General features: G+C 34.2%; 6 protein-coding genes across 18 annotated transcripts in view; 2 read left to right on the top strand and 4 right to left on the bottom strand.

Annotated features, from left to right (window-relative positions):
• Nucleotides 1–382, bottom strand: part of LOC123907548 (F-box/kelch-repeat protein At3g06240-like) — an 846-nt gene extending 464 nt beyond the window's left edge. Inside the window, exon 1 of the mRNA XM_045957855.1 lies at nt 1–382. This exon is cut by the window's left edge and continues 464 nt beyond it. Coding sequence (XP_045813811.1) covers nt 1–362 — 362 coding nt within the window. The 5' untranslated portion in view covers nt 363–382.
• Nucleotides 383–9,495: 9,113 nt separating this feature from the next.
• On the bottom strand, nt 9,496–11,183 carry LOC123907547 (coniferyl alcohol acyltransferase). Its single transcript, XM_045957854.1, has one exon. It carries the CDS (start codon nt 11,141–11,143, stop codon nt 9,767–9,769), a length of 1,377 nt encoding a protein of 458 aa, XP_045813810.1. The 5' UTR covers nt 11,144–11,183; the 3' UTR covers nt 9,496–9,766.
• Nucleotides 11,184–32,556: 21,373 nt separating this feature from the next.
• Nucleotides 32,557–33,290, top strand: LOC123907546. Its single transcript, XM_045957853.1, has one exon. It carries the CDS (start codon nt 32,642–32,644, stop codon nt 33,032–33,034), a length of 393 nt encoding a protein of 130 aa, XP_045813809.1. The 5' UTR covers nt 32,557–32,641; the 3' UTR covers nt 33,035–33,290.
• A 3,076-nt stretch (nt 33,291–36,366) lies between these two features.
• Nucleotides 36,367–43,154, bottom strand: LOC123907543 (carbon catabolite repressor protein 4 homolog 4). Of its 4 annotated transcripts, none has more exons than XM_045957847.1 (11): nt 42,933–43,154; nt 40,356–42,515; nt 40,196–40,290; nt 40,053–40,093; nt 39,786–39,835; nt 39,609–39,678; nt 39,389–39,513; nt 38,069–38,211; nt 37,653–37,797; nt 37,341–37,488; nt 36,367–37,083 (listed from the first exon to the last, which is right to left on the bottom strand). In XM_045957847.1, the coding sequence occupies exons 2-11, from the start codon at nt 41,720–41,722 to the stop codon at nt 36,775–36,777; spliced, it is 2,493 nt and encodes an 830-aa protein (XP_045813803.1). In that variant the 5' UTR covers nt 41,723–42,515; nt 42,933–43,154; the 3' UTR covers nt 36,367–36,774. The 4 variants fall into 4 exon arrangements, with proteins under 4 accessions (XP_045813803.1, XP_045813805.1, XP_045813804.1 ...); XM_045957849.1 differs by having other exon boundaries at nt 40,356–42,017; nt 42,933–43,150; XM_045957848.1 differs by having other exon boundaries at nt 40,356–42,506; nt 42,933–43,126.
• A 2,836-nt stretch (nt 43,155–45,990) lies between these two features.
• LOC123907545 (carbon catabolite repressor protein 4 homolog 4-like) lies at nt 45,991–49,943 on the bottom strand. The gene is made up of 10 exons (XM_045957851.1): nt 49,778–49,943; nt 49,593–49,690; nt 49,458–49,498; nt 49,185–49,234; nt 49,005–49,074; nt 48,779–48,903; nt 47,532–47,674; nt 47,113–47,257; nt 46,816–46,963; nt 45,991–46,504 (listed from the first exon to the last, which is right to left on the bottom strand). Exons 1-10 carry the CDS (start codon nt 49,831–49,833, stop codon nt 46,196–46,198), a joined length of 1,185 nt encoding a protein of 394 aa, XP_045813807.1. The 5' UTR covers nt 49,834–49,943; the 3' UTR covers nt 45,991–46,195.
• A 12,056-nt stretch (nt 49,944–61,999) lies between these two features.
• Nucleotides 62,000–71,785, top strand: LOC123907542 (pectin acetylesterase 8-like). Of its 10 annotated transcripts, none has more exons than XR_006809268.1 (18): nt 62,001–62,311; nt 63,025–63,146; nt 63,502–63,584; nt 63,691–63,820; nt 63,899–63,978; nt 64,103–64,189; nt 64,267–64,391; nt 64,493–64,553; nt 64,715–64,768; nt 64,864–64,941; nt 65,074–65,179; nt 65,285–65,430; nt 65,630–65,752; nt 66,077–66,151; nt 70,689–70,751; nt 70,844–70,904; nt 71,199–71,339; nt 71,632–71,785. XR_006809268.1 is itself a non-coding variant. In XM_045957844.1 (17 exons), exons 2-16 carry the CDS (start codon nt 63,026–63,028, stop codon nt 70,853–70,855), a joined length of 1,344 nt encoding a protein of 447 aa, XP_045813800.1. In that variant the 5' UTR covers nt 62,001–62,311; nt 63,025; the 3' UTR covers nt 70,856–70,904; nt 71,199–71,785. The 10 variants fall into 10 exon arrangements, 5 of the variants coding, with proteins under 5 accessions (XP_045813798.1, XP_045813800.1, XP_045813802.1 ...); XR_006809265.1 differs by having other exon boundaries at nt 71,625–71,785; XR_006809267.1 differs by having other exon boundaries at nt 71,613–71,785.
• Nucleotides 71,786–72,089: the final 304 nt, after the last annotated feature.

Raw genomic sequence — 72,089 nt, 5'->3', positions numbered from 1 at the left:
TGTAGTTTGTATTCATTCATCACCCAAATTTCAACTGTATTATTTTTACGAAAATCCGTAGACCATAGACTGAGAAATTCACCAAATACCCACAAACCAGAATTGTGAAGTTTAGGGTCACAGTCATGTGGCAATTGCATATCTAAAAGTTTCCTTTCCGTTAAATCAAAGGCAACAATAACAAACTCTTTTAAATCATGATCACGATGAAAAGCAAGCCAATGAATAGCTCCATTAAAGAGCAACCCTACTCCGGAGGTGAAGTCATCTTTGTCGAGATATGTATAACAGATGTGAGTACTCTCAATTTGTTTCCACATGTTAGCTCTCATTGAGAAAAACTCCAAGTAATCATCTGACATTGAAATCACCAAGTAATCATCTGTTGGAAAACGGTTTACTGAGTTTAAAAAAAAAACAGAAAAACGAATTTTTCAAAAAATGGCAACGAAACTATTATTGGCTGAGTCGCGTACTAGGTCGCTTTCTTTAAGACGTTTCGCGGAACTACTCGAAGAAGTGCACTGTAGTATATCAACCGCGAAGTCCCCAGGATAAAACAGCCGTTTTCAAAGAAATACCGATAAACTACTGCACTGTAGTATCGGCCAGAATAACACCAAATATGGTACGAAATATCGAACCACTCTATTGATATGCGAATATCAATTCTACGGTTTACAACCGTTCAAATTTTGAAACAACAAAAATAATTTCGAAGAAAGAAAAAGGAGAAGGAAAGAAGCAGTTTTCTCAGAATGCAAAGAAAAAGAAGTGAGTTAAAACTGAAGAAATGAAGTGGTATTATAGGCAAGTAGGGAGCTGGAATCAGAGGATTTTTAGGAGCTGAAGGCAGACGTAATTTGACCGTTTAATTGCTCAGTCAAATTTCAAAACGTGGCAAAAAATTAGGGACACGTAATTTGACCGTTTAACAGATAAAAATCTGTTCAGGCTTGGTCTAAGCACATTTAACATGTGCGAATTGGGATTGGTTATTATACATAAGCTATCCTTATGCACCATGCATAAGTTACTTAGTGTACCCCTCAAATTACTTGTGCACCCCCCAAATTACTAGCACACCCCCAAATTTCTCATGCACCCCCCAAATTACTTGTGCACCCCCAAATTTCTCATGCACCCCCAAATTTCTCGCACACCCCCAATATGACTTTTGCCCCCCAATTTTATTTTTTTGGTCCCCTCCACATTTCTAGCCTAAACCATTTTGTTGTGGGAATGGTTTCAGAGATATGCACTCCAAAACCATTAAGTGTATAAGATGGTTTTAGAGTACAACCCTATAATTAGAATACAAACAATAATTGTGATTTGAAACCATTTAATCAACATAATGGTTTCCAGAATTTTTAAAACCATATAAACACACATAAAACCATTTTACAATACAAATGGTTTCAGTGTATAACTATCTGAAACCATTTAACCAACATAATGGTTTCCAGAATTTTTAAAACCATAAAAACACACATAAAACCATTTTACAATACAAATGGTTTCAGTGTATAACTATCTGAAACCATTTAACCAGCATAATGGTTTCCAGAATTTTTGAAACCATAAAAACACACATAAAACCATTTTACAATACAAATGGTTTTAGTGTATAACTATCTGAAACCATTTAACTGGTTTTAAATAATGATTATAATTGTACCAGAAAAAAACAATTATGATTCTAATTATAGGTTGTACTTCAAAACCATCTTATGCACTTAATGGTTTTGGAGTGTATATTTTTGAAACCATTCCCACAGCAAAATGGTTTAGGCTTGAAATATGGGGGGTTAAAAAAAATTGGGCGCACAAGTCATCTGGGGGTGCGTGAAAATTTTTGGGGGGTGCGCTAGAAATTTGGGGGTGCGCGAGAAATTGGGGGGTGCATGAGAAATTTGGGGGGTGCACGAGAAATTTGGGGGTGTGCAAGTAATTTGGGGGGTACGTGAGAAATTTGGGGGGTGTGAGTGTGTGAGTTGAGATTGGCTAGGATTATTACATGTGGATGCTCAATCTAATGGATGTTATTGACTTATGTACCATGCATAAGGATTACACTTATGTATAATAACTTCTCCCGTGCGAATTAAGAAATTAATATATCACCCAAGCCCAAGCCCGGCCCGTCCCGAAACGAACCGAGCCGGCCGGACGGACGGCGGCGGCGGCGCGCGCGCGCACGTGTGATATTCGACATTGGGCACACCCTTGGGTTTCCACCTTGTGGTATATAAACACTACCAAGTAGTGTGATTTTTCCAATGTGGGACTCAAAGAGTCTTTTTTCAATTCACACTACACATGGTTCTTGAACTTGTGTTTATTTCAATACCAAGTTCCCTCCAAATTCCTTCATCATGTTCCAACAATCCCCCACTTGAATTTAAAAAAGTTGTTTCAGTCATAACGTTAAACGTTTCAGTAAGATTGTGCATAAGCGAAGGTGAGCTAAGTCTTGGAGCCTTCACGTAGCCAGTAAGAGCCTGATTAAGCAAGAGTGACGTTTAGTCTTGGAACTCTATCTCAGATTTTCCTCAAACCAGCACACAATCTTTCTTAAGGTGTTTTCTAAGGCCCGTGCATTTATGGCCCTGCACGTCTATCCCAGTTTCATGAATGCTCTAGGAATTCGCCCCGAAACTCCAGAGGAACCGGCCTCAGTTCCACATTCATATAGGTGATTCTATCAAGAGTACTCATGATGTACTCCACTCCTATAGAGTATAGATTTCATTAAGAGTTTTGCTAACTCAACCTTTCTCATTTCAGGATTCATGCTTCTTAATTTGCATGTTCATCTCATATTACTCACAACTTGTTGTTTACCCATTGGAACCTAATTCTTGGGATCTCCAGTCTTTTAGGTTGAGTTACCATCATAAGTAATTCACTTCATAGGCATTAGTCCCATCTTGATAGATGTATTTTGGACTTTCTCTCTAGCCAGTCCTTTCGTCAAAGGATCTGCTAGGTTATCATTAGTGCGTACATGATCCACTCTCACAGCACCTGTAGTGATGAGCTCTCTCACTGTGCTGTGCTTTCTTCTAATTTGACGTCTTTTACCGTTATAAAAACGATTCTCAATTTTAGCGATAGTTGCAGTACTATCACAATGGATCAAGACAGCAGGCATAGGTTTTTCCCATAAGGGAATCTCAGATAACAAGCATCTCAACCAGCTTGCTTCTTCACTAGCAATTGCTAGTGCTATCATTTCAGATTCCATAGTGGACTGTGCCAAAATGGTCTGTTTCTTAGACTTCCATGATACAGCTCCACCGGCTATACTAAATATAAAGCCACTAGTTGCTTTGGAATCATCTGACAAGGTGTTCCAATCAGCATCACTGTACCCTTCAAGTACAGCTGGAAATCTCTGATAGTGTAATCCGAGATTCATGGTCCTTTTCAGGTATCTCATGACTCTCTCAATAGCGTGCCAATGCTCATTACTGGGTCTGCTGGTAAACCTACACAAGAGTCCCACGACATAGGCGACGTCGGGTCTAGTACAATCAGTGGCATACCTAAGACTACCAATGATGCTCGCATATTCTGTTTGTCTTACGCTATCACCAGTGTTCTTAAACAGTTTTACACTGGGATCATAAGGTGTGCAGGCAGGTTTACAGTTAAAGTAACTGTATTTCTTTAGGATCTTTTCCACATAATGTGATTGATCTAGGGATATCCCCTTCTCAGACCTAGTGATTTTTATTCCAAGAATCACACTTGCTTCTCCGAGGTCTTTCATATCAAAGTTGTTACTCAACAGTGATTTCACATTATTTATGGCAGAAAGGTTTGAGCCAAATATCAACATGTCATCTACATAGAGACATATTATAGTGCAAATGTTGCCATCACATTTATAGTAAATGCATTTGTCACTCTCATTGAGTCTGAACCCATTCAATATCATTAAGTTATCAAACTTTTCATGCCATTGTTTCGGAGCTTGTTTAAGACCATACAAAGATTTATCTAACTTGCAGACCTTAGTTTCTTGTCCATGTATAACAAATCCTTCCGGTTGTTCCATATAGATTTCTTCTTCTAAGTCACCATTTAAAAAAGCAGTTTTAACGTCCATTTGGTGTACAATTAAGTTATAAAGAGCTGCTATTGAAATAAGTACTCGAATGGACGTTATTCTAGTGACAGGTGAAAACGTGTCGAAGAAATCTATATTTTCTATTTGTCTAAAACCTTTGGCTACAAGGCGAGCCTTGTATTTTTCAACCGTGCCGTCGGGTTTTAGTTTCTTTTTCAAAATCCATTTGCAACCAATTGGTTTGCAGCCGGGAGGTAAGTCTACTAAGTGCCAAGTTTTGTTGGATTCTAGAGAGTCCATCTCATCATTAATAGCTTTTTGCCAAAGATCTGCATCCATTGATGACAAGGCTTCTTGAAGATTTGTTGGATCTTCATTCAATGTAAAGGTCGCATAATCTGGACCATAGTCTTTAGCAACTCTTACACGTTTGCTTCTACGAAGTTCATTTTCTACTTCGTCATTGCTATCCGCGTTTGGTATCACTGGTAAGTGACTCGACTCAGGAATATTATCCTGTTCAGTGCCCCCACTATTTCTTGATTTAAAGGGAAATTTATTTTCATAGAAATCTGCATCATTAGATTCTATGATCACTTTTTCATTTAGGTCGTAGAACCTATATGCTTTACTGTTTGCTGCGTAACCAATGAATACACATTCATAGGCTCTACTAGCGAGTTTAACTCGCTTCGGGTCCGGTTTACGGACATAGGCTAGACATCCCCAAGTTCTTAAATAAGACAAGTTTGGTTGTCTTTTCTTTAATATTTCATAAGCGGATTCGCTTCTTTTAGATTTGGGAATTCTATTCAAAACAAAGCAGACAGTCAAAATTATTTCCCCCCACCAATGTTTAGCGGCACCAGAATTTAACATAATAGCAACAACTAATTCAGTAAGAGTTCTATTCTTTCTTTCTGCTTTACCATTCATTTCAGGGGAATATGGTGCAGTCGTTTCATGTATAATTCCGTGTTGTTTATAAAAATCATTAAATAAACTAGAATTATATTTGGTTCCCCTATCACTACGAAGTCTTTTGATTTTCGTATTAAATTGATTTTCTATTTCTTTCACAAAAATTTTGAACATATCAAAAGCATCACTTTTATTTTTCATTAAATAAACAAAAGTATAATCTGAACAATCATCAATAAAAGTGATAAAATAGTGTTTGTTATTTCTAGTCATGGTTCCATCTAGTTCACATATATCAGAATGTATAAGGTCCATTGGTTCAGATTCTCGTATTAATGATTTATGTTTGCTCTTTGTTATTTTTGCTTGACTACAAAATTCACATTTTTCTATGTCATTAAAACTAAGTTTAGGAATTAATCCTAAGTTACTAATATTCAAAATTGAGCGTTTATTAACATGACAAAATCTAGAATGCCAAATATTAAAATCACACAAAGAGTAAACAGAAGGAGAAACTTTATTCATAACATTAAATTCAACATTGAGTTTAAACATGCCATCAGAGGCGTACCCTTTCCCAATAAAAATACCATTCTTTGTGATGGTGTACATATCAGCCCCTATAGTTTGATTAAACCCAGCCTTATTCAAGAGGAAACCAGAAACAAGATTCTTCTTCATCTCAGGAACATGAAGGACTTCCTTCAAGATAAGAGTCTTTCCAGAGGTGAAATTCAGAACAACATCTCCAACACCAGCAACATCAGATGTATGAGCATTACCCATATGCACCTTCTTATTTTCAGCATTCGTGTATGTTTTAAACATAGCACGATCATAACAGACATGGCGGGTAGCGCCAGTATCTATCCACCATCCATCAGTACCACCGACCATATTAATTTCGGTGATCATAGCAGCATATGGCTCATCAGCCACATTCACATTAATATGTGCAAGATTAGCCGGTTTAGGCCTCTTTGGATTTCTGCACTTCTTTGACATATGACCTGTTTTCCAGCAATTGAAGCAATAAAAAGGCTCAACAGCGTCATTTCTAGGAGGTGGTTGTTGCTGCTGTTGCTTAGCAATATGGCCCCTAACCGGGGTTACCATTCTTAACTCGGTTTTGAATGCGACTCTGATTCTGATTTTTTAAAGGTTTGCCCGTAGGCTTCAGAGCTGCACCGAATTTCTTTTTATTGGTGTTAGTAACAACCAATATCTTTTCTTCCTCTTTCATATCTTGTTTCCGAGATTCTTCTTCTATACGAAGACGGGTAATCAGACCCTCAATGGAAAACTCCTTTGTCTTATGACGGAGCTGATTCTTAAAGTCCTTCCAACTAGGGGGCAGCTTATCAATTATAACAGAAATTTGAAACTACTCATGTAAAGGCATACCTTCAGTTATTATCTCATGAGCAATCTTCTGCAGTTCATGTGACTGCACTTCCACTGACCTTTCATCAACCATCTGGTATTTCAAATACCTACTCACAGCATACTTCTTCACACCAGCTTCCTCAGTATCATACTTCTTACTCAGAGCCTCCCACACATCACTGGCTGTATTGTAAGTTCTGTAATAATCATACAGATCATCTTCCAAACCATTAATGATATAGTTTTTGCAAACATAATCATTATCAATCCAGAGCTGCCTATTTATTTCTAGTTGCAGCGCTTTTTCTTTAAGTTGTTCTGCCGTGGCCTTACCTTTATCAGATACAGCATCACCGTTGGTGCTAACGGTCTGTTCATTAGTTCCAGAAGCCGAAGCTTCAGCAGGAACCACAGGAATGGGCTGTTTCAAAACGTAGGCACATTTTTTAAGAGTTAGGAAGAAAAACATTTTCTGTTGCCAACGTTTGAAATGGTTACCCTCAAACTTAAACGGCCTTTCGGTAGCACCGACAGATGAATTACCAATAATCTCTTCGTTTGCCATGATATTTTCGAAACGTCTTAAAATTGTTGTAAAACGGTTTACTGAGTTAAAAAAAAACAGAAAAACGGATTTTTCAAAAAATGGCAACGAAACTATTATTGGCTGAGTCGCGTACTAGGTCGCTTTCTTTAAGACGTTTCGCGGAACTACTCGAAGAAGTGCACTGTAGTATATCAACCGCGAAGTCCCCAGGATAAAACAGCCGTTTTCAAAGAAATATCGATAAACTACTGCACTGTAGTATCGGCCAGAATAACACCAAATATGGTACGAAATATCGAACCACTCTATTGATATGCGAATATCAATTCTACGGTTTACAAACGTTCAAATTTTGAAACAACAAAAATAATTTCGAAGAAAGAAAAAGGAGAAGGAAAGAAGCAGTTTTCTCAGAATGCAGAGAAAAAGAAGTGAGTTAAAACTGAAGAAATGAAGTGGTATTTATAGGCAAGTAGGGAGCTGGAATCAGAGGATTTTTAGGAGCTGAAGGCACACGTAATTTGACCGTTTAATTGCTCAGTCAAATTTCAAAACGTGGCAAAAAATTAGGGACACGTAATTTGACCGTTTAACAGATAAAAATCTGTTCAGACTTGGTCTAAGCACATTTAACATGTGCGAATTAAGGGACACACAAAAAGAAATTTAAATTCAAAAATGTCGAATTTCGTAAGAAAGGGAGTTCACAAACAAATACCTTTCTCTCCTGATCATCCACAAACAAATCCGTCCACACAATATTCGACATTGGGCACACCCTTGGGTTTCCACCTTGTGGTATATAAACACTACCAAGTAGTGTGATTTTTCCAATGTGGGACTCAAAGAGTCTTTTTTCAATTCACACTACACATGGTTCTTGAACTTGTGTTTATTTCAATACCAAGTTCCCTCCAAATTCCTTCATCATGTTCCAACATCATCTGTTGACTTGTCATACCCAAAACCAAAGAAATTTAAATAACGATGATCAGGAGAGAAAGGTATTTGTTTGTGAACTCCAGTGGACGGATTCCATAGGTGGAATTCTGAACAACGGCGCATACCTATAATCCCTCTACATGAACCTATAATTTCAAGATTGTGATAAGGTTTGGGAAGTAAAAAATTAGGTTATGTGAAACAGAAATAGCAGAATCATCATGTAACGATGCCTCAAAATCTACGGATCGAGTTTCACGATCTGCATCTGATATGAACATAAGTCTATGAGTGTGTGTTGCAGTAGTAATTTCAAAATGCGAGTTTGCAAAGTGAGGATCCGAGATGAGAGAAAACCAAGAATTACAAACGCACTTGAAACGTAAAAGAGACTTCACCGGTAAGCTCAGGAGGATTTGGAGGATCAATTCGTGAGGCAGATACAACTGATGTGTTTTCTTCGTCTTCATCGTGAGTTTGTTTCAAATTCACATGGGTCCCATAAAAAAATGTGGACCCATATAACTTTTATGCGACCCATATAAATTTTAACCAATACAAGAGAGTGTGTTAGAATGTGTTTATTAAAGAGTGTGTTGCTAGCCCTCCTCTTATCATAATGATGATATGTATAAATTTACATAAGCTACATCTATAACAAAAAAATAAAAGTATATTTTTCTTATATGCTTTAAGTTGTTTTTTTTTTTTAAAAGCTATCTTACATATATTATAAAGAAAAATTGAAAGAAGAAAAACTAATAAAAAATGTGATGTTGTTTTTGCAAGTTAGCTTGATAAAGTCGAAAGCCAGTATTCTGTTTTCTTAGCTCTAGTATGGAGAGTGTTGGGATGAAAGGTATATTTTGTATTGGGAGGGTGTGGGCTAAAGTTTAGTGGTAGGGGTAGCAACTGGAAATGAGATTTAAATTTTCGCCTTACCGATTACTCTCGTACGCCATATGTCTTCTTATTTTATCCTTCCGTTACTTAAGTAGAGAACGTTATAAAAATGATTTATTTTTTTTAAAAAATGTCATCCGCTATTTAAGTAGCGGACATTATAAAGGTATGGTGTTTTTGGGGGTGTCCGCTACTTAAGTAGCGGACGGAGATATTTAAATAATTTTGTAAGGTGCGCGAGAAAAACTGTAGGATGGCAAAAGTAATTCTCACCGGAAATAGGATTCGCATGCAGCTCAAGTTTGTTTAGAGAATGACAGGCCAAAGATTATCTTAGTCCTTGTTTCACCTACGGAATAGTTGAGATTTGAGAGCTTCTTTTCCATTTTTATGTTCTTAAAAATGCTATTGTTTGAACTTATCTATTCGAAAGAGGAAAAAAATATCTATTTTTTGTCGGATAAAATTTTGGATTCGAACTCTGACAATTACATATTATATGTAATATTTTCTACCAACCGAGTTATGTTCTATAGATTTATTCACTCAAACGCGAAAAAACATTGATTTTTAACCATCTGGATTGAAAATGCATTTGTCACACACATACCAAATAAGTGAAACACCTTATGCTTTTTATTGTTGTTTTTCTCTTAACAACTCCCTCCCTAAAATATAAAGATAAATAATTTGAACTATTTAAGACATATATAACTTCATAAAAATAAACACAATTTTATAAGATTCAAATTTCCCATAACTAATGTACAAACAAGTCAAAGATAAATAACAATGCACTGCCAAAGCATCACTAAGACTACATACTAAAGGCATGTCGGGGTCTAAGCGTCTTACACTAACACGACACCAACACTGGTATGGTAGTTATATTCAATCACTTTCCTTCTTTTTTTTTCAAATTAATTGCACCGTCTACATATAAGTGTCATATCTGGGTGTCTGTGTATGTGCTTCATAATACGCTACTAAAGTTGAAGATGAGAAGCAGTCATAGGCTGAAAAATTGGATCATTCTTCAAAGCATCAACCAATTCAGGCCACAAGATAGCAGAAACAGTCCATGAACCATCACCTTTACCACTCTTCCTTTGATTCATATAACCAACACCAACCCTTTCAATAGAAGTATACACTGTCCCTAACAAAGGACTCCCAAATCCTAAATCAACTTCACTAACAGGAAACCTTTGTCCTGAAGAAACCACCAAGACAGGTCCATCATCCTGTCCTAATACCGCCTTTGCAAGCATCAAACCTGGCCTATGAAACTCAATCCAATCAATCAAATCCAAAAAATGTTCCTCATTACTAACCTTTGAAATTGCATCATGAACTATTTCACTTATGTTTGATAATGAACCTTCTTTCAATTCTTGAATTTTCGCCGAACCAAATGCCAAAGACAATACATTACCTATGTAATTCGACATTGATTTTTCGCTTCCACTCATTCTTTCTCTTCCATCTACTAACCAACCCATCTTGCATTTTTTATACTTACTTTGATCAATTGTGTTTATCATTATCTTCCATACATAAGCAGAGAAAGCTTCAATCTTTGTTCTTTTGGTTCCATTAACCGAAGCAAGTCTCTGCAGCATGTTAATACTCGATGCATCGATATGATAGAGACGTTTAAGCGAAATATTGTTATTCATTTTCATGTTTTGTATCTCTTCTATGGTACATTTGATGAAAATTTGATCTAAATTAGGTTGGTATTTAGGAGGCGAACGCGCGCGAAGATTTCTTGTATGATTCGGTATGCATGATATCGGTTTATTTTGTGATATTTCACACCATGATGAAATAAATTTACCAAATGAAGTTGCATCACCTAATGCATGATCAAATGTAAATGCTATTGAAATTCCGCCACAAATGAATTCAGTTACCTGAATTTGTGAAGGGAAATTCGGTTGAACCGAGACTATTTTATCTTCAAGAGTTTCATTGAGATTATAAAAATCTAAATTTTTGAGTGGAATATTTACTTGTGCTTCAATGAGTAATGAACCATTGTTGTCACAAATGATTTCAGGTTCATTGGTTTTATGATTTTGAACAATTTGGCCAGAAAAGGGATAGTAATGATTAAGTGTTTGTGCTAATGAGGTTTTAAGAGTGTTAACAAAAGATTTGAAGTTACCTAGTTTTGGTTTTTTGTAGAAATATAAGTACGTAACCGGAAAACGACCTGAAAGTAGATCAAGATTTGAGAGATTAATCACTGAAAATGGCTTTGGAAAATGATTGAGTGCTTTTACAACACTTTTCTTAATGAACTTGACTTCAAATTTTTCATATTTTGTGGCTGCAACTTCATTGAGAATATGTGACATTTTTTTTAGTGTTTCTCTTTGGTATTTTCTTTGTCTTGAGACTTATGTTTGTAATGTTCCTTAGCATATGGTTTATATAATGTGTTTCTAGTGCATGATGAACATTGATGACACCATTGTTTGAGATATTTTCTATATACACTTTACGAATATTAATATTAGTGATCATTGATCAATATATATTATGATGTCATGTCTCAAGATTAAAAGCTGATCTCATGAGAGCACTTCTTTTGTTGGAAAGTTGGTGCTTATTTCCACTCATTTTCTTCCAATGGTTGGAATCATAATATACAAAAAATTAAACTAATATGGTCAAGCTTGGTAGGGAATGGAATTTAGGAATCCAAACATAATCAATTTTACGCATAAATTGGTTCTAGCAAACAAAAACCATTATTACTATGTGGTACATTTGCACTCATATAGTGAAGGGTTAAATAGTGTTTACGCATTTATTAGCGAACTAGTTTAAAGATCCATGCATTTGTATGGGTCCACTTATTTTTATTCGATATTTGAACTTGTCATTATATTAATGTAAAAAAATTATTTTAAATTAAATATTTAAAAATTTGTTATATAATATTTTTAAAATATAAGTGGAATTATTGTGTTAATTATTTGTTGTAAACTTATTTATTCAATTTTTTATGTTTTAGTGATAAATAATGGTCCCGTGTATATTTTTAATAAAAAATTAGAAATTTTATTAGAAATATTTAGGGTAATTTAGTTAGTTTCATACTAAATAACTTTATTATATTATTATTAATTATTTTTTCCCTAGTTTTATGTATAGATTGTTATGTTTTGTTCCTATCTAAAATATATTTTGTTCCTATTTTTAAGCATATCATCTTTTTATATTTTTTATATTTATTTTAGTTTTTTTTTTGTGAACTAAGAGCATAATGACGTCAAAGGATCTAGAAGAAATCCCAACTAGGTTGGCATCCCTCGTAAATCATCATCCTGCGCCAAGTGCTCATAATAATATATATAAAACTTGCAGCGCGGTTAAAAGTAATAAGGATAAATTAGGAAATTTGGTGGTAATCGATTTTAATATATTAGTAATAGATTTCGAGTTATACTCTCTTGTAATATTTTTTCGATTATCTCCTATAATGTAATATTTTTTCGATTACCTCCTATAATGTGAAGATTCCCTATAATGTTATAGCAATTTCGGTTCACACCCCTCACTAAGTATGTCACGTCATTATTTATGTGAAATCTTAAACCACCATATATTCAATGAGGGACTAAAATAACTAAATCTTGACATTTGTTAACATTGCAAAATTAGAGGAGATAACCTGAAATAACTAAAATAACTAAATCTTAAGCGATAATTGAAAGAAAATAAAATAGACGAGATAAACTGAAATTTGTTAACATTGCGAAATATAAACTCTATTTTACCTATACATTGCAAGTGGTAATAAACTCTATTTTTCTTTTAAACATATAATTATAAATTAAAACATGTAATCAATTTAAGTCACAATTTTATAGAGATAAAAATATATTTGAGATTATTCCTTCATGTATTGAACTTTTGCTAATTAATAAAATGCAATAAGTTGGTTTGGTTCAAATATATATATGAGGAATGTTATATTTACTCTAAGAGTAAGTTATAAAAGCTACTCCAAATCACTGCATTTGATTTTAATTTCAATTAATGGCTAAAATTGATTGATCATAAAACACAAAGTGATCCTTATTTTTTTATTGTATTGAAAAATTATCAAAACACACCTTAAATAGAAGAGAATGAATCAATTATAATCATCAATTGAGACTTATTTTTTTTATCACACGGGAAAACAAGGATTTCACACACTCTGAAATGGTGTAACACTAATCGTTTGACAATCCTACTTCTTTTCATACAATTTCTATCACTTTTAATTCTTAATCATCTCTACTCTAGTGACTAGTTGAAAAATAATACAAGTGTACTCACCTCTTCCATTTGTTAGAATCAAAGATACACCAATAGGAAAAGAGAAAGACGGCTAGGGTTTCAATAGAATATTATTGCATTGCTTAACATTACAAAAAGGTTACTAAAGAATATATAATAAAACCTAATGGACTCTAAACTAACAGGCCCAATAACATAAACTATTATTTTATTATCTAACACCTACTCTCAAACTCATGATGCATCAACAAGAAGCATTATGAGTTTGTCAAACAAAATACGAAAATAAAATAAACTACCAAATAAAATAAACTTCTAACATCACCCCTCAAGCTAAAGCTTACTAAGCTTTAAGCTTGTTACAAATTAGCCCTGACAACAAATCAACCAAATTAAGATCACGATCAACGCAGCAATTTACCATCAAAGAGGGGAGAACCAAATCAAATTAATCCAACATCCAATCCAATGCAGTCCAAGCTAACCAAAAACCAAATCAATCGAACAAATTCAAACTAAACCAATCATAAGAATCAATAGGGAGAAGTGCAATCAATCAGAAGAAGTGCAATAGGGAGAAGTGCAATAGGGGGAGAAGTGCAATGCAATCAGAAGAAGTGCAATAGGGGGAGAAGTGCAATACAATCAGAAGAAGTGCAATAGGGAGAAGTGCAATACAATCAGAAAAGAAGTGCAATAGGGGGAGAAGTGCAATACAATCAGAAGAGAAGTGCAATAGGGCAAGTGCAATGCAATCAGAAGAAGTGCAATAGGGCAAGTGCAATACAATCAGAAGAAGTGCAATAGGGGGAAGTGCAATACAATCAGAAGAAGTGCAATAGGGGGAGAAGTGCAATAGGGGGAGAAGTGCAATACAATCAGAAAAAGAAGTGCAATAGGGGGAGAAGTGCAATGAAGAAGTGCAATAGGGAGAAGTGCAATACAATCAGAAAAGAAGTGCAATAGGGGGAGAAGTGCAATACAATCAGAAGAACCAACAAAATTCAAATTGTGAGACTCACCAAACAACCAAATTGTGAGCACTATCATGACTCACCAAACAAATTCAAATGGAACCAAACCAACTAAATCAAATTGAACAGAAGGAAACCAAAACTAATTAACTAACCGACATAATAACCAAACCAATAACCACGGACTGAAAACCATAAGATTTGTTGACGAAATTGGGTCCACTAGGCACCCAGGAAGAAACATATTCATGTGAGTAGGGATAAGCAAACTAACGTCTCCAAGTGGGAAAAATAAATTTGCCTTCAAATTATACAGCTACTCGTCCATGGTGAGCAATCTGCAACCAATCTATACATAGCCTTTTTCAAACACCTTTCAATCCTACATCGTTCTCCTTTTTTTTTTTTTTTTCTTTTTCTTCAATACAACCAAGCATCAAACGAATACAAAAAAAAACATAGTCCCAAATTTTGGGAATTCGACGGCGGAAGCGACAAATGATTCATGGCGGATTGTACCATGCTCTAGATACCATGTTAGAATCAAAGATACACCAATAGGAAAAGAGAAAGACGGCTAGGGTTTCAATAGAATATTATTGCATTGCTTAACATTACAAAAAGGTTACTAAAGAATATATAATAAAACCTAATGGACTCTAAACTAACAGGCCCAATAACATAAACTATTATTTTATTATCTAACACCATTAACCTCTAATTCATTCATCATAGTTTTTTGGCACTTTCTTAATTGATAATCTACTTATTTCTTCTTGTTATATTGAACAAAAAACAAATCTAAGTTTAGAGTGCGAGAGAGGTTTTGCTTTTTTTTACTAAACTAGAGTAAGTTGCTACTGATTTCTTTTGGATAAACAGTGTGATTCAAGTTTGTAATGGTGTAAAATAGGCACTGAAAATGGGAGAGAAAGTTTTTATTTGAGGTGCATAGAAAATGATATTTAGTGGAAGAAAAAAAAAACAAGTGGTTGATGTGAATAGAAAATGATATTTAGTGTTGTCAAAAAAAAGAAAATGATATTTGGGGGAAAAATAAAAGAACAAGCGGTTAATTAAAAAAAATGTTACGCGATATTCGTGAAATGTTAATTCGCTAGCTGTTTAATTCTTGTTGTTAAATTTTGTATGCATAAAAAAAAACAAGGGAGGATCTTGTTTTGACAATTAATGATTATAATTAATTCATTCTCTTCAATTTGAAGAATGTTTTGATAATGTTCATTTTCCAGTGTGATCAAAAAATAAGTCTCACCTAACTAATTATTATGAATCAATCTTAGCCATTAATTGAAATTAAAATCAAAGGCAATGATTTGGAGTAACTTTTATAACTTACTCTTGGAGTCAATATAACTCTCCTATATATATATATATATATATATATATATATATATATATATATATATATATATATATATATATATTTAACTCATTTTTATAAATTTTCCTTAAACCACATAGTCTAAGAGCTGCTTGGCCTCAAAACTCCTCTAATTGAATTGTGATTTTTTGACCTCCAACTTCTTTAATCTTTAACTCAACTAGTTTAACCAGTTGAGTTATTCATCTCATTTTACTCTTTCATTTGTCACTTTATCTATAAACATACTAGAAGTCGCTTTTTAAATATATCTTGTGCATCGTATTAGTCTCATGCATCCCCAAGAAAGAACATATTACTAGCGGTCTCTTACTCAATGGTTTTTTTTTTCTCTTTGTGAATCCCTCCTAAAAGATCAATGCTTTTGAACAATGCATTTCATCTCGATTTAAGCAGGTTAGGATGATTACATTACATCATTTTAAAATTTTCGATAAGGTCTAACTAAATTCTACAAAATCAACTTATTAGCTAATAAATTTATCTACTTATAAACATATATTTAGATTATCTCTTATTCAATACGAAATATAACATAAATTCACTTTAATTTTTAATTTCATGACAATGACTATGTAGGGTTAAACGTTTCCCATGTGTTTGGGGAAAGCTATATAAGCTAAGATTCCATATTGTACCACCTACTCCTAGTGGGTGTCAAAGTTCAAAGCATTATGGCACTGACTGACTGAGTTAGGCAATGAATGACTAAATATTCTCATTAGACATTATAACATCTTGTCACGCTAAGGAAATATCACTTTTTCGTCATCAACGGTTCCACTTTCTTTCTTTCTTTCTTGGACATTACTTTTTATCTTTCCATATAGCACTATCAACGGTCCTTTTACTTCATTCATTCAGCCCAAGAATAGAAAATGATATGTATATGTTATAAAAATAAAAATGATATGTATATTATTATTTTTCTTTTGTAAAATAGTTTAGTGGTTAGAATTCTACCTTAAAATAATTAAATGGAGTGTTTAAAATTCCAACTTCAACTCTTAAATATAAAATGTAATGTCTCTATCAACTGAATTAAATTAATGACGACTTTTGGTAGTACTAATGCTCTATTTACTCTACTTTTATTAAACATCTCAATTTTTCGGTTCACTTCGGTATCTAAATTTTCATAGCCAACATTAGTAGTATCTGTTGGAATATTTTATGATATTCCAATAATATTAGGTGGACAAATATCTTTATATAATTATATTAGCTATTTATCAATTAGGAGTCTTAATTGATTAAGTAATCAAATAAAGTAAAAGGCTAATTAGTTAGATTTCTATTTAGAATTAATTAAGTAATTAATTAATTTGATATGGACTAAATATGAGTGGATGTCAAGATACCCATTTCGGAATAATGGGAACTCTAATTGGTCATTACCTTATATATAGGCTATGATCCCCAATATACCGTACATAAGCAAATAATCTATTCTCCTCATCTGAAGAGAACTTAAAGCATTAGGGTACCGGTTGAGGAAGAACCACATGTCAACGGATGCTCGTTGTCTGTCTCTCTCTTTGTGTTTCAAGATTGCTACCGAGAGATTAGTTCATCTAATTATGTATTCATCATTCAGGTATTCCTAATACTAATTTTTTATAAATCAACATGTCTTAGATCTTGTTTTATATACATGCTCATATTATTAGGCTTCCGCACTAAAGTAAAATTATGGATTTATAATCTTATTATTGAGCATGATTTATATGATTAAATTATTAAGCCAATTCCAACGGTATCTGTTTGTCATGCGCCCTACGTGATTCCAAAAAAGAAAAAGGGTAAATTGAGGTCTAAAAACCAGTTTTAAAATAGAGAACCAAAACATTATTTTTTTAGATGAAAACTAAGAGGTATTTAAACCAACTATAAAATAGTCTTCTTTTTCTCCCCTTCACTCATATGACCCAACATATTTAAAGGTCTAAAATAAATGTTATAACGAGACTTTAAAATTAGTAAGACCTGCTTCAAAAAAAAATTAGTAAGACCTATATAAAAGTAAAATAAATCAAGTTCAAGTTTTACTAAGTTCAATTAATGTTTGAACTTCGATCATGGAGAATATGGAACTCTCATCTTGATTCTTGACTAACACCTATTCATTTGTCTTTCCCCCCTCTAGTAAGTTCTACTCAAACAAGAATTGTTATGCATCAATTCTTGCTTGTCCAAAAATAAACATAGATAGTGAAATTCCTGGCACACAGTGGACAGGTGTTGCTCAAGGTGTAGCAACACTTGTCTGTTGTAGACAGATGTTGTTACTGGTGCGCCAACACTTGTCTATAAACAGAGCAAATAACATAAAACAATACAAACAGTAAAGTAAATAACACACAAGAGTTGTTAACCCAGTTCAGCCTAAAGCCTACTCTGGGGGATACCAATCCAGGAATGAAGTCCACTATCAGCAGTATTACTTCGAAGCTAAACTCACCCGTTTACAACTTCTCACTTAATCACTACCCAATGACCCTTCTACCTAGGAACTCCTAGATATGAGACCCCGTCCCAATTCCCACCTTAGCAACACAGACAGCGCTGCTATTCAATTTCACAAACTCAACAGGTGGAGACACACTCCTAAGAAACTAGGATTCACTCTTTGCTTAAAAGCTTGCGAGTAAACCACACAACACAATAGAACAATCTCCGTACTTCAAAGCTTAGGAGAAGTTCACACTTACAACTCAATAACACTCAGGTCCTAAGCTTGCATCAATGAGACACAAGATAGGCTCACAATTAACACTCTAAAATCCCTAAAAACACACGCTTTGTAAGACTCGATTTTAGATGCTTGAAACCATATGCTTGCCTTCGTATTTATAGTAGTAGAACGACTTGGGCTTCAAGACAAAATTAGGGCTTCTAGAATTGCGGCAGCAGTGATATATTTTTGAAAACAATAGTTATATTTTTGAAACCGCAAAAATATATTTTCCAAAAATATAATTCCTTTGGAAAATAAAACTAGGGTTTAGCTGCCTCATGAAACACATTAAACACGTGCGCCTTCTTCTGTAAGAAACCTTGACATAATTCTTCAAACAGATCTTCACAAGATTGAGTAGAAAATAATAACATCCAGCTGGCGCGCGCAGAACAGAGTCAGGTGTTGTTCCAAAGTGTCACAACATTTGTCACAACACTTGGGGTCAGCACACTTGTCTCAACACTTGACTAAAATATGTTTTTGCAAAATGTAGCCAATATACAAAAACCCAACAATCTCCCCCTTTGGCAAATTTTGGCTAAAACAATATTAGACCAGTATATAGAGAGATACAGTATTACCTTTCCTTCGAGTCAACATGATCACACAACTAGGAAAGAAAGTAACACAAAATAAAAAAACTACTTCCAAGATAGTCAAGTAGCATCAGAGGCAATGCAACAGCGGAATAAAACACAACTAGCCTCATGGAACAACACAAGGGAGAAATAAACTCCCAATAGTAGATGTTTTAGAAGTAGGAGAAATAAACTCCTAATAGTATAAAATACATTTCTTCAACATAAGAACAACAGGGAAAAATAAATTCCCATAAACATCTGAGAAAAATAAATTCTCAGTCATAAGAGATAGTGGACTCAATAGTCAGGTGCCATAACACTTGGCACAACATTTGTCATCAAATACATTCAGGCGATCAAGAGATAATTTCACTCACACTCCCCCTGAATTCATGCATACACACACCAGATAGAGAAAGAATATTCACTACTCCCCCTCAGTACATGCATATTACTCACACTCCCCCTCAATACGAGCATACTAACAGTTCATGCGAAAACAGTCAACAGTCTCCAGATGTGAGAACATCTGTCCACACCCTTGTCACACACACACTACTCCCCCTTTTTAGCCACAATTTAGACAAACATCATGAATAGGGAATCATAGTGTACCAGAGCATAGAGAATATCAGTGTGCAGTTATTACAGACCATAAAGCACACATAGGTGCTAGAAATTCAGGGCCTTGCCCAAAAAGGAACAACAAAAGAAACACCAAAAGTACATCAGAAACAAATATAAGGAAAACATCAGAAATTATATTGAAGAACTTTCATCAGAGTCCTCCATCACATCCTCAGAACCATCCTCAGACTCACTAGCCTCTTTTCCTTCTTGTCCATCTAGCTCACCCTCAGCCATATCAGCAGCTTCCTCAGCCTTGAGCGCATCAATCACACGATCTATTTTCAGCTTCCTGGCCTCAAGAGCTCTGCTGGTCTCAGTCAAATCTGCGATCATCTGCTTCCTAGAAAGAACACCAGTCTGGACAGATGTGCCAACACCTGCTGCAACATTTGTCCCATCCAGCAACCTCTGCTCAATCACCAACACCCCTTTCCTTTTACAAGGAACATCAGAACTTCTCAACATATCTGGGTGTTGCTCGAGTATTATATTGCATAGCAGAGTTGGTAGAGCAACTGGTTTCTCAACAGCATATGTTAAAGCATGGCTCAAAGTTTCTTGAAAGAAATAAGCTCCATAGTCAAAATTAGCCTTGGTACCCACAGCATAGATAAACTTTCCCAATCCTCTTGCAATGTCACCTGAGTGAGTGGTTGGTACCCAATTATGGGCAGCAATCCTATTTAAAACAGCATAGAATGGTGAGAGGGAAGTTGCAGACAACTTTGCCTTGCTTGGCCACACTTTAATTTTTCCACCAGTGAGGACCTTGCAGATTTCATTATCTGTGACTTTTAGAGGAGCCACTTCATCAGAACTTCTTTGGAGATATTGGTTTATCACAATAGGTGAGAATTTCACACACTTTCCACGAACAAACACTTGCCTGTATTCAGGACTTGCTGGGTCATTACAGTCTGCAGCCACATTGATCAAAAATTCCTTGACAAGCCTGTCATAGCACTTGTCCAAACCCACAACAGTTTTCATCAAGCCAGCATACTCAAGAGCTTCAACAACACTTGGACATTCAAGAATATCATTCTTCAAATTCCTTTCTAGAGCTAACCTTCTATGATACACAAATTTCCATCTTGCAGACCCGTTTTCTAGATGGAATGAGACATTATCTAAAGGAGCATAGGGAACAGTTTGAGGAACCTTCTTCCTTCCTATACTCTTTCTAGATGTGCTGCCAGATGCAGCAACATCTGTCTCAGGTTCAAAATCAGAATCACTAGTTGGAGGAGTTTTTCTTTTCTTGGTCTCTGACCTAGGGACCACTTTACTAACAGGTTTTGGAGGTCCATACACAGGCTTTTTACCAGTAGCCTTTCCAGCCTTAGAGGGTTTGGGTGTTTGGACAGGTGTACTAGCAGTCTCTACACCTTTATTAACCCTACTTCTAGTCCTCCTAGCCACACTAGCCTCAGAATGTGCAGGAATAGCCTTATCACTAACAGTAGTTTCATTTTCATTAACAATTATCACCTCAGGAGTTTCATTCACAACTTTATCAGGAACAGCCTTTGGTGGGGGACTCTCATCAGATTCAGAATAGTCCACAAGGTTTTCTTGTGCCAAAGATGTGGTAACATCTGGCACCACATTTGGCGTAGCGCCATGTGTTGCAACACTTGGCGCAACATGAGTCTCAGGAGCAGTTTTCTTAATGGACTCATCAGCAACATCATTATTGGTCTCAGTAGAAGCACCAATATTATCATCAACAGCAACAGGGGAGTTAGGAACATTTTTCCCCAAATTTTCAGACACAGTAGGTTTCTCTAAACCTAGGTTTTCAACAGAATTTGGAGCATCAGAGTTTTGATTAAATGTGTTCTTACCAGATGTGTCAACATCGTCCTCTGTAGTATCAACGACAGGAGTAGGAACATCTTTTGATGGCAGAGGATCAACATGCAGTTCAGACATTGTAAAAGACCTTCTCGATTCAGTTCGCGATTTCTTGCTCTTCTTCTTCGTTTTCTTAATTGAAGAGGAGGGAGATGAAGGATTTATGCTCGATCGTGATAATTTTTCCTTCTTCGCAACTGATTTTCTCCTCATAGTTGGACTTATGGAAGGTATGGTGGTGAGAGGAACAGCATCGATTACCACCTTTTGTAGTGATGGAGTAGCATCTGTCTTTGTTGGTGAAGATTTGGCGGAGTTAGACATGATTTGGAATTGAGATTTTCTGAGAAATGTAAAGATTGGAGAAATGTTGATGAGGAAGTTGGAGAGGTTTTGAGCGTGAGAGAGAAGATGGATGAAAAGTAATGATTGTGGTTGATAGAAGTTATGGGAAGTTGAATGAAAACTTCCTTGATTAGCGTGTAACTTTAAGTGAAGAGAGGTAGTTACACGCATTACATGCTGTAACTGCTATTTGTCTTCAAAAAGGCAAATTCCAAGTTTGCCTCTTAAATTTTCAAATTGACTTGCATCCAACGCTTTAGTAAAAATGTCTGCTAGTTGTTCTTCCGATGCAATGTGCTCAAGTGTAACAATTTTTTCTTCTACAAGCTCTCTTATAAAATGATGACGTATATCAATATGCTTAGTCCTACTATGTTGAATAGGATTTTTAGAAATGTTTATAGCACTAAGATTGTCACAATAGAGTGTCATGACATCTTGCTCCACACTATACTCCTTCAACATTTGTCTCATCCATAACAATTGAGAACAACTACTTCCAGCTGCTATATATTCTGCCTCAGCTGTTGATAGAGACACGCTATTTTGCTTCTTACTAAACCAAGATACTAGGTTGTTTCCCAAGAAGAAACATGCACCAGAGGTGCTCTTTCTATCATCAGCACTTCCAGCCCAATCTGCATCACAATATCCAATTAAGGTAGAATCATTACCATGAGAGTATAGAATTCCATAGCCACATGTGCCATTGACATATTTGAAGATCCTCTTTACTTGAGTCAGATGACTCATCTTGGGTTCAGATTGGTATCTAGCACAAACTCCAACTGCAAACATGATATCAGGCCTGCTAGCTGTGAGATATAGTAAGCTCCCAATCATACTTCTATAGAGACTTTGATCCACATCAACCCCTTTCTCATCTTTGGTAAGCTTCAAGTGTGTAGGTGCAGGTGTCCTTTTGTGACTGCCACCTTCCATACCAAATTTCTTCACAATGTTTCTTGCATATTTTTCTTGAGAGATAAATATGGTGTCTTCCATTTGTTTGACCTGAAGACCTAAAAAATAAGTTAGCTCACCTACAAGACTCATTTCAAATTCAGATTGCATTTGATGCACAAAGTGTTCCACCATTTGTCGCGACATTCCACCAAATACAATATCATCCACATATATCTGAGCTATCATTAGCTTCCCTTTCTCTTCTCTTACAAACAAGGTTTTGTCATTTCCACCCTTCTTGTATCCATGGCTGACAAGAAATTCAGTCAATCTTTCATACCATGCTCTAGGGGCTTGTTTCAATCCATAAAGTGCTTTCTTTAGTTTGTAAACATGGTTAGGAAAGCTTGGATCTACAAACCCTTTTGGTTGCTCAACATATACCTCTTCATTTAGATAGCCATTTAGGAATGCACTTTTTACATCCATTTGATATAGCTTGAATTTCAAAATGCATGCCATAGCCAAGAGTAATCTTATGGACTCCAAGCGAGCAACTGGAGCAAAAGTCTCATCAAAATCTACTCCTTCTATCTGGGTGTATCCTTGTGCTACAAGTCTGGCTTTATTTCTAGTAATATCACCATTTTCATCAGTTTTGTTCTTGTACACTCACTTTGTACCAATAACATTTATACCATCTGGTCTAGGTACTAGATCCCATACCTCACTTCTTTTGAACTGAGTTAGTTCCTCCTGCATAGCATTGATCCAGTATTCATCAGTCAAAGCTTCTTTAACATTCTTTGGTTCAATCTTTGATATGAAACATGAATTGGAAATTGCTTCTTTTGATCTTCTTGTTGCAATTCCTTGATTTGGATTTCCAATGACAAGTTCCAGAGGATGATTCTTCTGTGTTCTAATAGATGGTCCCTTGTTTGGTCTAGAAACCTCTGTAGTAGACTCAGAATGTTGATCAGGTTCAGGTTCAGTTTGATTATCATCAGGTGTTGGGACAGGTGTTATGACATCTGTCTCTTCAGCTGGATCTGCACTTGTTGTATCACTGTCATCAACAACAACATTAATTGATTCCATCATAGTTCTTGTTCTGGAGTTAAAAACCCTGTACGCTCTGCTGTTGGTTGAGTAACCTAAAAATATCCCCTCATCACTTTTGGGATCCAATTTTCTCCTAGGTTCTCTATCTGCTAAAATATAACATTTTGACCCAAACACATGGAAGTACTTCACAGTAGGCTTCCTATTCTTCCATAGTTCATACAATGTTGTAGGAGTACCTTTCCTCAATGTTACTCTATTGTGAATGTAACATGCTGTATTCATGGCTTCAGCCCAGAACTTGTAAGGAACATTTTTGGCATGCAACATTACTCTAGCAGATTCCTGTAAGGTTCTATTCTTTCTTTCAACCACACCATTTTGTTGAGGTGTAATTGGTGAAGAGAATTCATGAATTATTCCTTCAGCAGCACAAAAATCAGCAAATTTAGAGTTTTCAAATTCCTTACCATGGTCACTTCTGATTCTTACAATACCACAGTCTTTCTCTTTTTGAAGTTGTACACAAAGATTTTTGAATTCTTCAAAAGTCTCAGATTTTTCCCTAACGAAATTCACCCAAGTATACCTAGAGAAGTCATCAACAATAACAAGAACATATTTCTTACCTCCAAGACTCTCAACTTGTATGGGCCCCATCAGATCCATATGTAGTAACTCAAGAACTCTAGAGGTGGACAAGTGTTGCAACTTTTGGTGCGACACTTTGGTTTGCTTCCCAATCTGACATTCACCACAGATATTGCCTTCCTGTATCTGTAAGATTGGTAGTCCTCTGACAGCTTCTTCTGATATGACTCTCTTCATGCTCTTCAGGTTAAGGTGTCCTAATTTTTGATGCCACAGCTTAACCTCTTCATTTTTAGTTAAGAGACATGTAGATACATTACCTTCTTCAAAAGGGATCCACAAGTAGCAGTTGTCCTTTGATCTGACACCCCTCATAAGGATGTCTCCTTCATTATTGCTGACCAGACATTCATTTTTTGTAAAGTTGACTTTCATGCCTTGATCACATAGTTGGCTTATACTGATTAGATTGGCAGTTAGTCCTTTTACAAGGAGAACATTTTCAAGTTTTGGTAGACCATGGTCAATAAGTCTTCCAATACCTTTGATTTCCCCCTTTGCTCCATCTCCAAATGTCACAAAACTTGTGGCATAAGATTTTACTTCCTTTAAATATTTTTCAACACCAGTCATGTGTCTGGAACAGCCACTATCAAAGTACCAATCTTCTTTTGATGATGCTCTGAGAGATGTATGGGCAATCAGACTTTTCCCACTGCTTTCAGCTGTATACTCCTTGGTATTGGTTGCATCATCTTTTTGCTTCCATTCCATCTTTGTTTTAGTGATGGATTGATCAGATTCTTGTGGAATTTCACTTGGATAACCATACAGTTTGTAGCAATAAGGCCTTATGTGCCCCTTTCTTCCACAGTGATGACATCTCCATGAATGGTACCTGCTTCTTGGTCTAGGTATAAACCTAGGTCTCTGCCATCTTTGCTGATGTGGTGCCATATGTGGCAACACTTGTCTCTGCTGTCTAGGAGACAGGTGTGGCGACATCCTGTCATGCATTTTTGGAGACGGTTGTTTACTCAACTCAGGCAAAAATTTCCCTTCTTTGTTGTAATCCATAATCCTATTAACATTTTTGTATTCATACCCAATGCCTGTTTTGGATCTACTAGGGGCAGGCAAAGTTTCTAGGATTTCATCTAGATCACTTCCTTTGAATAGCCTAAGAACATGCTTCTTTAAATTCTCAAGATGAGAGTTTAATTCAGTTACCTCTTCATTCAGATGGGCTATCTCAGTCAGTTGTTTGATCTTGTCAGCTTCTAAGTTGATGATAGTTGCCTTCTGTTGCTCAATGATCTTTAAACTATCTTCCCATTTAGTACCAAATTCAGAGATTCTTGACAAATTAGCAGCTTTCTCAGTTTGCAACTTAGTGATTGTCTCTTTTTGCTCTTCAGAGACTCTGCAGACTTCTGCACTCTTCAGACACAGCTTTTTATATGATTCAGCAAGCTCATCAAAGGTTAGTTCTTCTTCACATGATTCAGTGTCAGATGTGCAAACACTTGTCAATACATGTATAGCTTTTGCAGTATCGGCTTCTCCTTCAGAATCTTCATCTGACCAAGTTACAGTTAACCCCTTCTTTAGTTTCTTCAGAAAGGTTCCACATTCACTTCTGATGTGACCAAACCCCTCACATTCATGGCATTGAACACCTTTATTTGGAGCTGATTTCTCATCTGTTACAGGTTTTCTGAAATTCCTGTAAGTGTTGCGACCAATGTCAGCTGCACCTGTCTTGAGCGTTTGTCCATTCTCTTTAGCACCTTATTAAATTGTTTTCCCAGAAGAACCATTGCATCAGAGATGCTTTGTTCAGATTCTGTGTCACTCAGTTGATCTTCTTCTTCAGCATTTGAAACAAAAGCAATACTTTTGTTTTTCTTATCCATCTTTTCATTTGTGGCTACCTCATAGGTTTGTAATGAACCAACTAGTTCATCTAGCTTCATATCTGTGATATCCTTTGCTTCTTCTATAGCTGTGACTTTCATGTCAAACTTCTTAGGTAGAGACCTGAGCATTTTTCTTACCAGCTTTTCTTCAGGTATCTTTTCACCCAAGGCATCAAATTGATTGTCAAAATCAAGTATGGTCATGTGAAAATCCTGAATGGTTTCATCATCATTCATTCTTAGATTCTCAAACTTAGTTGTTAGGAGTTGTAGCTTAGACAGCTTCACTTTAGAGGTACCTTCATGAACAGTCTCAAGAATTGTCCAAGCTTCCTTAGCACAGACACACTTTTTGATGAGTCTGAATATGTGCTTGTCAACACCATTATATAGCGCATATAATGCTTTTGAGTTTGCAAGAGCAAGCTCATCTTCTTCTTTGGACCATTCTTCAGCAGATTTCAACTCAAGAGTTGGTTTACCATCTTTGTCCATCTTCACAGGTGGAGTCCATCCTCTCAGAATTGCCTTCCATGTCTTGCTATCAATTTGTTTTAGGAAGGCCATCATGCGGGACTTCCAATAGTCATAGTTTGAAGCGCCAACCAAGAGAGGTGGTCTGGTAACAAAACCTCCTTCTTTGTCCATCCTTGCCAGAAACGATTTCCCTGGAGCTCACCCTAAAATTCAGAACAGGGTGCCTGCTCTGATGCCAATTGAAATTCCTGGCACACAGTGGACAGGTGTTGCTCAAGGTGTAGCAACACTTGTCTGTTGTAGACAGATGTTGTTACTGGTGCGCCAACACTTGTCTATAAACAGAGCAAATAACATAAAACAATACAAACAGTAAAGTAAATAACACACAAGAGTTGTTAACCCAGTTCAGCCTAAAGCCTACTCTGGGGGATACCAATCCAGGAATGAAGTCCACTATCAGCAGTATTACTTCGAAGCTAAACTCACCCGTTTACAACTTCTCACTTAATCACTACCCAATGACCCTTCTACCTAGGAACTCCTAGATATGAGACCCCGTCCCAATTCCCACCTTAGCAACACAGACAGCGCTGCTATTCAATTTCACAAACTCAACAGGTGGAGACACACTCCTAAGAAACTAGGATTCACTCTTTGCTTAAAAGCTTGCGAGTAAACCACACAACACAATAGAACAATCTCCGTACTTCAAAGCTTAGGAGAAGTTCACACTTACAACTCAATAACACTCAGGTCCTAAGCTTGCATCAATGAGACACAAGATAGGCTCACAATTAACACTCTAAAATCCCTAAAAACACACGCTTTGTAAGACTCGATTTTAGATGCTTGAAACCATATGCTTGCCTTCGTATTTATAGTAGTAGAACGACTTGGGCTTCAAGACAAAATTAGGGCTTCTAGAATTGCGGCAGCAGTGATATATTTTTGAAAACAATAGTTATATTTTTGAAACCGCAAAAATATATTTTCCAAAAATATAATTCCTTTGGAAAATAAAACTAGGGTTTAGCTGCCTCATGAAACACATTAAACACGTGCGCCTTCTTCTGTAAGAAACCTTGACATAATTCTTCAAACAGATCTTCACAAGATTGAGTAGAAAATAATAACATCCAGCTGGCGCGCGCAGAACAGAGTCAGGTGTTGTTCCAAAGTGTCACAACATTTGTCACAACACTTGGGGTCAGCACACTTGTCTCAACACTTGGCTAAAATATGTTTTTGCAAAATGTAGCCAATATACAAAAACCCAACAGATAGATACACAAAATTAAACAAAATGCTCTTAAAAATAGCAAAGAAGGCAAAAGTCCTAAACGTTTTTGAACAGCCGGGAAAGACAATAGAGTTTAGTTAGAGGTTAATATTAGTTAAAAGTTTTTTTTTGTCAAGTTATCTAGTGATTAGAAAATTCACCTTAAAGGTGAATAAGTGAAGTTTCCGAGGTTCGAACTTTGGCTCCTGCACATATATCGTGATGTCCCTGCCAACTGAGTTAAGCTCACGGAGACGGTTAAAAGTTAGTTTGATTAGTGCAATTGAGTTATATAAATATAGGAAGCAATTGAGTTATATAAATAGGAAGATTATGTACACAAGTCATATCTCAATTGATTAGTGCAATTGAATTTTTCTCTCTATCAAGCTTAGAGCTTACTCCCTCCGGTCCTTTTTATAAGGAACAATTTGAAAAAATCACACAGACCAAGAAATCACATTTAACATAATTATTTTCATTTAATACTCTTATAAATTTAAATTTATTCCATATATACCCTTATTTAATTACTCTTTATTCAACTAATTTACTTATTTTTAAATTCTCTCTCATAATAAATAAGGGCATAAGTGAAATTGAACATTTAAAACATTTGAAAATTGGTCAAAGTTTCTTATAAAAAGGACCAAATTTTTTGCCCTAAGTGTTCCTTATAAAAAGGACCGGAGGGAGTATTTTACTCTAATAGTTCAATTAGTTTTTTTTTTTTTTGAAGTGTTAAATATTATTAGATCTCAACCTCAAAAGCTGGCTCATAGAGTGAGGTTGCCCTCACATATTTATACATTTCACTTTTCGGAAACCTAAGCAATGTGAGACTTCCAACAAATTCAAACAACAGAACATATTCAACATGAAGCTATAGTTCAATTAGTTAAGTAAATGTAGTCTCGTATCTTCCACAACATATGTATAAATGTGAAAGAAAATATATTGATATTTCCTCTTCAAATTAATTAAATAAAATAAAAAATCATGTGAAAGAAAATTTGTGATTCAAATTAAGAGAAACGTACTACAAATAAAACTCAACCACTTAATTTCCAATCCTTTTTAAATTGAAACTTTGATTTTAGAAAGAAACCTTCCACAAGCAAGTTGTGAGCTATATTATGTTTCCTTACCATGCAATTACGTTATCCAACCCAACTTGCATGCCATTGAAATTGAAATGAAAATGACAATACTACCCTGCTCGTCCTAATATGTCCCTACCCTTCACGTGGATTTTGTACTCGTTCTTAATTCTAGGGACCCATTTCCATGTTCATACATGATATTTTGCAGTCATTGCTAGTAATCAATAAATTAACTCTTGCTATGTATCAAAAAAAAAAAAAAATTAACTCTTGCTAATAAATTAAATGTCTCACTAACGAGTGTCTAACGGTACAAATTTACAAATCAATGATAAAAAAATTATCTTGAAATTTGTTTTAAAATTGACACTTTTTAAATTTTTAAAGAATAAAACATAAATTTTAAAATATAATATATATATATATATATATATATATATATATATATATATATATATATATATATATATATGGGGGCTGCTAACTTAGACCCAGTTGGGTCTAAGTTAGCAAGGTGCACCTTTTCAGTTGGACCAAAATACTCATTCTTTTTAATTAATTAACCAAATTACCATCAATGGACGCGGATCCAGTGTCGCGCGCGTACCGAAGGACCATGGTTACAGACCGTTGATTTCCATCAGACAGCCAAGATCTGATCTCATCAAGACTGTCTGATCAATCAGACAACCCAGATCATCCTGATCCATCAGATTCCAGCGCCTGTGCTACACTGGATTACAACCTGGAGAGAGAAAAATTTGCTTTTTAAAAGTAGGACACGTGTCACACAATGGTTGGCTGGGCGTGATTTTTGTTCATTTAATATTTTGAACTCAATTATTTCGTTGTAAATTAATTTTTTATTTATTTTTTTTATACCAAAATTCATAACTTTTTTTTCTCTACAAATAGAGACTTGGTTCGTTTGATTTGGACACCGAAAAAAAAAACGCAATTTTTCACTACCTTAATCTCATTTTTCACTACCTTACATCAACTCACTGAAACCATTCTACCAGCAAAATGGTTTCAGATTACAACTCTCTGAAACCATTGTACCAGATAAATGGTTTCAGAAGCAAACACAATTAATAAATTACTCACTGAAACCATTCTACCAGTAAAATGGTTTCAGAATACAACTATGTGCAACCATTCTACAAGCTAAATGGTTTCAGAAGCAAATAACTAATAATCAACTTACTGAAACCATTCTACCAGCAAAATGGTTTCAGATTACAACTCTCTGAAACCATTGTACCAGATAAATGGTTTCAGAAGCAAACACAATTAATAAATTACTCATTGAAACCATTCTACCAGTAAAATGGTTTCAGAATATAACTATGTGCAACCATTCTACCAGTAAAATGGTTTCAGAAGCAAACATTAGTTTTTAATTACCGTTTTATCTCATTTAATTAACTAAAAATAGTTTCAGGTCTCCAAAAATTTCATAAAATATACCAAAAGTTCCAGAATATTATCTACTATTTTCCTGGTATAATGGTTTCAGTGAGTTGGTTGAGTGGTGCGTGTTAAATTACAACACACAAGTAACGTATTTAGTAGACAAAAAATGAGATTAAGGTAGTGAAAAATTGCGTTTTTTTTTCGGTGTCCAAATCAAACGAACCAAGTATCTATTTGTAGACAAAAAAAATATTATGAATTTTGGTATAAAAATAAAAAAATTAAAAATTAATTTACAACGAAATAATTGAGTTCAAAGTATTAAATGAACAAAAATCACGCCCAGCCAACCATTGTGTGACACGTGTCCTACTTTTAAAAAGCAAATTTTTCTCTCTCCAGGTTGTAATCCAGTGTGGCGCAGACGCTGGAATCTGATGGATCAGGATGATCTGGGCTGTCTGATTGATCAGACAGTCTTGATGAGATCAGATCTTGGCTGTCTGATGGAAATCAACGGTCTGTAACCATGGTCCTTCGGTACGCGCGCGACACTGTATCTGCGTCTACTAATGGGTATTTTGGTTAATTAATTAAAAAGAATGGGTATTTTGGTCCAATTGAAAAGGTGCACCTTGCTAACTTAGACCTAACTAGGGTCTAAGTTAGAAAACTCCTATTCTATGAATGGTGTAAATATCCCTTAGATTGTATTGCTCGTTAGGTTTTTTGTTGGTATTTATAGGCCACGAATCGATCTTGTTTGTTTTTTGGGGTGAGTACTATTTGTACATTTCCTACTAATGTGGGTTTAGTACCTCTTGTACTAATTCCATTTTCTTTAATATATATATATATATATATATATATATATATATATATATAGTTTGTTATTATAGTTAGCAAGATCCATTAATAACTAACCTTATATAGATCATATTCTCGACCTTTCTATACTCAAAGATTCCGATTGTTGGTGTTCACACAATTCCAGTCGTCTATTTCAATGATCAAACGGTTAATACACTTATAATTTTGAGTTGGACTTAATTCAATCATACAAAATTGACTTGTAAAATAAAGTTTTTACTCCCTTATGAACTCATTCAATCCATATTTCATCCAATATGTGCGACTCTTAGTAAGATGACTTAAAAATGTGTTTATAAGTGTGGATAATTCTCATTTTATCAAAAAAATCAACATTCACTAAAGTAATATTGTGTTACGCAATTGAATGTTTCATTCTATGAATTTTAAGTTTGTGTTGTTGTTCAAATGTGAGTTAAAAATCTCTTATTGAGTAGAAAAATAATGAATATGTCGTACCGAAACGGGTGAAGCATTGTGAAGAAGAAAAAAATGGAGAATTATTATAAATAAAAGAGTTAATTTGAATTTTTTTCATTACAATAACTCTAGTCTTTTGTGGTATAGTGTATAGTCAGTGTCTTTGAGGTATCTACAATTTTTCTATGTAAAATTTTGAGATTGAAATTTTCTCCTTGTAAAATTGCAAGTTGATTAATAAAATGTTTTGTTGTAAATTATGAAAGTTTGTGATGGAATTATCTTTTATTCATTTTGTTTTTTGTGTGGATGTGCTATTCTTTTGGTGTGGCATGCGGTGTTTTGGATACTTTAGCGCGCTAGGAATGATAAGATCTTTTCGGCAAAAGAGGTGGATGCGGAAGTGTTATTTGACAAAATTCAAATTACTTCATGAAAATGGTTGGTTGCAAAGAAGATTAAGGCCCCGTGCTTATTCTATGAATGGTGGTGTAAATATCCCTTAGATTATATTATTCGTTAGGTTTTTTGTTGGTATTTATAAGCCATGAATCGATCTTGTCCGTTTTTTGGGGCGAGTACTATTTGTACATTTCCTACTAATGTGAGTTTAGTACCTCTCGTACTAATTTCATTTTCTTTAATATATTAATATACTAATTGTTGTTAAAAAAATAATATAATTTTGGGGAGATTTTTGTTTTAAAAAAAAAGATATTGTGGAGATTCTCACTTATTTTCCCAACACTTTGAAAAACATGTTTAAAACATAAAATATAATCGTGAATTGTCTGATCTTAATCCAACAATCCTCGTCTACAAACAAGTATATTGTGTGACCACAAACAATCTACTTCCCTTCATTGGCCTCTCTATATAAACCTATACCAATCCTTAAAAACATCAATTAAAATTTAGAAGAGACAAAGGGTGAGTAAGAGAGGACACTCCTTAACATCCACATATCACACATAACCAAACATGGCTTCACAACTTGTTAATGATGTAAGATGCCAAACACTAATGCATTGTGCAGCTTCTTATGGTGAAAGAGGAAGCAAAAAAACACTTTCTCGTCGCAAAAGCTATCGATATAATCGAATACATAATAGCATAATCTACCCTGAAGATTATGACAACTTCAAGGGATCACTTGATCAAAAGGGTGCAAAACATAGCAAAAATCTAACTCAAGCTCAAAAGCTTCACAGGTTGGGATTCTCTTACCTTGCAACATCTTTTCTTTACATAGTAATTAAGGTTAAAGCATTCTACAATGGTTTCCTTGGAGATGTTGCTAGTGAATCAAGAATGATGGGAATTGAAGCACCAATGGCAGAGCCATATTTCTCTGTTCCAGTTATTCCAAATTAATTAACATAGCATCAATAATAGAGGCAATATCATGTTTGTAATGTATAGTATTAGTTCAAAAGTGTAATATTAATATGTTTATATATATTAATTAGTATCAAATTTGAGATGAACTTTTGTAATTAATAAGCTAAGATTTATTAAAATGTTCTCTACTTTTGTAGTAAAATTACATCTATGGGAAGTGTTTAATTTTTATTTAATGATGTAATGAAAAATATTTGAGCAAAAATAATATTACTTATTATTTTATGTTTATACTATTTTTTATTAAAATTATTTTATGTTATGGTACACATTGGTAACTCTTTTTTTGTTGTTGCCAAAAGCTGGTTAACAATAATATTGTGGCTGTTTGTGTTTAGTAAATTACACAACTCAAAAATAAATTGAAGTGTTCAACATTGTGTACAATATTTTCAATTTTGCAAGTTCTACCACTATGAAAACTTGTACATCTTCATACTAAAATTTCTCTTTTTGATGCTCAAAGACTATTTATTCATATCAACAAATGTGTTCCAGAACATTCATACACTCATTCATTCACATGTTCAGAAAATCAAAACAAAAAATAAGAGAGATCTGGTTATATTAAACTTTGGTTGAACCGGCAGTTGAATCATGTTCAACTGCTTTTTATTTTTCCCGTCTTTTAATAAAAAAATTAGTTATTTATTTATATATTTATCGACTGTTATATATATATATATATATATTAATTTTTTTTATACATTTCAAAACAAAAAAAAATTTACGGAATTTTTTTTATATATATTTATTGACTGTTATATGATTTAACTATGGTTAAACCGAATATATCGATGATTTAGAAGTCGTTCTGATCTGTTTTTTAAAACATTGTTTCGAATAGAATCAATGTCATGTTGAATGTAAGATTGTAGGCCGAGTAAATTGTCAAATACCCCCTAAATTTTAAAATTCGTCAAATATCCTCCTGAAATTTGGAAAAAGGCAAATACCCCTGAAATTTTAAAAAGTCAATCAAATTGCTCTCTGGCATGGACTCTGACCGGTAGTGTCAGGGGGCAATTTGATTGATTTTTTAAAATTTCAGGGGAGTATTTACTTATTTCCAAATTTCAGGGGGGTATTTAACGATTTTTAAAATTTCAGGGAGTATTTGACAGTTTACTATTCCAATTCTTTGTCAAAATGGGAACTTAAATCAACACGAGTCGTGATCAATTGTCTCCGCTAACCTAAACGGAATTTTTGGCTTCTACTAAAAAGAAATTAATTGAGAAGGAATAATTTATATTATACATCCAACACAGATTCTCCAGAAAGATTAATTACAGCTAAACAACGTTTAAAACGTCATATATGACACTAAAAACAAACTGTTAAAAACATTTATTTTACGTAATTATTTAGTTCAATGATTTATTTAGTGAAGCTTCCTCAAAATTTCATTATGTATTAAACATTTATTATGGCCACATGAAGTATTTAATTCAAGCACCACCATTGATTCTCAATTCTAATACACACAAAATATTAGTTGAAATGTCAAATATCTTGATGGGGCTCACAACGTACCTTATTTAAAGTTTCTAATACGACCCTTGGGATAAGGGCATGGTAGTACCTATAATCTTTCCCAGGGCATGAGGGAAAAATGATATTTACCTTCAATCTAAAGACTAATTAATATGCAAGATGTTAACTAGCTAGGGCAGAGAATGTAATGTTTTTCAGGAGTAAAAGATCTATAAATCTTGTTACTTAAAAAAATGATGTATAAATCGAGACATTTGGCTCAAGTGCTAGTGAACTCCCCTAGGATAGATCGTTCGAGAGAACTCGGGTTCAATTCTTGATAAAAATATTTTTTGCCAAAAAAAACGATATACAAACCTCATTTAATGTCACATTATCATGCTTATTCTTTCAAAACAACAGTATAGTGGAGAATATGAAAAATAGAGAGATCCATTTCTCAGTTATTCTAAGTCTTCACGTAATGCCCCTTTTATAGCCATGTGATTAGTTTATGTTTCAATATCAAATACCATTTTAAGATAGAAACATTGTCTAGAGAATTTTGATTTCAATCTCATTTTTATATAAGATGCTGTTTTTGTAACATGTGTATAGATAATTCCAACATTGTCTACACACTTCTTTAGAGACTTACCAATTGAAGTGTTAAACGTTATTCACTGAAAAGGCAATAGCATGGCTAAGTTAACCAACTTCTAAAAAGTTAAACTTAATGAATTGAATGAAAAGTGAAATTAATCGATTCTGACTAAGTGAAATTGAATGAAAAGTGATTTATAATTATATTTGAATAAATTTATGTAAAAACTAGTTGAACAATAAGATTTATTGAGGCTAGAAATCAATTGCAGAGGCAAAAACCTCAAATTCTAATTTCAAGTTAGAGTCAATTATATATGTAAATTTTAATTGATAATATTCAAATATATCACAATCAACTTAATCAATTATTGTATTCAAATAGACATACACTAAGTGAACTCTTGCAACATGCAAGTTGCAGTATTCGTGGTCCCAAATTTGAAACAAAAGGTTCCAATAACAGTGCCTGAATTTGCAAGGGACCGCACTTCAATCTAATGAACAATGACATGATTGTAACAAGACTAAGAAACACTTAAATAGACATTAACGAGAACCGTCCAACTTTGAGATAATACAGTGCAAAATAAGCTATAAACAACCATGATCCCACATAGTACTAGCTAAACATGTAAATATGTGTCTAGACTCTAGAGTATTGGCTTATCGTTGGCGCGTTCCAAAGTACATCTAACGTCAACACAATAAATGGTTGACGTGGACTATCGGGCATTTGCTCTCTCCCAACAATAACCTAAATACACTAAAAGTGCTTGTTCAGACTGACTGTAAGATTGTCAGAATCGCCATCGTGATTTTGACAAAAGTTACACTTTGAAGTTCGAACAACTGTGATTTTGTCAAACTCACTGTCAATCTAAACATACACAGATCAGTTTTGCATTAACACGGTACAGAGTAACAAATCCAGACTAGATTCTTTTATTTACAGTTCTACACTTCTACATAATAAAGTAGTACTTCGAATCAGATGGATACTGTTAAACTGCTAGTCGTTATCTTAGAGCCATCAAGTAAGATCCCTATTATGATCATCAATCTCTGGCTGAACTGGCGAGTTTAATAATGTGGACCACATAACATAACAAATTAACAAGATGTACCGAAGAGTCTGGTAAGCGTAATAATGGCCTGGTAATAAGCACAATTGACAAGTTTGATTTCAAGATCAACAGAAAAATTGAAATATTTTACTTTACCTATTTTCGTTGAAATTAAAAAGAGCATTTATTTACTCCAAAAATGATTTTGCGACCAAAATGATACACAGCAGAGTTTATTGTCTATAATCGATGAGAAAGAAGTTACATGAATAAGAGGATAACAAAATTTTCAAATTGTCAATATATAACCACTTTCTTCAGAAAGATTAAACTGCAAATTTATCAGAGGTAAGAAGTCAAACCTATAAAATTTTCGTCATGGATCAAAATTTCCTACATAGTTTTCTTTTTGGCAACACTTTTTGCTTCAAGCCAAGTGGCAGTATTGACTTCATGACCATGATTATACTCATTGTACACTTGATCTCAGCTTATTTCAAAATTGACAAAAGAGAAAGGACATTGAACATGCAAAACTGAGCACAAATAGCACTTGCCGTACAATATTTAGTCCTTGTTGATTTCAAATTCAGCACCAATTGGTAGATGATCGCTTGGATGACTAAAGTTTGGAAGTCCTCCAACAATATCAGCTGCTTCAGAATCTGGAAGCTCAAGATAACTAATTGGTTTAATGTAGTTGGAGGGGGAAAATAATATATAATCGAGTGTTCCAGTGAAGCGAGGTGTGCAATTTGTAAATGGTGGCTCTCCTCTTGTAGAAGCATAGACACTACTTAGAGGAATAGGGCGCTCATCTACATAATCAGTCGTCAGTTCTGATGATGGGTTGCCTGATATAAGGTACTGATAAACCTGTAGAACATAAGAGATCAAACATATTAGTAAAACATTGTAGGAAACAGCCCAAATTTGGAAAGCGCGTATACAGCTATGAATAAGTGTACAAGCATGACCAAGAAAAATGTGACTGAACCAACTGAAAGAGCAAAAGAACAATGGTGACACAAATTCCTCAATTAGTGTACATGGTGATTGATTTCATATAATTTAAACTCAAAATATTATTAATGAAAATAAGAAATAGACAAGATTTTAGAAATGCTTGGTACCATCTCTCCTGGCAGAGAGTTGAAGTCACCAGCCACAATCACTTCAGGTATGCGTTCGTATTTATGTGATACTAGTGTTTTGAATTGTGACAAACGAGATAGAAGATATCTAGCTTGTGCAAGTTTGACATCAGCCCAGTCAGGATCCCTGGTACAGAAATTTGTATGTAATTTATAAATTCTACAACTAAAGTTATGCAAACCCATATTCAAATAACTCAATCGACAGTAAGTCAAAAATTCATTTAACCTCGCAAATGAGAAAAAAAAAGAAAAAAAACACACACACATACACAGAAGTCACTTCATTACCAATAAATATGTGTGTTGGCTACGATAAGAAATTGATTGGAGGGACCTTTGAATTTGAATGCAGCCAAAATTCCAACACAATCACGTTTTAGTCTCACACGAGGATCATTGGGATCTCCACGATCTTCTGTACCCGATTTAGGTCCTGCATCAGAAAACCAGTTAATGAAGAGGCAGAGTGTTCGGAAGTCTGTACAAGTAACAGAAAATTCTCATTTTATGTTCTAAAACAATCAATGCAGCAATATCAATGAAGTAACAGAAAGTGGGTTTTGCTTCCACAAGTTTATCAATAAATATGTAAGAATACCAAAACAGAACAAGGCAAGATATGGAAATCCTTTTTATTAAGAATAAAATTATACACAAACACACACACACACACACAGAATCATTTTATTTCAATTTGCATTTACCACTTTTGGTCGTATCATCCTTTTGTTTATCTGCCTGGGTTGTCTGGACATTGTTGTGTTCATCATCATTTGAAGAGTTCTCATCTTGAATTGACTTAACAAGATCATTGTATTCAATTTTTTCCTCCAAGACCAACTCTGCACTAAACATCACAAGGTAAGGATAAAATTTAATAAGGATTATAAGTAACAAAGACCGATCAGTGAAGATTGAATGACATCCACTCCAAAGATTGAAAATGAAAATGCAACATCTAACCCCAAAGATGAGAAGGGAAAGAGAGGGGACATATAAAGAGAATCATAATTTCCTGAATAACAATTAACTGACAACAAACAAGAATACCATTATTGTTTAGTTGAAATATCACATGATTACATTTGGATTTTTGCTATTCATTTCTATTAACCAAATTTTTTTTTCATAGGAATAGTATCAAAGAAGTGTCATAGGATAACTAGAATAATATTCAAATCCTTCCAATCTTAAAACTTACCCTAAACTAATATGTTGACATAAGAGAAGGTGAAGTTTAGATTTTAAAGCAATAAAACACAAACTTCGGGCCCTTGGATTAGCAAAGTTATTGTAATTGCTCTATTCAAAAAACACATTTCCAGAGACAATATCCTAGTACTGGTTAAGGTTGTTCTTAGAATTCGGGTTTCAGGTCGAAACTCAACCCCACAAAATTGACTTGTAAGTTAACGATTGTCCAAACCATATAAGCACTAGTTAGGTTATGTCTCTAGCCTACAGGAGACTTTTAACATAGCCTGTCACTCTATGGATTGAACATTTGAAACGTGGATTAATGGGAGAGGATTGACAAGGATCTTAACCCATCACTTCAAGTCCAAGACTAGACCTCTGAAGCGTGGACAAATGCAGGTGGAATAATAGAGATGTTGGCCGAATAATGGATCTATGAGAGGCTCTGATACATCTTAAAAGCTGGATTTTAGGCCCAACCCCACCCCACACAATCAGCTTATAAACACTACTTAGACTTTATCTCTAGCGAGTGCGAGACTCTCAATGGTTTTAGATCACAATGGCGGATGCAATGCGATCCTTCTTTTTTATTTGGTGAATAGACACAACGCGATCCTTGATATTGCAGAAAATTGCAGTCAAATATAACTGATAGAACCGCAAAAAGAGACATCAGAAACCTTGATGTCCACACAATTTTCAAAACCTTGATCCTAGGTTCCTATCTACTCACCGGTTATAACTTTACTCTTAGAAAATCTACACTAAACCGCTCTAAGCAAAATTACAGGCTTTGTTGAGTGTTACAGAAAATATGTACATACCGGTCATGCTTGTAAAACAAGCCACACCCATCACGCTTTTGCTCTCCACTTCTCTTCATATAAATAGAAGAATATCCCAGCTCCAGCATCCTTCCTTTGTAAAAGGTATAAAACTCATCAATTTCCTGAAATAAATCAGCATAACGAAAAACATTATTCAAAAGAAAGTAATCAAATAACTGAAACTCAACACGAAAATAAAGTAATAATAAGAAAAAACCTGTAGGCAGAAAAAATCAGCTCCCAAGTTCTTAAGAACGTCCAAAATCGAGTTTGAACGATATTTCCATCTGCAGTGAACAAAATTAATCATTACAGTTAAAATTCAACTTACATAAACAATTTTATTTTTTCATGTATTTAAATTCAAAATTTAAGATGCCAAAAAGCAAATTACTCGAGAGACAAAGGAGGTGAGTGTGGGAAAAGAGTGTTCTTGACATAAACCTACATTACATTACAAAAAAAAGTATTAAAACAAATATAACTGCAAATACATGATAACCGTATCAATCTACATGCTAGATTTGAAACCGATATAGTAGACATGATTCTTACTATACTTAATCTGATTAGAAGAAAAGTCAATCCTTTGATAACTAATGACCTAACTAAACATTGATTATAGTTTCATCTGATTAGAAGATATGAGAAATTAGCATACCTGAGCCAATATGTTAAAGGAGACAAGGCTGAATCTGAAACCTGAATTAAAATTATAGTAGTGTAGAATTGAATTAAATTAATGGAATTGGATTATATATTATTGAGATGGAATAGAAGCATATATAAGAGCGATGAATGTACCGTCAGATTTAGTTGTGGAATGTATATCAGATGCTTCAACAGAAATGAATCTGGGATATATTGGTGGTGGTGAAGTGCTCATTTTCCTCGCAACACTAATCAAATTGAATATTAATCAGTTAATTGAATTTGAATGTGCAAAAATAAGTAAATAAATTACCTAGTTACGGAGGAGATTGAAGGAGGAAGTGCGGCAGGAGGAGCTATAGATAGAGCGTGCATTGCAGCATGAATGTCTGTTGGTGTGTATGACGGTTGTGCTGAAATGAGGTGTGCCTGCTGTGATCTCTGCCCAAGAATGCCGGATTGATGGCTTGGAACGACTAACTGCTGCCGATTTCCAGTGTTAGGATATGGGCAAGAAGGAGTTAGCTGTGGCTGCCACGGTGAATCCCAAGGAGGATAGACGCCAGATTGATGGTTTCGAGCTACTAACTGCTGCCGATTTCCAGTGTTAGGATATGGGAAAGGAGTTAGTTGTTGCTGCCACTGTGAATACCAAGGAGGATAGACGCCGGAATGATGGTTTGGAGCGACTAACTGCTGCCGATTTCCAGTGTTAGGATATGGGAAAGAAGGAGTTAGTTGTTGCTGCCATTGTGAATCCCAAGGAGGATAGACGCCGGATTGATGGGTTGGAGCGACTAACTGCTGCCAATTTCCAGTGTTAGGATATGGGCAAGAAGGAGTTAGTTGTTGCTGCCACTGTGAATCCCAAGGAGGATAGACGCCGGATTGATGGGTTGGAGCGACTAACTGCTGCCGATTTCCAGTGTTAGGATATGGGCAAGAAGGAGTTAGTTGTTGCTGCCACTGTGAATCCCAAGGAGGATAGATGCCGGATTGATGGGTTGGAGCGACTAACTGCTGCCGATTTCCAGTGTTAGGATATGGGCAAGAAGGAGTTAGTTGTTGCTGCCACTGTGAATCCCAAGGAGGATAGACGCCGGATTGATGGGTTGGAGCGACTAACTGCTGCCGATTTCCAGTGTTAGGATATGGGCAAGAAGGAGTTAGCCGTGGCTGCCACTGTGAATCCCAAGGAGGATAGTTGCCTGAGCCAACGCGTCTGCCGCGACTGCTGGTGGTGTTGTTCTGGTTGTCAAAGAAGATGTTGAAGAGATGTTCCCAAGCTGTTTGTGCGGTAGGGTCACGCTCAATGATGGTATGGAGAAGGCTGGTGGATATGGTACCATAAATCCACTGCAGAACTATGGCATCAAGACGATTCCATAGTGCTGGGTAAGTTTCTTTGAGAGATGGAGAGGAGGAGCTAGGATTAGTGGTGGGTGTAGGGATGATATGGTCAAGAACATCATAAGCTTGAGCGTGAATTTTAAATAACTCAGACCATGTATTATATTGGCTTTTTTCAATATCAAGAGTAATTTTGATGAAGTTTGTGATATTGCTCACAGTTAGGGCGGGATGAATGGAGGCAGTCGTGGTCGTGATGGTGGTTTCGGGCGGTGGCTTTGATTTTGGAGTCGGTGGTGGGGTGTTGGTTTGGGTTTCGGTATCGGACATGATTTTGGATAGGAGGGTGGTTTGATATCGGTGGGGGGGATTGGATTTTGATAAGAAGAGTACAACTACCAATCAATAAAGGTAACCCGTGTTGATAGAGTATAAATCCTGAACATACAGATGAAAATCCCTAAATCTGGAAAGAAGAAAAGAAAAGAAAAAAGCCAAATAACTCCTTGACTGCTTGACGCCGGCCGCCAAAAACAAAGACACGACCTTCAAGTAGAGAACGCCAGCGACGACGAGGAAGACAACGGTGAACAAATGGTGCTACGGCAACAAAAGTCCAACATAGCTGAAACAGAAGAAAAATATATCACCTTAGAAGGGAAATACACATTGAAACAGAATAACTAGGAGTGGGCAAAGTTTTGGTCAAATGTTTCTAATTTTTCAAGGTCCTCGTCAAATAAGTTTGAGAAAGGAGATCCTCTCAACCAATCCTGAGTACAAACAAGCACTTCCACTATCTTAGGTGTGAGATTACTACGATGAGGATCCAACACCCTTCCTCCGGCACTAAAAGCAGACTCTGATGCTACAGTAGACACTGGAATGGCCAACACCTCGCGAGCAATGCTTGCCAAGATGGGATATCTTGATGAGTTGACTTTCCACCAATTTAGAATGTCAAACTCAACAATCTTACTATGAGGTTCACATTCTTCACTGAGGTATTTATCAAGCTCAGACCTAGCATCGGTTCTAAGCCCAGTTGCTTATACATAGAAGCCCATCCCATGAATATCATCATCATCTTCCTCTGGCTGAGATTCTCCGATATCTTGAGATCCTTCCCATGGATAGTAAATTATGGATTCAAAACAGAACTTTAGCAAATATTCAAAACACATGGATAGTAAACTATGGATTCAAAACAGAACTTTCAATGGTTTATGGATTCACTATGTTCCTTTAAACAAACTATAGTGTATTTAAAGTGAAAATTTCAATTTAGAGATACACTATGTTCCTATAAATACACTATAGTTTGTGGATTCAAAACAGCAAAATGCAACATGGTAGAGCAAAGATTCAAAACACACAAAAACAGAACAATAAACTGTTTTGAATCTTTTCATATCAATATTCTCTAATGGAAACAGTTTCTTATTTTCATATCAATTTAGTAACATGGCAGATTCAAAACACAAAATATAACAAAGATTCAAAACAAATCAAAGAATGAGAGAGAGAGAGAGATTCTTACTTGTTTAGGTCGAAGTTGAGAGAGGGAGAGAGAGCGAACGAAGCTGAGAGAGAGAGAGAGGACGAGAGAGCGAAGCTGAGCGGTGGAGGTGCGTGACGGCGGAGGTGAAGCTGAGAGAGACGGAGAGAACGAAATTGTAGGGCTTTAGTGTGTTTGGTAAGCCATTATTTTTTTTTTGAAGAGATTGGTAAGCCATTATTGAGTTTATTTACATATGTTTAGCAAGCAAAAAAAAATGTTAGCTTTTAACTTTTGTATTATGACTTATAAGTTAAAAGATATATTTGGTAATAATTATTTTTAGAAAGAGTTTTTAGCTTATTTTACTGACTTTTAGTTTCTTTTTCATAAGCTATTTCAAGTAGCTTCTGAGCTTATACCTTTTGGCTTTTAATTTTTTTCCTCTTTTACCCTTGATATTTTAACTAAAATCCACATTTACCCTTTATAATTTGTTATCAATAGAATTTAAAATAAAATAAGTAAATACATGTTTTAACAGGGAGAAGTTATTATACATAAGTGTAATCCTTATGCATGGTACATAAGTCAATAACATCCATTAGATTGAGCATCCACATGTAATAATCCTAGCCAATCTCAACTCACACACTCACACCTAATCTCACACCCCCCAAATTTCTCACGTACCCCCCAAATTACTCGCGCACCCCCAAATTTCTCGTGCACCCCCCCCCCCCAAATTTCTCATGCACCCCCCAATTTCTTGTGCACCCCCAAATTTCTAGCGCACCCCCCAAAATTTTTCACGCACCCCCAGATGACTTGTGCGCCCAATTTTTTTTTAACCCCCCATATTTCAAGCCTAAACCATTTTGCTGTGGGAATGGTTTCAAAAATATACACTCCAAAACCATTAAGTGCATAAGATGGTTTTGAAGTACAACCTATAATTAGAATCATAATTGTTTTTTTTTTGTACAATTATAATCATTATTTAAAACTAGTTAAATGGTTTCAGATAGTTATACACTAAAACCATTTGTATTGTAAAATGGTTTTATGTGTGTTTTTATGGTTTCAAAAATTCTGGAAACCATTATGCTGGTTAAATGGTTTCAGATAGTTATACACTGAAACCATTTGTATTGTAAAATGGTTTTATGTGTGTTTTTATGGTTTTAAAAATTCTGGAAATCATTATGTTGGTTAAATGGTTTCAGATAGTTATACACTGAAACCATTTTAAATGGTTTTATGTGTGTTTATATGGTTTTAAAAATTCTGGAAACCATTATGTTGGTTAAATGGTTTCAAATCACAATTATTGTTTGTATTCTAATTATAGGGTTGTACTCTAAAACCATCTTATACACTTAATGGTTTTAGAGTGCATATATCTGAAACCATTCCCACAACAAAATGGTTTAGGCTAGAAATGTGGAGGGGACCAAAAAAATAAAATTGGGGGGCAAAAGTCATATTGGGGGTGTGCGAGAAATTTTGGGGGTGCATGAGAAATTTGGGGGTGCATGAGAAATTTGGGGGTGCACAAGTAATTTTGGGGGTGCATGAAAAATTTGGGGGTGTGCTAGTAATTTGGGGGGTGCACAAGTAATTTGGGGGGTGCACTAAGTAACTTATGCATGATGCATAAGGATAGCTTATGTATAATAACCAATCCCGTTTTAACATTGCTTCTTTTAAAATCACATGCAAGGTTGTCAAAACCGGATCGGACCGGCTGGTCGAACCGGTCGAACCGAGAACCGGACCTATATCCAGTCCGGTTAATGCTTAAAACCGCTGTGCAAGCAAACCGAAAAGAAACCGTTTAAACCGGAGCAGAACCGTTAAAACCGGTAAAAACCGGTGAACCGGTCGGTATGGCGGTTCGGCGATCTGGATTTTTTTAATTTTTTTTTTCAATTTTGTTTCGGTTTGTTTTTTTAATTGAGAAAGATCAACGCGAAATCAGAAACGAACGAAGAAACACGCACTGTTTCCTTTTCCACTCTGTTTTGACAACCTTGTCTCAGAAAAATCAAAAATAAAAGAGAGAGAAGATGAAGAAATAATTTCAGAAGAACAAGAAGAAATAAAGGAGGTGATGCCAAAGAAATTATATTTGGGTAAGTAAAAGGAACTCATAAAACGCAAAATCTCATCTTAGAGTGTTCATCAATATTTTGAACAAGCAACTTGTACCAATTGCATGAAGGAAAAATGGGTATTTTTCTACTGTCAAAGAAATCAAGGATGTGAGATGAGTAGAGCTGGCGGCTGCTGTTGTTGTGGATATAGAATGAAAATCCTTAATTTTGTTTAGCATTTTAGGGTTAGTATAAGTGGGTTTGGGCCTAAGTAAAAAAATTCCATAGACTAAAAACAGCCCACTTATCTTTATAAAAGCATGTTTTATTTTTATTTATTACTATTATTATTATTATTTTATATACTATTTAAATATTTATAAATATAAAAACTATATTTAATTAATACCGGTTGAACCCCGGTCAAACCTTTAAACCATGAACCGGTGCCTCCACCGGTTCGACGTCCGGTCCGGTTTTAATTACCTTGATCACATGTATATAGTATGTTTTAATGTTACTTTATTATCTATTATCAAATATGAAGGCTAAAGCATTTTTTTTTATCAATTCATAGGTACGTACATTACTACTGTATAATTTTTTTGAAACAACACCTTACTATGTTTGGTACTTTGGTTTGATTTTTGGGTTTTTATGTCCATCCCTGAGATGTGGTTGTAAGTGGAGCTTTTTACCGCAATGGTTTGGTAACAAACAAAAATAGTACTTTCCCGGTGGATAGTTAGAGACAGTTAAGGAGATGAAGAAAAGGAGGTCATTTTGATCAAACAAGGGCTGGCTCATCAGCAAGAAGAGGTCTAGAACCACCTGAACCAGGAACTAGTTCCCAAACAATATTAAATTGGTGTTGAAAAAAAAAAAATTAACCGTGCAGTGCACGGGTCATAACACTAGTAGTGATATATACAATGTGACAAGAATTGACAGTAGAGATTGATTTCTTGAATCAGATGGATACTGTTAAACTGCTAGTCGTTATCTTAGAGCCATCAAATAAGATCCCTATTATTATCATAGCAATCTCTGGCTGAACTGGCCAGTTTAAGAATGTGGACCATATAACATAACAAATTAATAAGATTTATACCAGAGTCTGGTAAGTGTAATAATGGCCAGGTAATAAGCACAATTGATAACTTTGGTTTCACAATCAACAGAAAAATTGGAATAGTCTGGTAAGTGGATTTAGTCCTTGTTGATTTCAAATTCAGCACCAATTGGTAGATGATCACTTGGATGACTAAAGTTTGGTAGTCCACCAACAATATTAGCTGCTTCAGAATCTGGAAGCTCAAGATAACTAATTGGTTTAATGTAGTCTGAGGGGAAAAATAATATATAATCGAGTGTTCCAGTGAAGCCAGGTGTGTAATTTGTAAATGGTGGCTCTCCTCTTGTAGAAGCATAGACACTACTTAGAGGAATTGGACGCTCCTCTATATAATCAGTCGTCAGTTCTGATGATGGGTTGCCTGATATAAGGTACTGGTAAACCTGTAAAACATAAGAGATCAAACATATTAGTAAAACATTGTAGGAAACACGGCTCAAACTTTGGAAGCACATCTACAACTATGAATAAGTGTTCAAGCATGACTCAGAAAAATGTGAATGAACCAACTGAAACAACAAAAGAGCAATGGTGACACAAATTCCTTAATTAGTATACATGGTGATTTCATATAATTTAAACGCAAAAGATTATTGGTTCAGTTTTTTTTTGTTTTCTTTGGTACATACTGGTTCAGTTTTGCTATCAATTAATGAAAATAATAAATGGGCAAGATTTTAGAAATGCTTGGTACCATATCTCCTGGCTGAGAGTTGAAGTCGCCAGCCACAATCACTTCAGGTATGCAATCGTATTTATCTGATATCAGTGTTTTGAATTGTGACAAACGAGATATTAGATATTTAGCTTGTGCAAGTTTGACATCAGCCCACTCAGGATCCCTGGTACAGAAATTTGTATGTAATTTATAAATTCTACCACTAAAGTTATGCAAACCCATATATTCATATAACTCAATCAACATTAAGCCAAAAATTCATTTAATGTCGCAAATGAGAAAAAATAAACACAAACGGAAGTCACTTCATACCAATAAAGATGTGTATTGGCTACAATAAGAAATTGACGAGAGGGACCTTTGAATTTGAATGCAGCCAGAACTCCAACACAATCACGTTTTAGTCTCACACGAGGATCATTGGGATCTCCACGATCTTCTGTACCCGATTTAGGTCCTGCATCAGAAAACAAGTTAATGAAGAAGCCAAATGCTCAGAAGTCTGCATCAGAAAATTATTTCTGTGCTAAAACAATCAATGCAGCAAAATCTATCAATCAAGTAACAGAAAGTAAGTTTTGCGTCCACAAGTTTATTAATAAATATGTAAGAATATCAAAACAGCACAGGCTCAACTTGAGTCACAATATGAAAATCCTTTTTATCAAGAATAAATTTATACACACACACACACACATGCACAGAATCATTTTATTTCAATTTGCACTTACCACTTTTGGTCGCATTATCCTTTTGTTTATCTGGCTGGGTTGTCTGGACATTGTAGTGTTCATCATCATTTGAAGAGTTCTCATCTTGAATTGACTTTACAAGATCATTGTATTCAATTTTTTCTTCCAAGACCAACTCTGCACTAAACAACACAAGGTAAGGATAAAATTTAATAAAGAATATAGGTAAAAAAGACCGAAAGAATATCAATGAAGATTTAATGACATCTATTCCATTGTTTCCAGAAAATGCAAATAAGAATGCAACAACTAACCACAGTTTCCTGAGTAACAATTAACTGATAACAAACAAGAATACCATTATTGCATAATTACATTTCCACATGATTACATTTGGATTTTTGTTATTCATTATCTGTTAACCAAATTTTTCTTAGGAATAATATCATATAAGTGCTCGTGGGATTACTAGAATAATATTCAAAATCTTCCAAGCTTGAAACTTACACTCAACTAATATATTGACATAAGAGAAAAAGGGTTTTAGATTTTAAAGCAATAAAACACAAACTTTAGCCCCTTGGATTAGCAAAGTTATTGTAGTTGCTTTATTCAAAAAAGTGAAAAACATATTTCCAGATGCAATATCCTAGCTAAGGTTGTTCTTAGAATTTGGGTTTTAGGTTAAACTCAACCCCACAAAATTGACTTGTAAGGTAACGATTGTCCAATCCTTATAAGCACTAGTTAGATCATATCTCTAGCCTACAGGAGACTCTTAACATACCCCCGCAGGCTCTGGATTCGACGTTTGAAACGTGGATCAATGGGAGTGGATAGACAAGGATTAGACATCTGAAGCGTGGATGAATGCAGTTGGAATAATAGAGATGTTGTCCGAAAACTGGATCTATGAGAGGCTCTAATACGATCTTTGAAGTTGGATTTTAGGCCTAACCCTACCCCCACACAATCGGCTTATATCTCTAGCCAATTGAGACTCTCGATAGTTTTCGATCATAATGACGGATTCAGTGCAATCCTTCTATTTTTTGGTTAATAAAGCAATGTGATCCTTAATATTGCAGAAATTTGCGGTCAAATATAACCGATAGAGCCGCAAAAGGAGACATCAGGAACCTTGATATCCACACCATTTTCAAAACCTTGATCCTAGGCTCCTATCTACTCGCTGGTTATAACTTAACTGTAGGCAAATCTACATTCTAAACCGTTCTAAGTAAAATTACTAGCTTTGTTGAGCATTGCAAAAAAGATGTACATACCGGTCATGCTTGTAAAATAAGCCACACCCATCACGCTTTTTCTCTCCACTTCTCTTCATATAAATAGAAGAATATCCCAACTTCTGCATCCTTCCTTTGTAAAAGGTATCAAACTCATCAACTTCCTGAAATAAATCAGCATAACAAAAAACATTATTCAAAAGAAAGTAATCAAATAACTGAAACTCAACAAGACAGTAAAGCAAATATAAGAAGAAAAAAAAACCTGTAGGCAGAAAAAATCAGCTCCCAAGCTCTTAAGAACTTCCAAAATCGAGTTTGATCGATGTTTCCATCTGCAGTAAGCAAAATCAAATTTTACAGTTAAAATTCAATTGACATAACTAAAAAATTATTATATTATCGGTATTCAAATTCAATATTTAAGACGAAAAAAGCACATTACTTGAGAGACAAAGGAGGTGAGTGTGGGAAAAAAGCGCTCTTGACATAAACCTACATTACATTACATTACAAAAAAGTATTAAAACAAATGTTACTACAAATACACGATAACCGTATCAATCTACATGCTAGATTTGAAACCGATATAGATATAATTGTTACTATTCTTAACCTAATTAGAAGAAAAGTGAATGCTTTGATAACTAATGAGCTAACTAAACTTGATTATAGTTGATCTATCTGATTAGAAGATATGAGAAATTAGCATACATACCTGAGCCAATATGTTATAGGAGACAAGGCTGAATCTGAAACCTGAATTTGAGACGCAAAATTATAGTAGTGTCCTAGAATTGAATTAATGGAATTGGATTATAGATTATTGAAATGGAATAGAAGAATGCGTTACCGTCAGATATAGTTCTGGAATGTATATCAGCGGCTTCAACAGAAATGAATTTGGGATTTATTGGTGTTGTTGGTGAAGTGCTCATTTTCCTCACAACACTAATCAAATCAAATTGAATTGAATGAGGAAGAAGAAGAAGAATATTAATAACCGGTTAATTGAATTTGAATGTGCGAAACGAATACCTAGTTGCGGAGGAGATTGAAGGAGGAAGTGCAGCAAGACCAAGAGCTTTTAGCATATCTCGATATATATACTCACTTCTATCGATAGAATTGTGCTTGTAGTAGACGACACTCAAGCGCCGTTTTTTATTTTATTCAAACTTCAACCTCCCAGTTTTTTGCTAGTCCATTGGCTTTCCAATTTTAAATATAAATATATAATTGATTTTTTTTCTTTTCACGTATCAGAAATTCCACCTTTTGAACACCAATAAGTGGAGTATCTAACTCCAATTCCTGCATATAAAAATAAAATGTAGCTAAACTAGCGAGAACAATTGAAATTTTGTTTTATTGGCTCTTTTATTTTTTTAGTAGATTAAATACGAGTTGAGATCTTCTCCATTTCTTAAAAGAAATAAAATTGCAATTACTAAAGTTTTGGTGTATAAATATTCAAATAATATTAATGATTCTCAAAAGACGTGTTTTTATATCATTGATTTATTTCAAAACTATAATAATGGACAACACCATTTCTTTTGGGAAATGAAGAGAATCTCTACTCATCAAATACACTCGTAAAATTTATGAGCGGTGTACTAACAAAAAAAAAACAAAAACTATGAGAGGTGTAATTTTGGGTTTTTATGAAGTATGATTGGCATAAACTAAAAAAATTTACCTTTCACCTTCGCAATTTATTTTCAACCCTACAATCCACTAAATATTTCCATTTTATTCCTTTCCATTTGACTTTTTATGTATCATTTTTTAACCTTTATATTCAACTTTTTTGTAACAAGTGTGAATTCACACCACAAGTGTTCCAGTATGTACGATGTTCTTATTCATAAAAAATTTACGGGAAATTTTTTAATATGTTCAGTTTATTAGTGTTTGTAAATTTTAATTTTGTAAACCGGAACACTCAAAGAAAATGTTCCAATTTGTTAATTTTTATGAATTGAAATTTTAAAAATTGTACATCTCATCACCTTGTACAAGTGTTTTGATGGAATTTTACAAACCGGAACACTCATAGACTATAGATTGTGTTCTGGTTTCGCAAAAACTTCCTCTCTCTTTATTTTCTCTAGTAAATCGGAACTTTTGAATAAATTTTGTGTGAAAAATAAATGGTTTTAGTTTATATGCAAGGACAAAATGGATAAAATTACTAAAAATGTAGGGTGTCAAGATATAACTGTTGGGTGAAGGTAACATTTTCCAGTTTAACATTGGCCCAGATCTATAACCAACTTACTTTTTGGGCTACTTGAATTTGTGGCAAAATGAACCGGTCCAAGATGTACCTAGCTCAACTATGGACAAATTTTGCTTAGGTTTAACAAAAACAAACTGTCAATTTAATCTTTTGAGATTTAATTTTGTCACCCTATCGATTACTCGCGCACCCTACGCGTTTTTGATTTGGCAAATGCTAAATAGTGCCCCCGGGGCACTCTTTAAGCCCTTAAATAGTAAGTTTTTTATAGAATTTTTATCGGAATGCGTAAAGTCAACGCATTGGAAATTGTAGTGTTTAACTTTTTGAATAAAAAGTTTCTTTAAATGGAATGCTTAAAGAGTGCCCCGGGGGCACTCGTTAGCAAGACCCTTTCGATTTTACCCTTCCGCTACATAAGTAACGGACGTTATAAAAATAAGAAATTTTGAGGACAAATACCTACATGAAATTCAAGATTTTTATCAGTTCTCTACTTAAGTAGCGGATTAGTTCCCTATCCACTATTTAAGTAGCGGATGTTATAAAAATGTGATTTTTGAGGAAAAATACCCTACTTGAAATTCAAGATTTTTACCAGTTTCCTACTTAAGTAGCGGATTAGTTCTCTATCCGCTACTTAAGTAGTGGATGTTATAAAAAGGAGATTTTTGAGAGAAAAAAAAACACCCTCCTACCATGAAATTTTCTATGAAAAACGTAGAATTCACTACTTAAGTAACGGACAAGGGTATTTTGATAATTTCGAAGGGCGCGCCTGAAAATCTATAGACGGCAAAAGTAATTCTCTAATCTTTTAAGGTATTATTACTATTTCTCTTTCGAGAAAAAAAAAAGTATTACTATTTCTCCAATTTAGATTAACTAACCTCAAATACTTAATGAGAAGTTTTTAGACCAATTATTTGAGAGAATTTGTATATGGTTTGTTAGAAGAATAATTTGTTGTCATATTTTACATACATTTTAACTGGACTTCAAATTATCCGAGTCATTTCTCTTAGGGGCCTAGAGTATTTGAAGGATCTAAAGAAAATTTCTCAAACATGTTTTACATACGAACCTTTAAAAATTGCTCTTAAGGCCCCCTTAATTGCTCTAGTCCTCCCTAAATTGACGAAATGTCCTTTGAATTTGATTAGAAGATTGGATCTGAAATAAAGGCTTTAATGGGATCCTACAATCGGAAATAGGTCTATTTTGGAAGGCTTTTTAAATTAAAAAAAAGGTTTTGGAATATACGTTTCGAAAAGCAATGTGTTCAACAAATATATTCAAAACCAAGACAAAATTCAGCATAAACCAAAAACGGAAAAACACAAAACGTTATTTGAAGTGGATGGAAGGATTTAGATTGATGAAGCTGGAAGTGGGATGAAGTTTAAACGTGGTTTTGTAAATAAAAAAATAAAAAAACAATGTAAAAACGTAATGATGGAAGGTTTGCGGGTTTCTTGTTATAAAGTAATAAAACAACATTTTGTATCCTAGGATCCCATCCGCTACCAATTGGAAGATATCTTCCGAAATCAAGTTACATTTCGAAAGATACGTACTCATCTACAATGACATTTCAGAAGATATTTTTCCAACTATGTCTTGTCTCAGGCGTATCTTGTCTTGCCTTGTAACATTTTCCATTAGCACCCAATAGGAATGTAGTTTCCGAAATAAAAGGCCCTTTTGGATTGTAGAATCCCATCCAAACTAGGCCTAAAATGGAGAATTTTTTTTGTGGGGGGGGGGGGCTGTGAGAAACATGGGGACCTTAACAACAATTTTCTGAATGTTTTATATATGGTACAAAGCCCACAATTCCAATGCCCTACTATTATTTTGAGAAGCTCAATTCTAAGACTTGCAGGCTCAATAAGGCGAAAATTTTTCATCCCACTACCCACTTTCTCACCATACTCTTAGAAATTCCATTTTTGCCCTTGGTCAAAAAATTCGGAACGCGTTTTCCGAATTTTTTTAGTTCAAATTTGGAAAAAATTCGGAAAACACATTCCGAAGTTGTTTTTGAAGCCAAAAAAAATTCGGAAAACACATTCCGAAGTTGTTTTTGAAGCCAAAAAAAATTCGGAAAACGCGTTCCGAATTTTTTGACCAAGGGCAAAAATGGAATTTCCAGGGGTGTGGTGAGAAAGTGGGTAGGTGGGATGAGAAATTTTCCAATAAGGCGTCAAGTATAAATACAAACACCAATGTCAACATGAGGCCACAAAATAGATAACAGAAACCCAAAAATTAAGTTGGATCCTCTTATCACATTAACACAATTATCTGGACGAAACATCGAAAAAGGCGCAACTTCCTAACGACAATTCTAAGCGTCTATAAAAAGAGACGCCTCCTCTAAAAAGCAATGCACATTATCATTCCAAATAAATAAATAAATAAACTCTCAAAGCTCATCAAATTCTTACTTGCACGTCGAAGTATATTTGCAATAGGGGTGTGCATGGTCGGATATTTTTACAAACCAAACCGTATCCAAACCAAAATCACTTAAATGGATTTGGATTGATAACCATAACCACATTTTTCTACAAACTGGTTACATAACTGGTTATAAATCTGGTTATGGTTACCAAACCGGTTATTTTTGTAAAACTGGTTTAAATTTGGTTATTTTCTTAAATTTGGTTTAAAACCAGTTTTTTCTAAATACAAATTAAAAACTAGTTATTTCTCATTTCAAAAACTAGTTATTTCATAAAATCAAATATTTCTCTTTCAATTTTTAAAACCAAAGTTTAAAAAAAAAAAAACTCATACCTGAAATTTAAAAGATAATTAAAAAATCAGAATAGTTACTACTGCCTTGAATGTTTGCAGTTTGCACTTTGCACCCAAATTCAATTTCATTATTATAGCAATTATTATTATATCATAAGTGATTATTATAGCAATAATATCATAAAAAAAACCAAACCGTATCAGAATCGCTGAGAGAGAGAGAGAGAGAGCGAGCGGGAGAGAGAGGGAGAGGGAGAGAGCGGGGGAGAGAGAGAGAGAGAGGGAGAGAGCGGGGGAGAGAGAGAGAGAGAGGGAGAGAGCGGGGGAGAGAGTGAGGATGGTGTGGTGGTTGGTCGGATTGGCTGGAGATGGTGGTGGTTGGCCGGATTTGCGGCGGCGGAGAGAGCTTTTCTCTCTTTCTCCCTTGTTCTGTTTCTTACTTTGTTTCTTTTTTTTTTTTATTTGCTTTTTTTTATAGATTTATTAATAGAAAATGGTGATGATGAAAGATGGAGTATTTATCTAAATCTCTATATTTTTTGTAATCCAACGGATATGGTTATAGATCTGGGCATCCCAAATAAAAACTGGATTTATAAAAGTGGATGACCAACCATTTTGTGATAGACTGGTTTATATTTATTTATAAATAACCGGTTAATTGGATATGGTTTTAGATTTAGATGTAGTTTTATCCACGTGACCAGATATTTTGTTCACCCCTAATTTGCAAGTACACCGTCGCGCTTTGATGGAGAACAATCTTATTCTATAGAAAACACTTATTGGCTATTGCAGTTGCCATCATTCATAAATAAATCAGAATTAAATGACAACTTTTAAAACCTTATTTCTATATAAAAACTAATAATTTAATATGCATCTTTTTAAACAAAAATTAACATTTCCATATTTTTATCTTTGTTATAGAAAATGCAAATGATGTCGATCAATTAATAAAATGATGATATACATTTAAATCGTGAACCCCGCAATTTGAACTGATGTGAGAGGTTGGCAATGACACCACAACCATCCAATAACTCTTGCGGGGCCAATGAAGCTGCAATATGTTACTATTAGGCCATTTTCAACCAACGACATCAAATTCAAACCAAACCAATAAAGCACTCTCAATTCTTAAATTCAATATTGGTTAACACTTCCACTTCCGTATCAAATAAGAGAAGCAATAACTAGTCCCGATTAGATAAGATGACGCGAGTTTTTCTAACTAGATGTCTAGATCAAATACTACTCCGTCCCAAAATATAAGCAAAAGTTGGTCAACAAAAGTGGATGTATTTGGTCCAAATCTTTAACTAAATACATCAAGTTTTTTTAACCCACTTTTGCTTATATTTTGGGACGGAGGGAGTATTTTGGTTTTGATATTTAACTTGATCGAACACGCAACAGAAGTTCACATTTTTAACATAAATCTACGGTCTATATATTTGAGTCTCATGGAATTTGACAAATTAATCTCTATTGTTACTTATGGAAGATATCTGATTTACGTAAAAAAAAATAAAAATGAAAGAGTGCCTAATCATTGTAGTGATCATCACTTTCAAACATTAATGCAATCAGAGAATTTTATTATTTCTATACATGTTGATTGGTTGACGTATACAGTATCTATCATTGTTTTGCATTAAAAGAGTCAAATCTAGAATCATTTGATGTAATTTCTAGACGGCTTCTAAATTTAATCAAGTTGCAAACCAATATGTATATCCATATTCCATACACACCCATTTACTAGCCACATCAATGTTATCTATGCTTTGAGATAAGATTACATTACATTATTTTAATAACGACTAGTGTTTTATTAGATACCTGTTATATTAAGATGATTTTATTAATTTTGAAATTAAATTATCTTATCCTTACAAATTACATTTTCTCAATCTCAAAATATATGTCATTTTAACACATAATACCAATATGTTGAACCACTTCAACAAGTCGACGTGTAAGTATTAAGATCTTTAAACTCTCACTATCAATTGAGTTTTTTTTTTTTTTTTTTTTTTATAATAGCGCTATTATAAAAAAAATGTAGTGAAGATGTAAACTTGATATCGATGAACTAATAATAAACTAAATTAAAATTAAATAAATAAAAAGTAAAACTCAATTTTTAGTGACGGTTATTAGACGTCTGTAGGTAAAATTATTCTCTACTTTGAAAAACCGCCGTGGGCATAGGGGGTTTTCTTGTAGCGAGCTAACCTATTGAATTAACCAATGTATAACTTTATTGAAGAACTGATGCATCTGATAGATACTATAGATCATATATATCGATTATTCAATGAATAAAAAGTTGATTTTTATTTATAATTAATTAAAGATGGAGTAATATTTTCTAGATATCAAATTCAACTCCTACAAAAACTCATAAACCGGTCAATTAAGTTTATCAAGGTAGGCAGAAAAGTACTAATAAATCTAGCTGTGTTACAATTGGTGCCAAACCAATTCCCCCAATTAGCTCTTTGATGTTAACATTTACTCTATTAAGATAAGATGATTAGATGCAAGAGCAAATTAACAACATGACAGGTGCAGTTGTTGGCTCTTTTCTTCTTTGTTAGTTAAACCAACTGATCTCAACAAATGAAGTTTGTGACATTTTAACTCCTCAAATACAGCTAGCTAGCTAGGTAGGCCTTTTTACATTTCTTCTTTTTAGTACACACATCACAGGTTCCGTGCAATGCACCTATTTTTTTCAGCTGCCAATTGCCATTATATAGGGTTTAATTTGTCATTTTTCTGTTGGGTGTAGGCAAATTATCAATTTCTCTATTTTATTTATACATTTTTTTAATCGATGTGAATTACTCTGTCCCAATTTGATTGACACAGTTGACTGTATCACGCATGTCGATGCATAACTTTGATGATTAATATTTTTAATTGTATAATAGTAAAAATTATAAAAATTTGATATTTTGACAATACTCATCGAGACGAATCAAACAACATTTATATGCTAATATTTATTTTTGTTTATTAGTAGAAAAATAAGGTCAAAGCAATATGTGTGAATAGTGCACAACAGTCAACTGTGTCGATCAAATTGAGATGGAGGGAGTAGTAATCAACTAAATTTGTTTTTTTTAACTAGCCCGGAGAATCGGTCGGCTTCGGTTGAATTCGAGCCGAAAATCATCAAACCGATAAAAACAACAACCATTTAATTTGGACTCAATTCTGACCGTCTATATCTACGGTTTGTTCGGGTGTCGGGTCGTATGTGTGGCGGGTTGAACGGGTCGGTTATTACGGCTTAGATTGAAACTTTGTTTACATTTAAAACTCCTCCATTATTCAAAAATTGTTAATTTTCAAATAGTTTAATACCTCGTACACAATGCAACAAAAAGATGACGAACTAAATTAAAAAAAAAAAACAAAAGAGTGTGAGATGCAGTTATTTTGTTTCAAATATGTAGATCTAAAGACAATAAAGATCAAGTATAAGAGAAGTAAAATTAAAATAGATCTAGAATATATATTAGAATATATTTCGCACCTCCTTCATCAACATATTACAACGTATAAGCTTTGAAAAATATAACATTAATTTCTCTCTTATATCAAAGATGGATAAAAACAACAAAGAGATGAGTATATGAGATTGAGAGGTAGAGAAGGAAAAAATTAATTTGCATCTTAATGGTTGTTCGGTCGGTTTCGATTTCGGAGAGATAGAATTTTAGAGATCCGCACCCACTCGTATGCAATCGCTCATGCCCAATTTTTCGCAATTGTTGACCCGAAATCCGACCTGCATCCAACCGAATGCTTCAATGTGTTGTTGGTTATATCAGTTTCGAGCCATTAATTTTTTATAGGTTTAATCTGAGCCATTAAATTGTTCTTTTCACACATGTCACGCATCCGTGCAACCAATGGGCTAAATGGAGGCAACCTCCTCGGGTTCATGCTCAATCCTACTTAGAACCGATGAAGTATTATATATCGTGAATTCTTCGGTACTCATCTCTTATTAATTTTCGGACTTATCAAAATTATCCACCGTACAAATAAGATCTGTAGTTGAATTGTATATATTTTCATGGAATAACATGATATGTGACAAAAGACATTATTTTTTTGACATAAAATGTATCATGCTTTATAAAACAATCTATGTTGGTGCACATTACAACTTCTATTGTTTAAAGCAAAACCCAAACACATGTCTTGTGTTATCTGTCTTTGTTTGTTGACTTCACGGATTGTTCACAAATGTCATAAAAGGGAAATTCTTGGCTGATTTTATAGGCAATAATAATTTAGATTCATCCACTAATAATGTACTAGTATTAAATTCATGAACAACAAATATTTATTGGACTATTAGGAACATGTTAGCATTTGCGGATGTGTTGGTTTAAGAAAATACTTTTGAGAGTTTGGTAGTTGACACAAAGGATGCAAGAGAAAAACAACAAAAGAAGGTTGGACGAAAATGTAGGTTTTATTTGACATGTACATAGGAATTGGATAATGGGCATAACCAATCAACTATAGGTATTTTTTATTTATGAGTAAACTATTACTACGTCCGCCCCTAATTATAAGATCATGTTTAACAAAAATATACTATTCATTTACCTTGTTTTGACCGTATTTTTTTAATAATATATAAATGTAAATATTAACATATAAGATCTTGTTCAATTTGTTTTGATGAGTATTTTCAAAATATTAGATTTTTATAATTTTTACTAAAAGACAATTAAAAATATAAGTGATCAAAATTGTGCATTGACGTACATGTAGTGATCAACTTTATAATTCTTAAACTTATAATCTCATATCCAAAATGAGCAACTTTATAATTCTTAAACTTATAATGTCATATCCAAAATGATAGTTTTCTAGTCTCATTAGGGATAACCTTAGAAGCGTCTCTTTGGACAATAATTAGGATGATTTTCTGATTTGGAATGATTCATCTAATGAGATTTATAAGGCATGCAAATAGTTTTTTACACCTTGCTAGGATGTGAACCCTGAACCTCCAACTCTTTTAACTCTTAACTCAATTAATTCAACCAGTTGAGCTACCTATCACATTCCGGTTAGACTCTCGTTTAGTGCATCAAGGTGACCCTATTGTTTCTTGAAGTTGGATATGGAAGCTTCAGGTGCCTAAGAATATGAGACTATTTGCATGGCCGATTTCTCACAATTCTCTTCCCTAACTCAGTTCATATGTTTTGTCACCTATCTTTTGACTCGCCTTGGTGCAACCATTTGCATAGAATTGCTCTTCATATACCCTTCGGGATTGCCCTTCTCTTGGACATATTGGATAGTTAGTCATTTTTTCAAATCGGCTAATTTTTGTGTCTGTGTTAATTGGTTGCCTAAATATAATGTTCAGTCAAACGTTAATCTTAAATAGCTCATATACTTTTTGCGGTTGCAACGGGTGTCTTGAAATATCATCTCATTAGTTTGTCTTGTTGTCATTTTATTTTTCCCTTAATAAAACAAAATATAGTTTCCTCTATATTTATTTATTTATTTATAGAACTAGTGATATAAAATTGTGACATTTAAGAAAGCACCGCACCGTCAATCGTGTGCCAGTTGTAGATGTACCACCATACCATATATTAGCAACTTTCGAAAAGTATAAAAAATTGCTTAAAAAAACACAATGCTCTAGCCACCTCAACTTTCCGAAAATCCAATCATGGGATTCACATTCCTCGTTCATACATACATGGTCGAAAAGCTATAGCTATCGTACTCCAACTGTGTACCATGTTTACTCCTCATGAGCTGTGTGTGTCTACTACTCTCTTCTCTTTATAGAAACACAAGAGTGATTTTTTAAAATAAAATGGGAGGTGGAATGTTTTAATGGTAGCTAATTACCCAAGAGCACTTAGTTGAGATGGCGCGGGTCTCTTCTAGCTTAACCAAAATTTTGAGTTCGATCCCTGACTTAGGCATGTAACAGTGTTAAAACTCATAGGAGAGTTTGTCATCCATTTGAATCTCACAAGGCTCGAGGGATTAGTCTCTATAGTTGCGTGCTTTTACATAATAAAATGGTAGCCAAAGAAATCTTCTACATCTTAAGAGATGAATATTTAACCAAACTATTTGGTTACCAAAGAAAATAATAATAATATATGATAAAAACAATATTACTACTTTCTCTTTTATTTCGTTTATACAATTTTCTTAATCTATGTAAATTAAAAAAAGTGTATCATACAAAAATTAATAATTTATATACAAAATATATATAAATAAACACAGAGAATATGTTATCCTGTCAAAAAAATGGACCCTCAATATATTTTACAAGTTTCAGAAATATAATTGCCTTTATTTATGAAATTAGTGTTAATAATAGAGATTATAAAATAGGGTACAAAGATGGTAGGGTTTTAATAATATCGAACATTCAACATATCATAATTTTTTGAGTGATGATGATTTGATAAATAAAAAATTATTATTAATTATTTTTTATAGGGATATATATACACATAAACTCATCATAAATAAATAAATCAACAAATCATAATAATATTTAATATAAAATATGGTTAAATATGTTTTTGTTTTATAAAATTAAGTTCTTTTTACCAATAATCAATTGTCCACGTGTTAAAGGTATTGATTTTATTAAGCATGCGGTCAATGGTTCGATTTATGACTCATACATATGGAAACTTCGTACCAATGTCAAGGTAACATAAAAAAAAAGAAGTTACTTTTAAGTTGAGACTCTATTAAATTTAAATTATAATTTTAGTTCTCCATAACATTGCACTTTATAAGAATAATCCTTATTTTGAAAATATTTTTAACCCTCGAAATATTCCCTATATAAAATACACAACTTAGCGGTTTATCAATATAATCCCTATTTTCAAGTGCCTAAACTTAAAAGTTCATAATTTTGTAAAGACTAACAATATATTAATTTAATTTTAAGAGATAGTTTGATATAGGCAAGTTCTAACATGGAAGACTTGATGAAGTATTCCATGGTGTACAAGTTGTAAAAAAACATTATAACAAATATACGAGTTTTATAAAATTCACCGTTGGATTGAAAGTTTATATCATGTAGATCATTCATAAAAAATATTTAAAGAAATTAAAAATTATTTGATATGTTATTGAGACCGATCAAAATTAACGGTTTATGGATTTTTATTAAATACCGTTAATCTTGATGAGTCTCAATGACATATCAAATGATTTTTAATTTCTTTAAAAAAATTATGAATGATCTATATGATATAATCTTTCAATCCAGCGGTGAATTTTGTAAAATTCGTATTCGTTATCATACTTTTTACAACTGTGCATCATGGAAGACTTCATCAAATCTTCCATGTTAGCCAAGCCAAAGCCTCTAATTTAATATAAAAGATACTAAATATATACTGTGTCCGATTCTAAATATAAGAAAAAATCTAATTTTTAAATTTATTGATAATCTAATATATTTTCTTGTAAAAAAAAAGACAATCTAATATATTTGGTCTTACATTAAATTCTCAATGAATCTAAAATATATTTTCTTTTATATTTAGGACGGGAGGGAGTATATTTTCACAAATATACAATTTACCGGTATAAAAAAAAATCTTTATAGTTTTTTTATTTTTTGTGATTTTTTTTTTTTGAAAACTTGGTATCCGGCCTTAGGACCGACTAATTCAAGGATCAATTCTACCGCCCACTTGCGAGGGTCACATTTAAAGACAGAGTTTTTTGCTCTGTTTGAACTTAGCCCACCGAAATTAGTATCAGGGGGAATCGAACCTGAGACCTTCAAGTTTACATATAAAAAATTCTGAGTTTTTTTTCCACCATTTATATCCGACTTAATAGACCGTCTAATCTGATTCAAATCGCGTGACGTAAGTAAAACCTAAACTCTGAACCTTGCCTTTTTAAGGTGTTGGAAAAAAAAAATCAAAGAAAGCTGCGTAGTGTGTCCTGTCACTTCACTATTGTGTGCTCTAAAAAAAGCACATATAAATAAATAAAGGAAAATGTTAACATGTGCACCAAAGGCACATGTTAAGAAAGCAAAAGTAGAAATAATATATTGAAATATGTGCATTTAACTTCTTAAACATTAAATTTTTTTCTAACAATAAATGCAATTTTCTATATTTAGAACCTTAACATGTGCCTTTTGTGCACATGTTAACATGACCCATAAATAAATTATACACATTTTTAATTCACTATGGTTTGTTTCTGTGACTGTCGGTTCTTGGGTTCTCTGCACAACAAACTCTGTTCTCATTCTCACCATTCATCAACCACAACACAAATTCTTTAACTTTAATAATAAGAATTTCAACAGCCACTTCTCATTCCACTCACCTTCTTCACCATTTGCGTCACATAAAAGTGACTTATACATCAACATTCTTTATTTGTTATTGTTAGTTACATACATTCTGTTTCTTATTGTTTGTTTCTCCATTTTACAAGCTATATCACATTCACCTCAACAAACTTTGTTTTCGCTCCATTCTTCAATTCAGGTACACTTTGTTTCTGGGGTTTCAATAAAGTTTCTGTTTTTGCCTTCAGAATCTAATATATGTTATTGGGTATGTATTGGATCAATGATTCATTTTTTCTACTTTTAGGTGATACTATTACTATATTGAAGTGAAAGTTTTTTTCTTTTTTATTTTTGTGTGTTTCTGATAATTGATATTCATAATTGAAAATGCAAGTTTTTTGGATTTGATTTTTCACCGGGGCATTGTAGTTAGTTTGATTTGCCTAAACCATTTGAGGTTTAATATATGTTTGGTATCATAGGGAGTATGTCAGAATCACGTTGATCCACCGTGATTTTGTAGAAGCTACTGAGTATAGCTTTTGGAAAATCACGGTGATTCTGATATATAGGCTTGATATACTTTTTTAGACAATAGTAGTTTGTGTATTTATTGAATTAGATTGAATTTTGAGTTACCCTTTGGAAGAAGCAATTCACTGGTCCAAAGATCATGATATAAAGTTGAAATATTCCATATTGCTTTTGACAAAGAAATAATAGTTTTCATGAATATAGGTTGATAAGGACATTGAATTCCTCAAAAAAAAAAAAAATCCAATATTCTCTTTTTCTGCTTATCTTTCAATGCAAGACTTCAAAATGAATAACTTTTTTCCTTCTTATTAAGGGTATCCACTAGCCTTATTACCATAGATTTATTGTTTCATATTTTCTGTATTTGTGTAGAATGGAGAGGACAAGATTATGCCAATGGTTAAACCTTCTGGTGTTTGTACTGGTATGGCTCAAGACAGAAGCTGCTTATGTACCAATCACTTATGTCCACAACGCCGTGTTAAAAGGAGCCGGTTAGGAGTTTTTCCTTCTTTTCCTGTGTGTTTGTTTATAGTTAGCTTTACTGAGTCCTGTTTGAATAAACAAATTAGTTAAGCACTTATAGTATAAACACTTATCATATAAGTGCTTATATATAAGCTATTTCAATAACAAAAGATAAAATAAAGTCAAATTGTTTTCGTATAAGCTTTTTTCCATAAGCTATCATGGTAAGCTAATGGAAATAAGCTGAAAACAGCTTGTCGACTTGTCAAATGAATCAATCCAAACACAGGTGCTTATGCTAGTATAGTATATAAACTCATGTCTACTATTTTGATTGATGTTTATGATAATCGAAAAGTCGAAATTTGAAATATTTTGCAGTTTGTCTGGATGGTAGTCCACCAGCTTACCATTTAGATAAAGGATATGGAACAGGACTAAACAGTTGGTTAGTTCAATTTGAGGTTTGTCTTGTTCTACAAATTGCCATCAATAGTGTTTTACTTTTTTTGGACAAATCATGGAAGATTCTCTTTTATTGGCCATGAACTTCAATTTTGATTTTGTTAGGGAGGAGGATGGTGCAATAATGTCACTACTTGCCTTGGTCGCAAGACGAATCGTTTAGGTTCATCTAAGAAAATGGCTAATCAAATTGCATTTTCAGGAATTTTAAATGGCAGGAGACAATTTAATCCAGGTATTTTATACTAGTCAATGGAACTTGTTTTTAGGCATGAATCCCTTGTTTTGTTTTAATGAATGTTTTGAATTGCAGATTTCTACAATTGGAACAGAATCAAGGTTCGATATTGTGATGGTTCATCTTTTACTGGCGACGTAGAAGCAGTCAATCCAGTAAGTTTTACAAAATTCATAGGAATTTCAAAATCTACGTACATGTCAAGAAAATATAACCTTTTAGTATAAAGATTTCCTATATATTTTTTCTTTTTTTAAGTGAAATTCATGTGTAAATCAGGTAACAAAATTGCACTTCAGAGGAGCAAGAGTTTTCAATGCTGTCATGGAGGAGTTGTTAGCAAAAGGAATGAAAAATGCTCAAAATGTATGATAACATTAATGATTTGCCACTTTTTTCTTCTTTATTTGTTATCCTCGTCTCACCAGAACTTGCAACTACAGGCTATTATCTCAGGATGTTCAGCTGGTGGATTGACTTCAATACTTCATTGTGATCGCTTTCGAGCTCTTTTACCGAGCGGGGCTAGAGTGAAATGTCTCTCAGATGCTGGTTACTTTATCAACGCGTAAGCAGCACCTAGACTATGCTTCTTATTTAATATTTTCATAAATTTTTGGAAGTTCCTTAATCATCTCATATGATTCAATATGTTGTTACTTTTAACAGAAGGGATGTATCTGGAACACAGCACATCGAACAATTCTTCAGTCAAGTTGTTACAACACATGTAACCTTCTTAACTCTGATCATTTGCAATATTAGATAACACTTGCATATGTTGTGTTTCTACACAAAAAACTGCCACATATCTTTTATACCTTTCATTTGAATGAATCTTTCTATCTAAAATATTATAATCTGATTTTCATTTTCTTTTCTTTCTATTAGGGCTCTGCAAAGAATTTGCCTAAGTCATGCACTTCAAGACTCAATCCAAGGCTGGTAAGTTTGTGAACTATAGTTCTATTTTCTTACCATTGCAATGCAATTTCATTTTTGGTGTTACTAATATTTCCGACTTCTGAACTATGTTGCAGTGTTTTTTTCCTCAATATGTTGTATCACAAATCACCACACCAATCTTCTTTGTAAACGCGGCATATGACTCATGGCAGGTTAGCTTATTCTTTTGCTCAATATAAATTAGTTTATTTGAGTAGTAATTGATGTTTTTCTGTTGGCTCTTGATAACATGAGATATCCAACAAAGCTTTTCCCTGATCCTTGAGATATTGCTTTGATTTCAGATTAAGAACATTTTGGCGCCGGGTGCTGCTGATCCTCAGGGACATTGGCATAGCTGCAAGCTAGATATAAACAACTGCTCTTCTAATCAACTTGATCTAATGCAAGGTGAATTTTGTGTTCTTAATTTTTTCCTTCATAGGTGGTCGCATCTTAACTTCAAGATATTACAGAATTTATCTAACTTCAATTTTACCACGACCTGATTTTCAGGCTTTAGAACGCAATTTCTAAGGGCATTAACTGTTATAGGAAACTCTCCATCTAAAGGAATGTTCATAGACTCTTGCTATGCTCACTGCCAAACTGAAACGCAAGAAACATGGTTTCTAAGTGACTCTCCATTATTGGCCAAGACAGTAAGAAACTGCACTATTCTTTTCTCCGTAAAATACAACATATAACGAGTTTCCAGCTTGGATCATTTGCCGTTGCTGCAGAGTCGTTGGATCCAGGTCTAAATCATCCAACCGTGCCTAGATCCAACGACGCTGCAGCCACAGCTGAGAATCCAAGCTAATAAGTATTTCGTAACTGAATTGTTGACATGTCTTGCAGACCATTGCACAAGCTGTAGCAGACTGGTTTTTTGAAAGAAGGCTTTTCCATCAAATAGATTGTCCTTACCCTTGCAATCCGAGCTGTCACAACCGCGTTTTTGAACCACAAGAAAACCCAGGAGTATAGATTCATTTCATCAAAATTCAATCCATTTATACATAGCATATATATATTCCATTATTTTTATAAAACCACAATTATTGGTTTTAGCTAGTGATTGAATAAGAAAAATATGATTATTTTTTACAAATTTATCAAGCCATCAATATAAAAAAATGTCGCCACGGCACTAAACTTGTGTGCTGGGCGCGTCCATCATTAATTGTTTAACATCAGAGTTAGTATATTCTTCAATAAAAAAATAGGATAGTATATTTTTTTTCAATATGTTACTGCTACTTGATTTGTAATTGTAAGAGGTTTACATGTTGTGTGAATGTTTAGAAAAATGACACCACCAAAGGAACTTCATCAGATGCATCAGCTATAAAGCCCAGTTTTTCGAAACTATCAAACAAGGTGAGTTTAACTCCAGTATTCTGCATTACCAATGTAGAAATGTCACACATCAAATCAATGCTTTTTGTCTCCGTGAGCTTAACTCAGTTGGTAGGGACATCGCCTTATATATGCAGGAGCCGGGGTTTGAACCTCGGACACTCCACTTATTCATCTTTAAAGTGAAATTTCTGGCTACTAGGTTATTTGACAAAAATAAAAATCAATGTCTTTTAATCTGAAGTGAAATTTCATGCTAATTTTTGTGTTTGACATTAGGGAACAATAATAGTATAACAGAAACCAGATTTCAAATATGGTCAACTAGCATTGAATGCAATCCAAGTTCTTCACTGAAATTTATGAAGCATAAATGAATGAGCAAAGAGGACTAGACAAGAGGGAATATGCAAAATAAATTACAAAGAGATGATGCTACAATACTTTTATGGGGTTCTTTAAACAATATTTTTAAGAAATTGTTAACATGACCGTTAATTAACCCAAGTAGTGTATGTGGCTTTTGTGGGGAGGAACTTACTCATACAAATCACGGACATTTCTCGGATTAGACGTGTCTCGGTGTCGGACATACGTCGGTGTTCAAAATTGACACTTTTGATTATATTAAATTACATCATTTTTTAAAAATATTATCGGTGCCAGTGTTCGTGTATGATGTTTGTGGGAAGCTGAAAAAATTCTCAAGTTGTGAGTAAACATCCGAACAACTTAACTCAGTTGGACATTACATTATATATGCAGAGGCCGAGATTTGAACTTCAATCATCTGAGTTAATAGAATTTTCAGCCAAGAAAGAATCTTAATTAATGTAGTTTCCTTTAAAAACAATTATCTTATTGACTAATTAATACCATTATCGCAAAATTAGGGTTTTATTCAAAGTTCAAACGCTTGAGCGGTAAAATAATTCTTCTTCTTCTCTTGAACTCCTCCGATAACCGTCGTTACTCGCCGTCGCTACTCGCCACCGCGGCCGTGGCAGTGAGTGCGAAACTCAGCTTCATCGTAAAAATTAGTTTTCATTTTCCGTTGATAACATATGTTGTCGTTTACCTCGTTCAGCAAACTCAGCTATCGGCAGAAATCCAGATCAACATGGCTGAGGGAAGGTACGTGCTTCCATGGAAGCATTAATAGAAGTAGTAAAGAAAATGAAATGTTATACCTAGAAATGAACAGTAACAGAGTAGCAGGAATAGATGCAATATTTGAACACTTCAAAACCCAATTTCATGCTAAAAGAGGAAATAGACCTGTACCTGAGCGCTTCAATTTTAAACGAATTGAAGCGGAGGTTAATGCGGCGTTGATAGACGTTTTCTCGGAAGAGGAGGTAAGAAATGCGGTCTGGGATTGTGAGAGTTTAGAGAATCCGGGTCCAGATGGAGTTAATTTCGAGTTTGTGAAGGAGTTTTGGGAGGATATTAAGGTAGATTTCTTGAGAGTAATGACGGAGTTTCATACTAATGGACGACTGGTTAAAGGTGTGAATTGTTCGTTTGTAGTGCTTGTTCCAAAGAAGTATAATCCGGTGGGAGTGTCGGATTTTAGACGTGTTTCGTTAGTTGGATGCATATAAGGTGATATCGAAAGTTTTGGCAAATAGGTTGGAGCGTGTTATTGGCTTGGTTATATCGAAACCTCAGTCTATCTTTGTAGGTGGGAGAGAAATCATGGATGGAGTTCGTATTGCAAATGAGGTAGTGGATGAGGCGAAAAGGAAGAAAAAAGAGGTAATTATGTTTAAATTGAATTACGTAAAGGCTTACTATTCAATTGATTGGAAGTATCTAGATTATGTCATGGAGAAAATGGGATTTGATGTTAGATGGAGGGAATGGATCTCAGAATGTCTAAAGGCTGCCTCAATCTCGGCCCTAGTGAATGGTAGTCCCATAGAAGAATTTGAAATGGGTTGTGGGCTAAGACAAGAGGATCCATTATCACCATTTCTTTTCCTCATAGCAATAGAATCTTTTAATTTGATGATGAGAAAGATTGTGGAGTTGGGACAGTTCTCAGGTTTCAGATTTGAAGGGAATGATGAGCAAATTTCTCACTTACAATACGCAGATGACATTTTGATTATTGGTGATAAGAGTGAGTCGAATATTTTTGCCATAAAATCAATCATTTATCTATTCGAGTTGATGGCAGGTGTGAGATGCTATTTATACAAAAGTCCACTGGTTGGGATAAATATATCTCCTACCTGGCTTGAAGAGGCAGCTTCGAGGCTACATTGCAAAATAGGTAGTCTTCCTTTTACATATCTTGGATTGCCAATTGGGGAAAATCCAAGAAAAAGTTCAATGTGGCAAACCGTGTTAGATGCCGTGAGAGATAGGTTGTCAGGTTGGAAGAATAAACACCTTTCCATTGGAGGTCGTGCTGTAATCATCAAATCACTCTTGTCGGGGCTGCTAGTCTACTTCCTCTCTTCAAGGCTCCGTCAGGTATTATCTATAATCTTGAATCTCTCTTTAAACAGTTTATATGGGGGGGAGTGAGGAAGCTAGGAAAATATATTAGGTCAAATGAGATAAGGTTTGTCTGACAAAATAAGAGGGAGCACTTAGAACTAGAAGGACATTCAATCTAACACTAATAGGAAAATGTAAATGAAAAAAAATATCTGGGAGTGAGGGGCTTTGGTACAGTGTTAGCTAATAAATATGGTGTAAGTGAAGATATAATCATCGAAGACATTAGAGGAAGTTCATGGGGGGAAAGATGCTAATCAGGTGGACAAAGGGGTGCAGGATTTCCAAAATCAATGGTTTTCATCTAGATTTAGACAGGAGATTGGTAATGGTATGGAGACTACCTTTTGGAATGACTATTGGAGTGAGGGGGGATTCTGAAAAATTGTTTTAGTCAACATTTTTGTGTGTTACTTGATAAATTGAGCAAGGCAGGGGAAGTAAATATAGTGGTGGACTGGAGGGTTTGAGGTGGAGTAGTAGAGAGCTGGCTCAACAGGAATTGGTTTCATTGAATGAATTGAAGGAGGTAACAGAAAAGGTGGAGTTAAAGGTGAAAGAGGAAAATAAGTGGTCTTGGGTAGATGGAATGTCAAAAATTTATTCGGTAAGAAATGCTTATAAGATGGTTATTGTCAGGAATAATAAATATGGCCAACTTATGCATGAGTTTGGCATAAGTACATACCTTCCAAAGTTTCATTGCTTATTTGGAGAATACTTCAAAGCAAAGTTGCTACAAAGGACAATTTAAGTAAGAGAGGGGTACTTAGTCAAAATTTGACTCATTGAGTTGAAGGTTGTAATGGAGAGGAACCGGTGTCTCATCTATTCTTTGAGTGTCAGGTGTTTGCCAGTGTATGGTAGTGGATTGGTGTTAGCTCATTTTTGCATAATGAAGGGGGTGATCATTTTAATCAATTTGCTGGATTGATCGGTCGAGGAAAAATGTTTGAATATAGCTAACTTAAATACTTCTATATACTCGCCTACTATTCTAAACTAACTTAAATACTTCTTAAATGTCACAATTTTAAATCACTAGTTCAATTAGCCAAGTGGTATGGTTTGTTTGTATTTGTGTAATTTGGAAGGCGAGAAATGGAGAAGTTTTTCACAACAATGAAGTGAATGTGGACAAATTAGTGGAAGAAGTAAAAAATGTCCCAAGGAACTGGCTGAAAATTAAAGCAAATAACCTATAGTTATCTCTCAATGGTGGCTGCATCCAAGGAATCTAGGCGTAGTCTATAATTTTTTAGAAGCAAAATAGATGTTGTACTGATTAAGGAAGGTGAGGTATGGCTAAAGTGGTGTATTGATGCATTGGTAATGGATTCCATTTGATGTGTGTGCAGTTGTTGTATTCTGTTGGTATGAACTATGTGATGGGATAGTAAAGGATGAGGAAGAACATAAATTGTGGGAATAGTAGAGGAACTAGTGAAACATTTTTTTTTTCTGTCAAATATTATGCTGAATTTTTGCTTAAGTATTAGGCAATGGAGGAGGCCAGGGGAATTAAGGGTCTGTTTTAATTGTCTCTGAGAAAACCATTGTTTTACTGTCACTATTTCTTGGTGTTAGAAGTAAGAGAATTGTTCAGGCGAGACGTACTGTTCTTGTTCTTATTTTGGGTGTAATATTTTTTCACTTAGCATGTCTTGTGCTTGTGAGTCTTATATGTTAAATAATATTCCTTTTGATTTTGCCAAAAAAAATAAAAAATTGTTTCTGTCTATCACTATTTCGTTCACTTTCGCCGGCGGAACCTAAGTACAAACATGTCGTATAATGTGTCTGAATTTTAAAAATTAAAGCCATGCAACAAGTCTTCATGAACTTTGAATCATAATTAGTATCAGATATATATGATGTGGATGTGGGTTTCAATTGTGATTGATAATGAAACAAAATTTTCTTAATTTTAATTATGATCTTGTTGATGGAACTTATTTATTTTTCCACTACATTATATTTACTCAATAACAGTGAATTATGATCTTGTTCTTGAACCATTTCTCATTTTTAATTTTTAATTCCTTATCAGGCACAATGGATTGAGCTTTTGTGCATCAGAACTGGTTGGCTTTTACAAACGTTGGTTATTCTGGTAAGCATATCAATGTAAAAGCTGTTAACTTATATGTTTAGTTTGTAAATGCTGCAAATGACTGACTTTCATATGGTTCTTGCATCTTGTAGATCATCCTGTAAAAGCTTATATTTGCTGATTTTGACCCAACCGGACCATTTCGCCTTACAAGTATGATTTCTGAGTTATGATTGATATGAACTTTGTTTTTATTGTTTGTTTTGTCAAACAAATTCTTTTTTATGATTATTTTTAAAATAAATTGTTGGAACGTGTTTAACCTGATTTCTTTGAGGTTATAAAGGTTTTCTGTGATTTCTTTTAAAACTTCTTTCTAGTACTATCAGTGGGAGAGGAAGTTGACCTATTTCTTCTTGAAACTTTTTAAATGATGTCTGGTAAATTTCACGTTGACTTGTTAGAAGAACTAATATTGCTCTTTTGGATCTTTCTTTGTTGTTTTAGAAATAATGGATATATCAAAGGGATGCTGACAATGCTGAGGAAGAAGGAAAGCAAGCCAATCCCAATAACTCAAATCACTTCATACTTCATATAGACTTGCATATACTCCACAGACAGAAAGCTTCATTGTTACTTTGTTAGGTACAATCAGTGTAAGATTTTTAGCTGCAATTTCCCAAATTCACATATCAAAATCTTAAATGGTTTATAATATGAAACAAATTGATAGTAATTGGCTTAGTACAAGGTTCGCAAATCCTACTGGTATAGGTGCAATATAATGATATTTAGAGCAAAGAAAAAACTGCTTATGTAACTCCATTGTTTTTCTTTCAATATTCATCTCTTAGTTCAACATATATAAATTAACATTCGCCCGACATCTAGTGTTATTGTATTGTAACTGCTGATCAGTTCGTTTGGCAGTTAACAGTTTTGGCAGAAGAATCTTTTAGAATGCTGCATCTGAAGATCTTTTTGTAGTATATACTACTGGTGGTTACTTCCATTTACTCTTTGTGTATCTTATCTGTCAAGACAGTGATCATTTTTATTTTATCAATGGACAGTGATCATTTAAATAGTGACACTTACAATGTACAAAACTACCTATAGTTTTGACTGTTAGATTCACTAAATGGTATAAATAAATTCTTATACAACAGTTAAAACTATGGATGTTTCTGTGAACTAAATCGAACAGAGAAAATCTATTGCCCTATTACAACGTGAAACAAATGAACACCGTACCAAGACGGGATAACAATACTCCGCACTAAGACGGACAAATCAAAACAAAGGATGATGAAATCACAAAAACAAACAAAAGAAATACTAAATATATATGTGGAAATCACACTTATTTAATTAAAATAGAAAGAAAAACGATTT

This window comes from Trifolium pratense, linkage group LG2 (assembly GCF_020283565.1).
Source record: "Trifolium pratense cultivar HEN17-A07 linkage group LG2, ARS_RC_1.1, whole genome shotgun sequence".
Taxonomy (NCBI): Eukaryota; Viridiplantae; Streptophyta; class Magnoliopsida; order Fabales; family Fabaceae; genus Trifolium; species Trifolium pratense.
This window is presented reverse-complemented; position numbering and strand designations above follow the sequence as displayed.

Excerpts from the sequence above, each read along its gene's own strand:
- LOC123907543 (XM_045957847.1), bottom strand. The coding sequence starts at position 41,722 with ATGTCCGATACCGAAACCCAAACCAACACCCCACCACCGACTCCAAAA. Across the intron at positions 40,094-40,195 it reads TTCCACAACTAAATCTGACG|GTTTCAGATTCAGCCTTGTC; the intron begins GTACATTCATCG and ends ATTTTAATTCAG. Across the intron at positions 39,836-40,052 it reads CCTTTAACATATTGGCTCAG|GTTTATGTCAAGAACACTCT; the intron begins GTATGCTAATTT and ends AATGTAATGTAG.
- LOC123907546 (XM_045957853.1), top strand. The coding sequence starts at position 32,642 with ATGGCTTCACAACTTGTTAATGATGTAAGATGCCAAACACTAATGCAT.
- LOC123907542 (XM_045957842.1), top strand. The coding sequence starts at position 63,026 with ATGGAGAGGACAAGATTATGCCAATGGTTAAACCTTCTGGTGTTTGTA. Across the intron at positions 64,190-64,266 it reads GAATGAAAAATGCTCAAAAT|GCTATTATCTCAGGATGTTC; the intron begins GTATGATAACAT and ends TTGCAACTACAG. Across the intron at positions 65,753-66,076 it reads AACCACAAGAAAACCCAGGA|AAAAATGACACCACCAAAGG; the intron begins GTATAGATTCAT and ends GTGAATGTTTAG.
- LOC123907545 (XM_045957851.1), bottom strand. The coding sequence starts at position 49,833 with ATGCTAAAAGCTCTTGGTCTTGCTGCACTTCCTCCTTCAATCTCCTCC. Across the intron at positions 47,675-48,778 it reads TTATTTTACAAGCATGACCG|TGCAGAGTTGGTCTTGGAAG; the intron begins GTATGTACATCT and ends TGTGTTGTTTAG. Across the intron at positions 47,258-47,531 it reads GGATAATGCGACCAAAAGTG|GACCTAAATCGGGTACAGAA; the intron begins GTAAGTGCAAAT and ends TTTCTGATGCAG.
- LOC123907547 (XM_045957854.1), bottom strand. The coding sequence starts at position 11,143 with ATGTCACATATTCTCAATGAAGTTGCAGCCACAAAATATGAAAAATTT.